This window comes from Rhinoraja longicauda, chromosome 36 (genome assembly GCF_053455715.1).
Source record: "Rhinoraja longicauda isolate Sanriku21f chromosome 36, sRhiLon1.1, whole genome shotgun sequence".
Classification (NCBI taxonomy): domain Eukaryota; kingdom Metazoa; phylum Chordata; class Chondrichthyes; order Rajiformes; family Arhynchobatidae; genus Rhinoraja; species Rhinoraja longicauda.
In genome coordinates this window covers 5,254,982-5,326,189 of record NC_135988.1, presented here as the reverse complement: position 1 = coordinate 5,326,189, position 71,208 = coordinate 5,254,982, and the positions used below count along the sequence as shown (strand labels likewise).

The following is a 71,208-nucleotide window of genomic DNA, read 5'->3' as shown; positions in this document are numbered from 1 at the left end:
AATAACTAGCTCTTCCATCTTGCTGACATTCAGGAAGAGGTTATTTTCCTGACACCATGTAGTTCTCTATAATAACCATAAGTTCTCTATCTCTTTCCTGTACTCCATCACGTCGTTGTTCATGATTCAGCTCACCGCCGTAGTGACTTCTGCAAACTTGTGGGTGGAATCAGAACTCAATTTGGCAGTAAACTAAACTAAACTAAAACTAAATAAATGTTGATTTGTGCATTTATTGCCTGTTTCCCAAGCTGTGGGAATCGCGTGACTGCATGGGTTTTGTCTCTCTGCTCCGGTTTTCTCCCACACTCCAAAGACGTGCAGGTTTGTAGGTTAATTGGCTTTTGTAAATTGTAAATTGTCCCCAGTGGTCGTAGGATAGTGCTAGTTAGTGGGGATCGCTGATCGGCGTGGACTCGGTGGACCAAAGGGCCTGTTTCTGTGCTGTATCTATAAACTAAACTAAACTAAAACAGAATCTAATTCTAAATACATTTTGATTCTTGTATTTATTGCCTGTATCCCAAGCTGTGGGAATCCGGTACCTCCAAGCACAACTCCAACTCCCACAACTCCAACTCACAACTCCCAACAACTCCTACTCACAACTCCCAACAACTCCAACTCACAACTCCAACAACACAACTCCACCAACTCACAATTCACAACTCCAACAACTCACAACTCCAACAACTCACAACTCCAACTACTCACAACTCACAACTCCAACAACTCACAACTCACAACTCCAACAACTCACAACTCACAACTCACAACTCCAACAACACACCACCCCAACTCCAACTCCAATTCCAAACTCACAACCCCAACTCCAACTCACAACCCACAACTCCAACAACTCACAACTCCAACAACTCCAACTCACAACTCCAACAACACAACTCCAACAACTCACAACTCCAACAACTCACAACTCACTACTCCAACAACACACAACCCCAACTCCAACTCCAATTCCAAACTCACAACCCCAACTCCAACTCACAACCCACAACCCCAACTCCATTTCACAACTCCCAACTCCAACTCACAACTCCAACAACTCACAACCCCAACTCACAGCTCTCCAACTCCACCGGGTGGCACCAGCAATGGCTGCCTCGCCAACAATCTGTCTGTCCCTTCATTTTTTTGTGATAAATGTATGTTTTAAATGTATATTTTGTGTTAAATGTATGTTAAATGTATGTTTTTAGTGTTCTTTAGCTTGTATTTTGTGGGGGGTGGGGGGGGGGGGGGATGTTGGAGGAAACTTTTTACTAATCTCTTACCTCGACGGAGATGGGATTTTTTTTCCGTATCGTATCTCCGTCCGCACTGCGGCCTAATATGGAGGAGTTGGCGGCCTTTGCTGGAGACCGACTTCGAGAGCTTCACCGTGGGAGCCTGCGGAATTAACATCACGGAGCTCGCGATCCCTTTGCCAGGGATCGACCTCTGAGCTCCACCGCGGGAATCTGTGGGACTTTAACATCGTGGAGCTCACGGTCTCTGGTCAGAGACCGACTTTGGGAACTCCAAGTCGCAGAAGTTTCGATCGCCCCGATGCGGGAGCTTTGACCGCCCCGATGCGGGAGCTTCGATCGCCCCGATGCGGGAGCTTTGACCGCCCCGATGCGGGAGCTTCGATCGCCCCGACGCGGGAGCTTTGACCGCCCCGATGCGGGAGCTTCGACTGCCCCGACGCGGGAGCTTTGACTGACCCGATGCAGAGGTTTCGACCGCCGGCTGCGGGAGCTTCGATCGCCCTGACTGGTGATGGTTCGACTGCCGTGGGAGAATAAAAGAGGAAGCGGATTAGACTTTATTGCCTTCCATCACAGTGAGGAATCCGCTGTGGTGGATGTTTATGTTAACTTTTATGTAGTTGTGTATCTTGTTGCTTTTTGTTAGTATGTCTATATGGTAATTCGAATTTCAGTGTACCTTAATTGGTACATGTGACAATAAACTGACCTTGAAACCTTGAGCTCCAACCCCAACTCACAACCCAAATCCCAACTCCATCTCACAACTGGCAGTGGGTGCCCTCGCCAACAGTCTGTGTGTCCTTTCTTCTTTTTGTTATTTTTAGTATGTGTTAAAAAGTACATTTTAGTGTTCCTTGGTTTGCTTTATGTGGGAGGGGGGTGGGGTTGGGGGGGATACCTTTTTATAATCTCCCACCTCGGCGGAGATGTGATTTTTTCCCGTATCGTATCTCCGTCCCCACTGCGGCCTAACATCGTGGAGTCGGCGGCCTTTCCTGGAGACTGACGGGCGCTCCAAGCCACGGGAGTCTGCGGGACTTTAACATCGCGGAGCTTGCGGTCCCTTTGCCGGGGGTCGAAGCTCCAACCGCGGGGCCTGTGGACTTTATCATCGTGAAGCCCGCCGTCTCTGGTAAGAAGAGGCCGACTTGGGAGCTCCATGCCGCGGAGAGAGTTTCAACCGCCCCGACGCGGGAGTTTCGATCACCCCGACGGGGGCTTCGATCGTCGGCTGCGGGGGGTTTGATCGCCCCGACTGTGGATGGTTTGACTGCCCCGACCGCGGGAGAACAAAGAGGAAGAAGTTTGAACTTTATTGCCGTCCATCACAGTGAGGAACGTGGAAACCACTGTGGTGGATGTTTATGTTAACGTTTATGTGGCCGTGTGTCTTGTTGGTTTTCACTTAGTATGGCTGTATGGTAACTCAAATTTCACTGTACCTTAACTGCTACACGTGACAATAAACTGACCTTGAAATATTGAAGTCCAACTCTAACCTCACAACTACAACTTACAACTCCAACTCACAACTACAATTCCAACTCACAACTACAATTCCAACTCACAACACCCAACTACAATTCCAACACACCAACACACAACTCACAACAAACACACAACATACAACTCACAACAAACACACAACACACAACACACAACACACAACACAACAACACAACAACTCACAACAACACACAACTCACACCATTGGTGCATTTATTGCCTGTCTTCTCAGCTGTGGGAATCCCGCCCACATCGGCCATTGATAGGCACGCGGCGCCGTTGAGTGGCGGGCAACTAGACCAACCAGCAGTGGGGCTGCGAGGAGGAGGTGCGGTGATTGGGTGACGTGCACGTCAGTCTGCCGCCCGGCGACGCCCCCAAGGCCGGTCTAGGAAGCTGATTGGTCGGGAAGGACGTCACTCGGCCTTGCCCCGCCTCCTGAGGGTGGGACCGGCGGTGTGATTGGGCGGTTCGGCCGTCTGTGAATCGTGGCCCGCCTCCATGGGGCGGGACCGGCGCGGCGTGACGTAACATGACCATCCGGCGGCGGGATGGCGGCCTAGCGCGGGGGAGACGGAGACAGAGACACAGACAGAGATAGTGACAGTGCAGGGGGAGGGATGGCGGCCTGCGTGTGTGAGTGAGTGTAACTGTGCAACGGAGTGAGAGTGACAGTGAGTGAGAGTCAGTGCAAGAGTGTGCGAGGGAGTGTGTGTGAGTGTGAGGCAGTGAGTGTGTCAGGGAGTGTGAGGCAGTGGGTGTGAGTGAGTGTGTCAGGGAGTGTGAGTGTGAGCCACTGAGTGTATCGGTGAGGGTGTGTGTCGGTGAGTGTGTGTCAGTGAGTGAGTCACTGAGTGTGAGTGAGTGTGTGTCGGTGAGCGTGTGTCAGTGAGTGTGTTTCAGTGAGTGTGTGTCGGTAAGCGTGTGTCTGAGTGTGTCGGTGAGTGTGTGTCAGTGAGTGTCGGTGAGCGCGTGTGTCAGTGAGTGTGTCAGTGAGTGTCGGTGAGCGTGTGTGTCGGTGAGCGAGTGTCGGTGAGCGTGTGTGTCGGTGAGCGTGTGTCGGTGAGCGTGTGTGTCGGTGAGCGTGTGTGTCGGTGAGCGTGTGTGTCGGTGAGCGAGTGTCGGTGAGCGTGTGTGTCGGTGAGCGTGTGTCGGTGAGCGTGTGTCGGTGAGCGTGTGTGTCGGTGAGCGTGTGTGTCGGTGAGCGAGTGTCGGTGAGCGTATGTGTCGGTGAGCGAGTGTGTCGGTGAGCGTGTGTGTCGGTGAGCGAGTGTGTCGGTGAGCGTGTGTGTCGGTGAGCGAGTGTCGGTGAGCGTGTGTGTCGGTGAGCGAGTGTCGGTGAGCGTGTGTGTCGGTGAGCGTGTGTCGGTGAGCGTGTGTGTCGGTGAGCGAGTGTGTCGGTGAGCGTGTGTGTCGGTGAGCGAGTGTCGGTGAGCGAGTGTGTCGGTGAGCGTGTGTGTCGGTGAGCGAGTGTGTCGGTGAGCGTGTGTGTCGGTGAGCGTGTGTGTCGGTGAGCGTGTGTCGGTGAGCGAGTGTCGGTGAGCGAGTGTGTCGGTGAGCGAGTGTGTCGGTGAGCGTGTGTGTCGGTGAGCGAGTGTCGGTGAGCGTGTGTGTCGGTGAGCGTGTGTGTCGGTGAGCGTGTGTGTCGGTGAGCGAGTGTCGGTGAGCGTGTGTGTCGGTGAGCGTGTGTCGGTGAGCGTGTGTCGGTGAGCGTGTGTGTCGGTGAGCGTGTGTGTCGGTGAGCGAGTGTCGGTGAGCGTGTGTGTCGGTGAGCATGTGTCGGTGAGCGTGTGTGTCGGTGAGCGTGTGTGTCGGTGAGCGAGTGTGTCGGTGAGCGTGTGTGTCGGTGAGCGAGTGTCGGTGAGCGAGTGTGTCGGTGAGCGTGTGTGTCGGTGAGCGAGTGTGTCGGTGAGCGTGTGTGTCGGTGAGCGAGTGTCGGTGAGCGTGTGCCGGTGAGTGTGTGTCTGGGTGGGGATGGCGGCCGTGGCGCCGGGTCACCTACTGCTGGCCGCGCAGCTGCTGCTGGTCCTGGCCGCCGCCGTGGCCGCACTACTGGCCGCATCCGCGTCCCCCGACAACGGCACGGCCGGCCCGCCGGACACCGGGACCAGGGCTGGGGCTGGGGCAGGGGAGGAGACGGGGGGCGAGGCCGGGCTCGGGGCTGAGGGCAGCGGCGGCGACAACAACGGCACGGTGCTGGAGTACCGCGACCCCCGCTCCCCACTTGTGCTCTGCAGCTTTCTGTGAGTGTGGGGGACAGAGAGACACCGGGGGTGGGGGGAGAGTTTGGTCCTGGGGGTGGGGGTCAGAGAGACCCCGGGGGTGGGGGGAGAGTTTGGTCCCGGGGGTGGGGGGAGAGTATGGTCCCGGGGGTGTGGTCCCGGGGGTGCGGTTGGAGGGTGACCCTGTGGGTGGGGGTAAACTGTGATCCTGTGGGGTGAGAGAGTGACCCCAGGGGTAGGGGGTGTGGCCCTGGGGGTGGTACAGTGTGGGGCAAATATTCTGGGGTGGGGGAGAGTGTGGTCCTGGGGGTGGGGTGGGGAGGGGAGGGGAAGGGGGCAAATGGCCTTGGGGTGGGGAAGAGTGTGGTCCTGGGGTTGGGGCTGGTGCTGTGTGGGGCAAGTATTCTGGGGTGGAGCACAGTGTGACCCTGGGAGAGGGTACAGTGTTGGGAAAACATCCCTGGGGTTGGGGTGGGAGGGAGAAGATTTCCCAGCATGGGGGTGTTACAGTGTGGGGCAAATATTCTGGGGTGGGGATACAAAGTGGGCAAATATCACGGGGATGGAAGAACTGTGGCTCAGTGGATGGGGTACCGTGTTGGGAGGGGAGGGGGTAAATGTACTGGAGGTTGGGGGAAGTGTGGTCCTGGGGGTGGCAGTACAATGGAGGGGGATACAGTGTGACCTCAGGGGTCCGTGTTGGAGTAGTACAATGTGGGGCAAATAACCACAGGGTAGGGCTACAGTGTGGCCTTGGGGGTCGGGGACAGTGTGGGGCAATTGTTTTGGGGGTGTTGGTACAGTGTGAGCCTGGGGGGGAGAAAGCAGAATGGGTTTGAGTGGGGAAAGTAGATCCGCCATGATTGAATGGCAGAGCAGACACGAAGGGCTGAATGGCCTGATTCTGCTCCTATGTCTTGTGGTCTTATGCCCTCTTGTATTAGTCAGCCTGCCATGGGAAAAAGATTCTTGCTATCGATCCTCTTCATCAGGTTGCCCATTAATCTTCTACTCCACGGAAAACATCTATCGTATCTAAGCTCACTTTGTAACGCTCTCCTGGATTATCTATCCAGTTGGGACATCAACAGAATTGCAAACAAAATAAAATGTCCATCGAAAATGAAATCCCACTTCCCACCGGAAATTGGAGGAACAGCATCTCATATTTCGCTTGGGCAGCTTGCAGCCCAGCGGCATGAACATTGACTTCTCCAACTTTAGATAGTTCCTCTGTCCCTCTCTTCCCCTCCCCTTCCCAGTTCTCCCTCTGTCTGAAGAAGGGTCTCGACCCGAAATGTCACCCATTCCTTCTCTCCCGAGATGCTGCCTGACCTGCTGAGTTACTCCAGCATTTTGTGAATAAATCTCCCTCTGTCTTCCTGTCTCCACCTATATCCTTCCTTTGTCCCGCCCCCCCTGACATCAGTCTGAAGAAGGGTCTCGACCCGAAACGTCACCCTTTCCTTCTCTCCTGAGATGCTGCCTGACCTGCTGAGTTACTCCAGCATTTTGTGAATAAATACCTTCGATTTGTACCAGCATCTGCAGTTATTTTCTTACATATCCGTCCACCACCTTCTCTGCTATCGAAAATCAGCTTATTTTGTCTCTTTTCCTGATTCTGACGAACAAGCCCAGACTTGGACGGGTTATCAGTTTCTCCTTCCATAGATTCTGCATGACTCTTGCATTTTCTGTGTTTAATCCATAGAAGGGTTCTTGGTGTCAACAATTTACGTTTGGATCATTCATCAGATGAAATATAATTTAGCATTTGTTGAACAAGAGCAGCGAGTCTATAGTTTGATTAATAATGGCTTGTTGTTTTGACCTGTCACCTTGCCGTCTGTATTGCCTGCAGGCCTGATGAATTTATTGAATGTGATGATCCAGTGGACCTCCTTGGAAACACAACTGCATATCAGGTGCAAAGATATGGATGTGTAAAAGTAAGGAAACTATATTTCTCTTACAATACAATACAATACAATACATCGTTATTGTCATTGTACAGGGGTACAACGAGATTGGGAATGCGCCTCCCATACGATGCAATAAATTAATTAGCTAGTCAGTATTAATTTAATCAACCCAATGATACAAATTGTAACAGTTTTAAGACAGAATAAAGTGCAAGTAGATCTGTGCCGGATCACTGTGCGATGTGACCATCCGGCTCAGCAGGACTGGTTCATAGCAGCTATGACCCTGGGGATGAAGCTGTTCCTGAGTCTGGAGGTGCGGGCGTAGAAGGACTTGTATCGTCTGCCCGATGGAAGGAGTTCGAACTGACTGTTGCAGGGGTGTGAAGAGTCTTTGTGGATGCTGGTGGCTTTTCTGAGGCATCGTGTGTTGTAGATGCCCTCCAAGGCTGGTAGCTGTGTTCCGATGGTCCTCTGAGCTCTATGGACTATCCGCTGAAGAGCTTTCCTCTCTGCCTCCGTGCAGCTGAGGTACCACACAGGGATGCCATGTGTTAGAGTAGACGCTAGACGCCATGTGTTAGAGTAGACGCTAGAGTCTGGAATCAGAAGCAAAATACACACTGCTGAAGAAACTCAGTGGGTTGACCAGCTTCTGTGGGGGAGAGGCAATGTGATGTTTCAGATCAAACTGATTCTGATAATGGGTCTCAGCCTAAAATGCCAACAATTCCCCTCTCCCCCCTTAGGTGCTGCCTGGCCCGCTGAGTTTTTCCAGCTGAATGAGTTCCCGATTAGGCCTCGTACAGTGTAGAAAAATAACTGTAGATTCTGGTACAAATCGAAGGTATCACAAAATGTTGGAGTAACTCAGCAGGTCAGGCAGCATTTAGGAGAGAGGAAATGGGTGACGTTTCGGGTCAAGTCTGAAGAAAGGTCTCGACCCGAAATGTCACCCATTCCCTCCTCGATGCTGCCTGACCTGCTGAGTTACTCCAGCATTTTGTGATACCTCATACAGTGATACATTGTGGAAACAGGCCCTTCAGCCCAATCTGTTCACATGTCCCATCCACACTAGTCCACCTGCCTGCGTTTGGCCCATATCCCTCTAAACCTAACTTATCCATGTACCTATCTAATTGTTTCTTAAATGTTGCAATAGTCCCTGTCTTAACTATCACCTCCGGCAGCTCGTTCCATACACCAACCACCCTTTGTGTGAAAATGTTACCCCCCAGATTCCTATTAAATCTTTCTCCCTTCACCTTAAACCTATGTTCTCTGGTTCTCGATTCTCCTACTCTGGGCAAGAGACTCTGTGCATCTTGCATGACAAATGTGGCTCAGCTGGTCTCACTAACATGAGCAGAATGCTGGAAGTGCTCAGCTGGTCGGGCAACATCAATAAAGAGAGAAACCGTTTGTATACAAAAGAAACTGCAGATGTTTAAAACTTCAGCAAAGTGCCAGAGGAACTCGGCGGATCAGGCAGCATCTGTGGAAGGAATGAACAGATAACGATTTCGGGTGGGACACTTCTTCGTACTGAAGAGAACAGCAGTTAATGTTTAAGAAGGGTCTCGACCCGAAACGTCACCCATTCCTTCTCTCCTGAGATGCTGCCTGACCCGCTGAGTTACTCCAGCATTTTGTGAATAAATACCTTCGAGCAGTTAATGTTTCCTCAATTCTGACCTGAAATGCTGACTCCACCTCCCTCTCCAGAAACGTGACCTGTTGAGTATTTACAAAGTTTCAAGCGGTTTTGGATCCCAAAGAACCATTTTGCTTTGATCTTGTTGATACACCTCTTTCTCCCTCCCCTTGCCTTAGTAAGATGGGAATGTGGCTGTTATTGGAGCTGAGGGGATAGGAGGTAAATCGACTAATTAACGTTGTACTTTGTCAACAGTTTGGTGGGCAGGCTTACAATGAGGTGCATCATACCCGAGTCCTCTGCACTGCACTAAAGGACATCGAGTGCGCTGGAACTCGCACATTCCTTCGAGGAAACGTGCCGTGTATAAAGTAAGACCATCCTTTGATTGTTAGCTTCATTCAGTTACCAATGATTTGACGAAGTAGACGAATAATTTTGTTGCTGAACTGTGTGTAAACTAGAAGCTTACAGAACTGGCATCTTGACAAAATCCTTTAGAAGGATGAGAGGAGATCTTATCGAAACGCATAAGATTATTAAGGGGTTGGACACGTTAGAGGCAGGAAACATGTTCCCAATGTTGGGGGAGTCCAGAACAAGGGGCCACAGTTTAAGAATAAGGGGTAGGCCATTTAGAACTGAGATGAGGAAAAACTTTTTCAGTCAGAGAGTTGTGAATCTGTGGAATTCTCTTCCTCAGAAGGCAGTGGAGGCCAATTCTCTGAATGCATTCAAGAGAGAGCTGGATAGAGCTCTTAAGGATAGCGGAGTCAGGGGGTATGGGGAGAAGGCAGGAACGCGGTACTGATTGAGAATGATCAGCCATGATCACATTGAATGGCGGTGCTGGCTCGAAGGGCCGAATGGCCTCCTCCTGCACCTATTTATTGATAAAATATGCTCACATTGACATTGAATTCTGTAAATACTCACGGAAACAATGAACTGCAGATCCTGTTTTTTTGGGTTTTTTAAAGGCGCAAAGTGCTGGAGTTACTCAATGGGTCTGGCAGCATCTCTGGAGAATCAGTCTGGAGAATTATCCTGACCCGAAACATCACCTATCCATGCTCTCCAGAGAAGCTGCCTGACCCACTGAGTTACTCCGGCACTCTGTGTCTTTCTCTGGCAATACCCAGCAGGCCAGACGATATCAAGGTCAAACAGTAATGATACATAGAAACATAGAAACATAGAAAATAGGTGCAGGAGAGTAGGCCATTCGACCCTTCGAGCCAGCACCGCCATTCAATATGATCTTGGCTGATCATCCAAAATCAGTACCCCGTTCCTGCTTTTTCCCCATATCCCTTGAGTCCGTTAGCCCTAAAAGCTAAATCTAACTCTTGAAAACATCCAGTGAATCCACTGCCTTCTGTGGCAGAGAATTCCACAGATTCACAACTCTCTGGGTGAAAATCTTCTTCCTCGTCTCAGTCCTAAATGGCCTACCCCTTATTCTTAATCTGTGACCCCTGGTTCTGGACTCCCCCAAAATGGGAAACATCACCCGAAACGTCACCCATTCCTTCTCTCCTGAGATGCTGCCTGACCTGCTGAGTTACTCCAGCATTTTGTGAATAAGTACCTTCGATTTGTACCAGCATCTGCAGTTATTTTCTTACACTAACTAATCCTTCCTCATTACACAATACCCAGTCTAGGATGGCCTGCCCGCTACTCGGTTCCTCTACATATTGTCTTAGAAAACCATCCCATATACATTCCAGGAAATCATCCTCAGTGCGGTACAATCATAAATATAACTAAACTAACCTAACTCAGCGGGTCAGGCAGCATCCTTGGAGAACATGGACCGGTAATGTAAGAAAATAACTGCAGATGCTGGTACAAATCAATTTATTCACAAAATGCTGGAGTAACTCAGCAGGTCAGGCAGCATCTCGGGAGAGAAGGAATGGGTGACGTTTCGGGTCGAGACCCTTCTTCAGACAGGTAATGTTTTGGGTTGGACTGTTAATAAAGTATCTCTATTTGTAAAATTCCACAATGAACTCTTTTCGCAATTATTTCATTGGCAATCGTGTTCCTGAGAACACATTCTAAGAACTAAATGAGACACTGATTTATCTCTTGGAAACGTTTATGTTCATATCAAGAATTTTAAACAAAAACTTGTTTTGATCATGATTCATGACAACTAAAAACGCTGTGCACTTAAAACACCCTAATTTATATATTGCAGGAGGTATTCATGAACCTGGTCAAATAGCAGGAAATTGGGACTGATTTCAGTGTCAGATTTATTGCAAATGTATCCACAATTCTTGCAGAGATGACCAAAACAATTGTTGATTGCGATCTGAGTAGTTGGTAAATTTACTAGAACTTATTGACCACTCTAAGGTGGCATGGTGACGCAGCGGTAGAGTTGCTGCCTTACAGCACCAGAGACCTGGGTTCCATCCTGACTATGAGTGTTTGTATGTACAGAGTTTGTACGATCTCCCCGTGACCTGCGTGGGGTTTCCCCGGGATCTCCGGTTTCCTCCCACACTCCAAAGACGTACAGGCTTGTAGGTTAATTGGATTGGTATAATTGTAAATTGTCATCATTGTAAATTTAGATTTTAGATTTTTAGATTGAGAGATACAGCGCGGAAACAGGCCCTTCGGCCCACAGGGTCCGCGCCGCCCAGCGATCCCCGCACATTAACACTATCCTACACACCCTAGGGACAATTTTTATTTTCATATTTGCCCAGCCAATTAACCTACATACCTACATACGTCTTTGGAGTGTGGGAGGAAACCGAAGATCTCGGCGAAAACCCACGCAGGTCACAGGGAGAACGTACAGACGGAGTCCGTAGTCGGGATCGAACCCGAGTCTCCGGCGCTGCATTCGCTGTAAGGCAGCAACTCCACCGTGCCGCCCACTTGTCCCTAGTATGTGTAGGATAGTGTGAGTGTGTGGGGATTGCTGGTGGACTCGGTGGGCCGAAGGGCCTGTTTCCCCGCTGTATCTCTAAGCTAAACTAAACTAAGCCCTCTTGTGTCTGTTGCCTTGCAGGTACACTGGACATTACTTTGTTACCACCCTGCTTTATTCCTTCTTCCTGGGGTGCTTTGGCGTTGACAGGTTTTGCTTGGCGCACACTGGCACTGCCGTTGGAAAGCTGCTGACACTCGGAGGGCTGGGGATATGGTGGTTTGTGGATCTGATTCTACTCATCACTGGGGGCCTGATGCCCAGCGATGGCAGCAACTGGTGTACGTACTACTGAAGATCTGCCCACACTGGTCTCTGCAAGGCTTGGGGAATGGGCTGCCTTATCAGGTTCCTTGTTGCCTTGTCAATTGGACTCCTAGGCAATCGACCTTGTGTTTCTTCACCGTCCCTATTTGATTCATTCCTTCGGGGCATAGGTAAGACAATGAGTCGTGTATATTATTTTTGTGAAGTCTGTATATAATGTAAATTGTGTAATCACGTTTTTCTGTACTTGCAGATATCTCCTCAATTTGAATTAAGTGCATGCACACCAAGACAGACCTTCCTGGAATATTGGAAGTTAGGAATTATGTTCTGCAATGCTTTCAATCTGATGTTTTCTAACGGGTGTTTGCTACTGCCTATAATTAACAAGGAAAGGTTGTAGTAAAGCTGTGCGAGAATTAAGAGTGCACAGTCTACACCGATCAGCCAAAACATTATGACCACCTGCCTAAAATGCTGTTGGTCCTCTGTGTGCAGCCCCATACGCAGCAGGGTGCGATGCACTGTGTATTGTGACACATTCCTCCCGTGACCATCATGAAAATTTTCTGTGACTTGTGCCAGTCGTCCTTCTGTCGGTTCGGACCAGACGGGATAGCCTTCGTTGCCCTCGCGCATCGATGAGCCTTGGGCGCCCAACACCCTGTCTGTCGCCGGTTTGTGGTTTGTTCCTCCTCGGACCACTGTCGGTCGGTACTCACCACTGCTGACCGGGAGCACCCCACAAGCCTTGCCGTTTCAGAGATGCTCTGACCCAGTCGTCTGGCCATAACAATTTGGCCCTTGTCAAAGTCACTCAGGTCTTTACTCCTGCCCATTTCTCCTGCATCCAACACATCGACTTCAAGAACTGACTGTTCACTTGTTGCCTAATATATCCCACCCCTTGACGGGTGCCAGTGTAACAAGATAACCAATGTTATTCACTTCTCCTGTCAGTGGTCATAATGTTTTGGCTGATCAGTGTATTTAGAGAAGTTGGAAGCAAGCCGACAGCTGGTATAATATTGTTTTCAAGTCAGTAATAAAAATCCATGTGCATGATGTTTACCACCAGAGGGCATATGGCCTCATTTATTTAACAAAAACAAATCCAATAAAATATTGACCTTTTTTTAAGAAATGTATTCGTAATGTCTTTGTGTGAAACATGCTTTAATGTTGCTAATTACCACGGTTTACTGTCACAGATCTGACCGTAAAGTTGCAGGGTGCAGGAAGGATGCTGGTTTTAACCGTGGGTAGACACAAACTGCTGGAGTAACTCAGTGGGACAGGCAACGTCTCTGGAGAGAAGGGATGTGCTACGTCTCGGGTTGAGACCCTTCTCCAGACTCGTCCGTGTCTATCTTAAAGTTGCAGTGCTGTGTGGGATTTGTTTGAGTAATACAGACAGTCCCTGGGTTACATAAAGGTTTGCTCCCGAGAACTGCCCATAAGCTTATTTCTCTGCGGCACAGTGTCGCAGCGGTAGAGCGGTGGCTTCCATCTTGGCCACGGGTGCTGCCTTTCTGGGGTTTGCACGTGCTCACTGTGACAGTGTGGGGTTCCTCCAGGGGAGGGCCATAGTTATATCGAGTTGGAGAATTTTACCGTTGTGTCGTACGATATCCATGTGGAATATTACTGCTGTTCCTCTGGTTTACATGTGACTTCACTGGCAGCGGAGGAGGTCCAGGACAGAAAGGTCAGTCATGAGAAGGAGAGTTAAAATGGTTAACAACCGGGAGATGTAGTAGGCCTTGGCCGACTAGATCCCCTAGTTGCTAACCATTTTAACTCCACTTCCCATTCCCACACTGACCTGTCAGTCCTGGGCCTCCCCCATTACCATTGTGAGGCCACAAGCTAACTGGAGGAACAGCACCTCGTATTCCGCCTTGGTAGCTTACAACCCAATGGTATGAAAGTTGAATTCTCCAATATTGGGTAAGTTACAACCCCCCCTTTCACTCCCACAACCCTTCCCATTTTCTCCCACACAACCCCCCCCCCACCTTTCCTCCATCCCCCTCCCCCCCTCCCTGTGCAACACCTGGATCCCTACCTATTTCTTGCCTTCACCTCCTCCCCCCACCCCAACTAATTCTTCCACCTATCCCACTCCGGCTTTACAATGCACAACTTTTCAATCTGAATCAGTCTGCAGAAGGGTCTCGACCCGAAACGTCACCCATTCCTTCTCTCCAGAGATGGTGCCTGACCGGCTGAGTTACTCCAGCATTTTGTATCTATCTTCGGTTTAAACCAACATCTGCATTTCCTTCCTAGAACTCTTCAATCCTATCCCATTGTCCCACTCCTTTTATCTCTGGCCTTTATTCCAACCATCTGCCTATCAATGACCTTCTCACCTAGAGCCACGCCTTACTTCCTGCTTTGTCCTGCCCAAGATCCAAAGCATACCACCTCATCTGTGAAACACGGTGGTGGGGGTGTTATGGCCTGGGCATGTATGGCTGCTGAAGGTACTGGCTCACTTATCTTCATTGACGATCCAACTGCTGATGGTAGTAGCATAATGAATTCTGAAGTGTATAGACACATCCTATCTGCTCAAGTTCAAACAAATGCCTCAAAACTCATTGGTCGGCGGTTCATTCTACAGCAAGACAATGATCCCAAACATACTGCTACAGCAACAAAGCAGTTTTTCAAAGCTAAAAAATGGCAAATTCTTGAGTGGCCAAGTCAATTACCTGATCTGAACCCAATTGAGCAATGCCTTTTATATGCTGAAGAGAAAACTGAAGGGAACCAGCCCCCAAAACAAGCATAAGCTAAAGATGGCTGCAATACAGGCCTGACAGAGCATCACCAGAGAAGACACCCAGCAACTGGTGATGTCCATGAATCGCAGACTTCAAGCAGTCATTGAATGCAAAGGAGATGCAACAAAATACTAAACGTGACTACTTTCATTTACATGTCATTGCTGTGTCCCAAACATTATGGTGCCCTGAAATGGGGGGACTATGTATAAACACTGCTGTAATTTCTACATGGTGAAACCAAAATTTATAAAATTGGCCTTTATTAAAATCTGACAATGTGCACTTTAACCACATGTGATTTTTTTTCTCTATTACAAATCTCAAATTGTGGAGTACAGAGGCAAATAATTAAATGATGGGTCTTTGTCCCAAACATTATGGAGGGCACTGCACATGATAAAAGGTTTACCATTTAGTGCAAGATAAAGTCTGTAGTTCTTTGTTTCTACAGTTTTATTACACGTTTAGTTTTGACTCTTGTTTGCCGTAGATGAGCAGTTGCATTAGAATAAGGGTCAGGGTCAAGTTGTGTAGGATGAAAGGATACATGATCTGGCATGAAAACTGGCAATTGGAAGCTGCTCCACTTCCCAGAGGTATTTGCTGTTTATTGGAAGGAGAATGTTTGGAAGGCATTTCATTGTTGGGCTGACGTGTTTAACTGTCTCGCGGCCTGTTTCAAATCTGCCTTGCTTGCATTGTGGCTTGCCTTAAAATAGCTCTCGGAGAATTGTTTGCTAGTTTCGTCATCAATTAAAGTGTCACAGTAGTGCAGAGAACATTTTCGAGGATGTTGTCGGGACTCGAGGGCCTGAGCTATAGAGAGAGAGAGAGAGAGAGAGAGAGAGAGAGAGAGAGAGGTTGAGCAGGCTGGGTCTCTATTCCTTGGAGGGCGTGCAGCGTAGGTTTACTAGGTTAATTCCCGGAATAGCGGGACTGTCATATGTTGAAAGACTGGAGCGACTAGGCCTTGTATACACTGGAATTGAGAAGGATGAGAGGAGATCTTATCGAAACGTATAAGATTATTAAGGGGTTGGACACGTTAGAGGCAGGAAACATGTTCCCAATGTTGGGGGAGTCCAGAACAAGGGGCCACAGTTTAAGAATAAGGGGTAGGCCATTTAGAACTGAGATGAGGAAAACCTTTTTCAGTCAGAGTTGTGAATCTGTGGAATTCTCTGCCTCAGAAGGCAATGGAGGCCAAGTCTCTGAATGCATTCAAGAGAGAGCTAGATAGAGCTCTTAAGGATAGCGGAGTCAGGGGGTATGGGGAGAAGGCAGGAACGGGGTACTGATTGAGAATGATCAGCCATGATCACATTGAATGGCAGTGCTGGCTTGAAGGGCCGAATGGCCTCCCCCTGCACCTATTGTCTATTGAGTGCAGGTGGATTAGGGGCTGATCTTACAGAGGTGTATAAAATCATACCAGGAATAGATCGGGTAGATGCAGAGTCTCTTGCCTAGAGTAGGGGAATCGAGAACCAGAGGACATAGGTGTAAAGTGAGGAGGGGGGGGGGGAGATTTAATAGGAACCTGAGGGGTAACGTTTTTTTACACAACGGGTGGCGGGTATATGGAACGAGCTGCCGGAGGAGGTAGTTGGCTCGGGTACAATCGCAATGTTTAAGAAACATTTAGACAGTCACATGGATGGGATAGGTTTAGACGGATATGGACGAAATGCAGGCAGGTGGGACTAGTATACATGAGACATAGAGTTGTAGAGTGATACAGTGTGGAAACAAGCCCTTTGGCCCAACTCGCCCACACCGGCCAACAATGTCCTAGCTACACTAGTCCCACTTGCCTGCACTTGGTCCAAATCCCTTCAAACCTGTCCTATCCATGTACCTGTCTAACTGCTTCTTAAACGTTGGTGTAGTCCCTGCCTCAACTACCTCCTTTGGCAGCTTGTTCCATACATCCATCACCCTCTGTGTGAAAAAGTTAAGCCCCTCAGATTCCTATTAAATCTTTTCCCCTTCACCTTTAATCCATGTCCTCTGGTCCTCGATTCACCGACTCTGGGCAAGAGACTCTGTACATCTACCCGATCTATTCCTCTCATGATCTTATACACTGCTATAAGTGTATGGAGGAAGGGAAAGGAGCAGGGCTGCTGGGATGGTGGGAGATATCTGTGCACACAGAGGTTGTGAAGAAGGGGTGGAATTAGAATATGGGGGTATTACTTCAAAATTGAATATGAGAAGTAATTCCAATATTACGAATAGCAAATTTTAAAAAGTGATGAGCATGTATTTTGCGTAGTGTAAGAAAATAACTGCAGATGCTGGTAAAAAATCGAAGGTATTTATTTCACAAAATGCTGGAGTAACTCAGCAGGTCAGGCAGCATCTCGGGAGAGAAGGAATGGGTGACGTTTCGGGTCGAAGTCATTTCAAATTTTACCAACATCAAATGATCTAACAGTACAGCACAGGAACTTCGGTCCACAATGTGAGAAAGAACCGTGGCTACAGGTCTATTATACATCCAGAATAATGTATGATGAACGTTTGCCATCTCTGGGCCTGTACTAGCTGGAGTTTAGAAGGATAAGGGGGGAGGGGGGGGGGGGGGGGGAGGTTGGCATTGAAACTTACCGAATAATGAAAGGCCTGGATAGAGTGGACTTATAGAGGATTTTTCCAGTAGTGGGAGAGTCTAGGACCAGAGGGCAAAGCCTCAGTATAAAAGGACATGCCTTTGGAATGGAGATGAGGAGGAATGTCTTCAGCCAGAGGATGGTGAATCTGTGGAATTCATGGCCGCAGACAGTGGTGGAGGCCAAGCCTTCGGGTAAAGCGGAGATTGATAGCAGAGCAGAGCACGATAGACCACTCGACCCTAAAAAGCATAGTATGTCACGGCGCCATTGTAGTAGGCAGAAACTGGCAGGAACATTTAAAAAGAAAAATAACAAAAATCTGTGTATTGATAGATGAGATATATTCTGCATTTTAATGGTATCATCACACATGATGTTCCCCCAAAACACTGATTACGCTGCGAGAGGCATCGCGAACGGCGGGTTTTGCTTACTAAAATGGCGGCCGTTACGCTCCTTTGCGTACTACACTTCAGTATAGGCGATTTCAACGGAGTGGTTCATCTTTCTCCTCTAGTATCTTTGATTGATCGGTTCTTGCTCAGTAAGAGTGTCAAAGGTTATGGGGAGAAGGCAGGAGAAAGGGGTTGAGAGGGAAAGATTGATCAGCCATGATTGAATGGCGGAGCAGACTCGATGGGCCGAATGGCCTAATTCTGCTCCTGTGCCTTATGAGAGTATGTAACAAAGGAAACTTACTTATGTTGTATCTTACCAAGTACCAAAGACAAAATAATGAGCAGCAGCCCTTTCACATCTGAGTAAACATGGCCCAATCCATAAAATGGAAAAAAAAAGTTGGCCCCACTTTCCATGATGATGTTTAAAACTAAGCTGGTCAAATGTTTTTGATGGCAGTTGAATATAAATTTCTCATGGAAATCATAACAAAAATCTTTTTTTATAAACCAGACCCTTCCTGTTGACATTCTGAGGTCGCAGCTTATAATGGTTGGTTAACGAATTTCCAGTCTATTGATTCAAATTTGTTCTAATTAGTTCTACTCAGAGTCCTAAAGCTGTACAGTTTGGAAACAGGCCCTTTGGCCCAACCTGCCCACACCGACCAACATGGTAGATGGTAGGCCTCTGGGTAGTGTTGTTGAGCAGAGGGATCTAGGAGTACAGGTGCATGGCTCCTTGAAGGTGGTGGACAGGGTGGTCAAAAAGGCTTTTGGCACATTGGCCTTCATCAGTCAGAGTACTGAATATAGAAGTTGGAAGGTCATGTTGCAGTTGTATAAGATGTTGGTGAGACCGCAGTTACAATATCGTGTTCAGTTCTGGGCACCATGTAATAGGAAAGATATTGTCAAGCTAGAAAGGGTTCAGAAAAGATTTATGAGGATGTTGCCAGGACTAGAGGGTGTGAGCGAGAGGCAGGGGTTGAGTAGGCTGGGTCTCTATTCCATGGAGCGCAGGAGGATGAGGAGTGATCTTGTAGAGGTGTACAACATCAGGAGAGGAATAGATCGGGAAGATGCACAAAGTCTCGCCCAGAGTAGGGGAATCGAGGACCATAGGTTGATGGTGTAGGGGAAAAGATTTAATAGGAATCCGAGGGGTAACGTTTTCACCCAAAGGGTGGTGGGTATATGGGATATGGTACATGAATAGGACAGGGACTAGTGTAGCTGGGACATGTTGGCCTGTGTGGGCAAGTTGGGCTGAAGGGCCTGTTTCTACACTGTATCACTCTATGGCTCTATGACGTATCTCTCATTCCTCCCCTCTCCAAGTCCCCCGTTCCCCCTCATCTCCTGTTCCCCTTTCACACATATCCCTCCCTCCAGCTTTATGTTTCACTCCTCTGACTCCTCCTTGCTTTTACCTCTAGGCCTTGTCACTATCTCCACCCATCTGCCATTCACCCCAACCCCCCCATACCTGTATCCACCTATCACTTACCCTGCTGTTCCCCACCCTCTCTCCTCTTTTCTTCCCCACCTCCGTCCATCTGAAGAAGAGTCCCCGAAAAGTTTTCTGTCTATTCCCTCCATTGATGCTACCTGACGCACCCAGTTCACAATTTCAGTGTCGTCACTTTGCAGATGCTGGCTGGCATCATGAGCGAAAAGAGACTTCAGGAAGCGAAGCGGTCGGTACACATACCCCCCCAGTACATTATATATCGACGGTGCCAAAATAGAGATCGTTGAAAGCTTCCAAGTTCCTAGGAGTAATTATCACCAGCAACTTGGCCTGGACCAGTTATATCGAAGCAATGGCCGAGAAAGCACACCAATACTTCTTCCTTAGAATGCTCAGGATGTCTGGTATATCCCCAACAACTCTCGCCAACTTCTACAGACGTGCTGTAGAATGTATTTTATCAGGATACATCACAGCATGGTTCTTCCCAGCTGTTATCAGGCAACTGAAACATCCGAGAGGGTGGTCTTGACCTTCCATCTACCTCATTGGAGACTTTCGGACTACCCTGAATCGTACTTTACTGGACTTTATCTTCCATTAAGTTTTATTCCCATTACACTATCTGTACACCGTGGACGGCTTGATTGCAATCAAGTATAGTCGTTCCGCTGGCTGGACAGCATGTAACATAATAGACAATAGGTGCAGGAGGAGGCCATTCGGCCCTGTGAGCCAGCACCGCCATTCACTGTGATCATGGCTGATCATCCACAATCAGTACCCCGTTCCTGCCTTCTCCCCATATCCCCTGACTCCGCTATCTTTAAGAGCTCTATCTAACTCTCTTGAAAACATCCAAAGAATTGGCCTCCACTGCCTTCTGAGGCAGAGAATTCCACAGATTCACAACGCTCTGAGTGAAAAAGTTTTTCCTCATCTCCGTTCTAAATGGCCTACCCCTTATTCTTAAACTGTGGCCCCTGGTTCTGGACTCCCCCAACATCGGGAACATATTTCCTGCCTCTAGCGTGTCCAATCCCTTATGCACCAATGCAGGAGAGGTTTGGGCCCAGCGGGTCCACTTGGTCTAGTATCGAATCTAAAACAGCAACTAAACATAATTCAAATATGAACATTGATTTCTCTAATTTCAAGTCACTCCTGCATTCCCTCTCCTCCCATCTCTAACCCCCCCCCCCCCCAATCCCCCACCTTAGTCTTAGCAGTTTCGCTGTTCACACCGTTCTGTTCCTCTCATTAGCATGTCCTCCCCAGCCAACAATGGGCCATTATGGACTCCACTCTTCCTGAGGTTATCTGTAGCCAGCGGCCCTGATTTCTGTCCTTTTCTCGCCTCCAATTTCTTCCCTCCCACCCTCCCAACGTACAGCCTGCTGCCTTACCTGCTCAGTTACTCCAGCATTTTGTGTCTATCTTTGGTATAAATCAGCATCTTCACGAAAATGTGGGCAGGACTAGAGGGTGTGAGCTATAGGCAGAGGTTGAGTAGGCTGGGACTCTATTCCTTAGAGCGCAGGAGGATGAGTGGTGATCTTATAGAGGTGTATAAGATCATGAGAGGAATAGATCGGGTAGATACACAGAGTCTCTTGCCCGGAGTAGGTGAATCGAGGACCAGAGGACATAGGTTTAAGGTGAAGGGGAAAGGATTTAATAGGAATCTGAAGGGTAACTTTTTCAAACAAAGGGTGGTGTATGTACGGAACAAGCTGCCAGAGGAGGTAGTTGAGGCTGGGACTATGCCAACATTTAAGAAGCAGTTAGACAGGTGGATAGGACAGGTTTGGAGAGATATGGACCAAATGCTGGCAGGTGGGACTAGTGTAGCTGGGACATGTTGGCTGGTGTGGGCAAGTTGGGCCGAAGGGCCTGTTTCCACACTGTATCACTCTATGACTATCTGCAATTCCTTCCTAAACGTAATTAAAATATTGTGATATCTCATAACTATGAAAGTTAAATCTTCACCTCGTAGAAACAATGATCTGGTTAATGCATAGAAGGACTTAAAGTGCTAGTGTTACTCAGCGGACCAGGTAGCACCCCTGAAGAACATGGATAGATGATGTTTCGGGTCGAGACCCTTTCTCCCCCAAACCCTCCCCCCTCTCTCTTTCTTACCCCCTCCCCACCTTTCCTCCTCTGTTCTCCACCTGGATTCTTGCTATTGAGGGCGTGCAGCGTAGGTTTACGAGGTTAATTCCCGGAATGGCGGGACTCATATGTTGAAAGACTGGAGCGACTAGGCTTGTATACACTGGAATTTAGAAGGATGAGAGGGGATCTTATCGAAACGTATAAGATTATTAAGGGGTTGGACACGTTAGAGGCAGGAAACATGTTCCCAATGTTGGGGGAGTCCAGAACAAGGGGCCACAGTTGAAGAATAAGGGGTAGGCCATTTAGAACTGAGACGAGGAAAAACGTTTTCAGTCAGAGAGTTGTGAATCTGTGGAATTCTCTGCCTCAGAAGGCAGTGGAGGCCAATTCTCTGAATGCATTCAAGAGAGAGCTAGATAGAGCTCTTAAGGATAGCTGAGTCAGGGGGTATGGGGAGGAGGCAGGAATGGGGTACTGATTGAGAATGATCAGAATGATCAGCCATTGAATGGCGGTGCTGGCTCGAAGGGCCGAATGGCCTCCTCCTGCACCTATTGTCTATTGACTCCCACCTATTTCTCCCCTCCACCCCACCTCCTGACCTATTACCCACCATGCAGGTCCTGCCTCTCCCACCTTTTCCAACTTCCTTCTCCTGCCTCCCACTAAAATCAGTCAAAAGAAGGGTCTCGACCCGAAGCGTCACCTGTCCATGTTCTCCAGATATGTTGCCTGACCCGCTGAGGTACTCCAGCATGGTGTCCTTTTAAATCTATGCCTACACTGGAATAGGGACGAGTAACGTTACATAGGGACAAATGGTATCATATCATATCATATCATATATATACAGCCGGAAACAGGCCTTTTCGGCCCACCAAGTCCGTGCCGCCCAGCGATCCCCGCACATTAACACTATCCTACACCCACTAAGGACAATTTTTACATTTACCCAGCCAATTAACCTACATACCTGTACGTCTTTGGAGTGTGGGAGGAAACCGAAGATCTCGGAGGAAACCCACGCAGGTCACGGGGAGAACGTACAAACTCCTTACAGTGCAGCACCCGTAGTCAGGATCGAACCTGAGTCTCCGGCGCTGCATTCGCTGTAAAGCAGCAGCTCTACCGCTGCGCTACCGTGAGCATTGACAAGAGGCTCTGCCAGACAAGGCTGTATTGTAGGAGAGGTTTAGCTTAGATACCGCATGGAAACCTGCCCTGCTTTGACCCCCCGAGCTGAGCGATTCCCCAGTTCACATTAGCTCCATGTTATCCCACTTTCTTATCCATCCCTTACAAATGAGGGGCATTTTGTTTTTAAAACAGAGGCCAATTAATCTACAACCCCACGTGTCATTGGGGTGTGGGAGGATACGGTGGTGGAGGGGGCGAAACCCACTGGGAAAACATGTAAACACCACACAGGCAGCACCGGCGGTCACGATAGAACCTGAATGTCTGGCGCTGTGAGGCAGTAACTCTACCAGCTGCTCCACCGTGCCGCCTGAACCTAAGTTGTCTGTGGTTTGTCAGTCTTTCGACTCTCTGTCTTTCTGGATTTCAGTTCTTAAAAACGAGTGTATTCAACGTGAATTTTTTTTCTGAGAGATTGATCATTTTCCAGAGACCTTCAAGCAGATGTGACTGTATAGTTCACGTTTTTATTTTTAACTACAAAGCCCTTAACAGTGACAATTAACATTTAAACTTTTTCATCGGGTCTACTTATTGACAAAATATTCATTTATATCTGGTTACGCTGATGTGTGATTAAACATGTTTGAAAAACAATTCTGTCCTATTCAATGACGTCTGGTACTACGGTGACCATCAAGTCTTCGTTTCCACGCCGCACGACAAGGGTCAAAGTGTCGTTGCTTTTAATTGCGTCACTAACTTCTTCAGAGGACGTGATTGTATTTCCATTGATGCTGATGATAATATCGCGGTCCTTTAAGCCGGCACTGAAACGAGAATTTCGCCAGGTCAGTCATGCTTTAGTGAGAGCCAAAATGGCCACCGGTCTCAGAGGTTCCAAATGCATCGGTGCAAACCAGAGACAACAGGAAGAATTATTGCTGATGATTAAAAGCGTGTGCGACCAGACTCAGGACCAAAACGCAGGCTCGCCGATCGTTTCAATGAACACCTCCTCTCAGTCCGCCTAAATCTACCTGATTTCCCGGTTTAGTTTAGTTTAGTTTAGAGATACAGCGCGAAAACAGGCCCTTCGGCCCACCGGGTCCGCGCCGACCAGCGATCCCCGCACATTAACACCACCCTACACCCACTAGGGACAATTTTTACATTTACCGAGCCAATTAACCTACAAACCACTACGTCTTTGGAGTGTGGGAGGAATCCGAAGATCTTGGAGAAAACCCACGCAGATCACGGGGAGAATGTACAAACTCCGTACAGACAGCCACCGTAGTCGGGATGGAACCCGGGTCTCCGGCGCTGCATTCGCTGTAAGGCAGCAACTCTACCGCTGTGCCACCGTGACCATCGGTTGCTAAACACTTTCATTCCCCCTTCCATTCCCACACTGACCTTTCTGCCTGGGCCTCCTCCATTGTCAGAGTGAGGCCCAGCGCAAATTGGAGAAATAGCACCTCATATATCACTTGGGCAGCTTACACCCCAGCGGTATGAACATTGACCTCTAACTTCAAGTAACCCTTGCTTTCCCTCTCTCTCCATCCCTCTCCCCTTCCCAGTTCTCCCACCAGTCTGACTGTCCCCCTGATTACATTTTATTTATGTGTGCTTCGTTGTCACCTTCTAGCTAACAAAGATCTATTCTACATTTACCTTGAGCTGCTTCCTCTTTGATGTCTCATTTTCATACCGTACACTTCCTTATCTCTGTGCCTCCCTCTTCCCTGACTCTCAGTCTGAAGAAGGGTCTCGACCCGAAACGTCACCCATTCCTTCTCTCCCGAGATGCTGCCTGGCCCGCTGAGTTACTCCAACTTTCTGTGTCTATCTTCAGGAACAATTATTTTCCACTCTGTTATCAGGCTTCTGAAACGTCCTTCCATAGTTAAGGTGCTGTCTGATTCACCTCTACCCCAATGTGACCTTGACCCAATTTTTCTTTGTCTCCGGACCTGCTGCACTCCAATGCTGAGGACTACATTCTGCACTCTGTATCTTCCCCTCTACTCTACCTATTGTACTTGAGTTTGGCTTGATTATATTTATGGAGAGTGTTATGTGATTTGATTAGATCGCATTGAAAACCATTGCTTTTTATTATGCCTCAGTACACTTGATAATAATAAACCTAAACTCACTTAAGAAAATATTTCCTCTTAAATACATTTACTGTTCCTTTTTTATAGTCAAGATAAGACTTTTCTTTGCCTTCCATCACAGTGAGGGTGTGCCTGGAGGAATCATTGTGATGGTTGTCTGTGTTAAACGTGTGTGGTTGTGTGTTGTGTTCTTTAGTGTTTGTGACAATTTCATTCAATTCATTTTGAATGGCAATAAAAGCAATTTGATTTTGATTTGATTTGAAGTGGTGGTGGAATAATGAGCCATTTAAAAATATATTGCTTAGGTAGAAATCATTATTTACTAATGGTTTAGTGGGTGAACACAATCATTGGGGATGCAAAGGAGCTTTGAAGATATTAAAAGTGACAAATGGTTGCTCCTGTGTTAGATTTTTCAGGGGAATCAAATTGTCGACTCAAACTAAGACAATGAGCAATTCAGATTAGAGTGTCACCCAACATACATCTGTTGTTTTTAACCCATTCATTCCTGGGATAGTTCTCATAAACGTCCTCTGATCGCAAAATGGCGGCGCTGCCCCAGCAGCTGTGGCTCGCCTGCAGTCTGTTATCTTTTGTGTTTTTTGTTGTTTTTGGTCTTACTTGTAGTGTTTAGATGTGATGTAGTGTTTTTTGTGGTTGTGTACTATGTTATGGGCGGGGGGGACTGTAAAATTGTCTCTTCCGTACGGAGACGCGACCTTTGTTTTCTGGGTGGTGTCTCCGTTCCCGCTGCGGCCTACCATCGGCCAAACACTTGGAGCTGGCGGCCTCCAGCTGGGACCACCTGGGGCTCTGGTTCGCAGAGCCCGCCGACCAGACTCACCATCTGCAGAGCTGGCTGCCTTTGGAGGCTGTGGATAAAGGGGGTTGGGGGGGATGGAGAGAGGGAAGGGGAAGTGGGGAGGGGCAAGGGAGGGAGAGAGGGGGGAGGGGGGTAGGAGAGGGTGCTGCACCAATGCAGGAGAGGTTTGGGCCCCAACGGGTCCACTTGGTCTGGTATTTTACAAATGCGCTCTCAATATCTAGCCTTTGTAGACTTTAGAGATACTGGCCCTTCGACCCATCGAATCCGTGCCGACCAGCGATCCCAGTACACGAGCACTATCCTACACACACTGGAGGCAATTTGCAATTTTGCCAAAGCCAATTAACCTACAAACCCGCACGTCTTTGGAGTGTGGGAGGAAACCGGAGCACCTGGAGAATGCCCACGTGGTCACAGGGGGGAACATACAAACTCCGTACAGACGGCACCCGTGGTCAGGATGGAACCCGGGCCTCTGGCGCCGTGAGGCAGCAGCTCTACCGCTGCGCCGGTACACACCGGTCTATTCGGCCGCCGGTTGAACTGTGATCCCTTACCTTTCCGCTGGCGTTGCTGGAATGACTTCAAATATGTAAACCCCGGCAGATATATCGGGGAAGTCTTTGTCGCGCATTTTCAGGTCAAGCAAGAGACTGCAATGGAATGGGTATCGATTAATAGTCTGCAAACTGCACACATCGAAACCTCACCACTCCAATCCAGGACTGTTTGGATGTAATAACCAACCAGGATATAATATCTGAAGAAAAGCTCGACCCGAACACAAGGGTCCCAACCCAAAACATCACCCGTCCATGTTCTCCAGAGATGCTGCCTGACCCGCTGAGTTACTCCAGCATTCTGGGTCTGTTGTAGGTTCCATGTTTCTACATTTTGACTGCTCCACTGCAGAATCTCCTCCAAGTACGCCTGCTTTGAAGAGGTTCTCCTTCTCTCTCGCACAGAAAGCTCACCTATCCACGTTCTCCAGAGATGCTGCCTGACCTGCTGAGTTCACCCCAGCACTTTGTGTCATTTTGTATAATATCCAAGTTTTGTAATGCAAGGAAACGGGATGAAATGATTATCGAAGGGAATAAAGTATTCCGCTTAGTCATAGAGTCATACAGGGCAGAAACAGGCCCTTCAGCCCAACTTGCACATGCTAACCAACATGCCCATCTACACTAGGCCCACCTGCCTGTGTTTGGGCCTCATCCCTCTAAACCTGTCCTATCCATGTACCTGTCAAAATGTTTCTTAACAGTTCTGATTGTATTTGCCTTAAACACTGTGGTCAGATCTGCCTTAAACATTGTGGTCGTACCTAGAGTCATAGAATCATAGAGTGTGGAAACAGGCCCTTCGGCCCCATTTGCCCACACCGGCCAACATTTCCCAGGTACACAAGTCCCACCTGCCCGCGTTTGGCCCACACCTTAAACAATGTGGTAGTTCCTGCCTTAAACATTGTGGTAGTTCCTGCCTTAAACATTATGGTAGCACCTGCCTTAAACATTGTGGTAGTACCTGCTTTAAACATTGTTATTGTACCTGCCTTAAACATTGTGGTAGTACCTGCCTTAAACATTGTGGTAGTACCTGCCTTAAACATTATGGTAGCACCTGCCTTAAACATTGTGGTAGTACCTGCCTTAAACATTGTTATTGTACCTGCCTTAAACATTGTGGTAGTACCTGCCTTAAACATTGTGGTATTACCTGCCTTAAACATTGTTATTGTACCTGCCTTAAACATTGTGGTAGTACCTGCCTTAAACATTGTGGTAGTACCTGCCTTAAACATTGTTATTGTACCTGCCTTAAACATTATGGTAGTACCTGCCTTAAACATTGTGGTAGTACCTGCCTTAAACATTGTGGTATTACCTGCCTTAAACATTGTTATTGTACCTGCCTTAAACATTATGGTAGTACCTGCCTTAAACATTGTGGTAGTACCTGCCTTAAACATTATGGTAGTACCTGCCTTAAACATTGTGGTAGTACCTGCCTTAAACATTATGGTAGTACCTGCCTTAAATATTGTGGTAGCACCTGCCTTAAACATTGTGGTAGTGCCTGCCAAAACTTCCCAGCTAACTGGCAGTGATTTAGCCTTCTCCCAGCTCACGTTCCCACTAGCCCTAAGTAGCAGCGGTTAGGATCTACTTGACCCGTCTTGTTGACTGAAATTATCCGTGTTAGTTTAAGTACAAAATTCAGCAGCTCATTGATATTGTGTAGGAAGGGACTGCAGATGCTGGTTTAAACTGACGATAGACACAAATTGCTGGTGTAACTCAGTGGGGCAGGCAGCATCTCTGAAAAGAAGGAATGGGTGAAGTTTTGGGTCGAGGCCCTTGTTCAGTCTGAAGAACCCCCCCAGGGGGTATGGGGAGAAGGCAGGAACGGGGTACTGATTGAGAATGATCAGCCATGATCACATTGAATGGCGGTGCTGGCTCGAAGGGCTGAATGGCCTCCTCCTGCACCTATTGTCTATTGTTTATTGTCACCTATTCCTTCTCTCCAGAGATGCTGCCTGTCCCGCTGAGTTACTCCAGCATCTATCTTCGGTGTAAACCAGCACCTGCAGTTCTCTTGTTGGTGTGGGAGGAAGCTAGAAGACCCGGGGGAAACCCATACAGGTATAGTGAGAATGTGCAAACTTCTCTCAGGTAGCACTGGACAGGATTGAACTGGACTGTGAGGCAATGGTACCACCTGCTGTACCTTAAAGAAAGTGAATGCCAGCAGTTACCTTGGAGTAAGTGCAACCATCCGTATCCCCATATATCTCTTACGTGTTGTGGTTCCTGTTGGTTAAAAAAAAAATAGAATGAATTAAATCTTTGCGCATGAAGGCTTGTGTCTGCATTTGGTGTTCGATAATAGTGGTGGAGGTTTTTAGTTTAGTTTAGAGATACAGCGCGGAAACAGGCCCTTTCGGCCCACCAGGTCCGCGCCGACCAGCGATCCCCGCACAGTAACACCATCCTACACCCACTAGGGACAATTTTTACATTTACCAAGCCAATTAACCTACACACCTTTGAAGTGTGGAAGGAAACCCTCAGAAGGCAGTGGAGGCCAGTTCGTTGGATGCTTTCAAGAGAGAGCTGGATAGAGCTCTTAAGGATAGCGGAGTGAGGGGGTATGGGGAGAAGGCAGGAACGGGGTACTGATTGAGAGTGATCAGCCATGATCGCATTGAATGGCGGTGCTGGCTCGAAGGGCTGAATGGCCTACTCCTGCACCTATTGTCTATTGTCTATTGTCTATTGAAACCGAAGATCTCGGAGAAAACCCACGCAGGTCACGGGGAGAACGTACAAACTCCGTACAGACAGCACCCGTAGTCGGGATCGAACCCGGGTCTCTGGCACGGCATTCGCTGTAAGGCGGCAACTCTACCGCTGCACCACCATGCCACTGGTTGTAACATCCCGTTTCCCTTCTCAGACCAACATGCCCCATTTACACTAGTCCCTGTGTTTGGCCCATATCCCTCTGAACCTGTCCTATCCATGTACCTGTCTAAATGTTTGTTAACCGTTCTGACAGCACCTGCCTTAAACGTTGTGGCAGTACCTGCCTTCTGCACAAATTCAATTCTGTCACCCACTTCAGTCGGACAAAGAATGGGTCGACTGGGCTTGTATTCACTGGAATTTAGAAGGATGAGAGGGGATCTTATAGAAACATATAAAATTCTTAAGGAGTTGGACAGGCTAGATGCAGGAAAAATGTCCCTGATGTTGGGGGAGTCCAGAACCAGGGGTCACAGTTTAAGAGTAAGGGGTCGGCCATTTAGGACTGAGATGAGGAAAAACCTTTTAAACCCAGAGAGTTGTAAACCTGTGGAATTCTCTGCCACAGAATGTATTCAAGAGAGAGTTAGATATGGGTCTGAGGGCTAACAGAATCAAGGGTTGTGGGGAGAAAGCAGGAACGGGGTACTGATTTTGGATGATCAGCCATGATCATATAGAATGGCGGTGCTGGCTCGAAGGGCCGAATGGTCTACTCCTGCACCTGTTTTCTATGTTTCTATTACTCCAGGGAGTAGATTTAGATTTAGAGATACAGCGCGGAAACAGGCCCATCGGCCCACCGGGTCCGCGCCGCCCAGTGATCCCCGCACATTAACACTATCCTACACACACACGAGGGACAATTTTTTACATTTGCCCAGCCAATTAATCTACATACCTGTACGTCTTTGGAGTGTGGGAGGAAACCGAAGATCTCGGGGAAAACCCATGCAGGTCACGGGAAGAACGTACAAACTCCATACAGACGGTGCCCATAGTCAGGATCGAACCTGAGTCTCCGGCGCTGCATTCCCTGTAAGGCGGCAACTCTACCGCTGCGCCAATGTGCCGCCCCAGAGTATTTGACTCTGCGGGTGGGATATTGCAACCATGCTGGTACCATCGCAAGCTCTACACAAACACAATTTTCAGCCGGGGTCCCTGTTCATTCGCAACGTTATCATATCATATCATATCATATATATACAGCCGGAAACAGGCCTTTTCGGCCCACCAAGTCCGTGCCGCCCAGCGATCCCCGTACATTAACACTATCCTACACCCACTAGGGACAATTTTTACATTTACCCAGCCAATTAACCTTCATACCAACGTTAGTTCCAAGTCTGTCCCTCTCCCTAAACGTCAGCATCCACCCTTCTCATAGCTGTCTTGATAAGTTTCTTCACATAAAAATCAGACTATTGAATGGTCCTCCCATAAGATAGGGTGTAGTCCGATCTTCCATCCTACCCTGTTGTGGACCCTGCACTTTTTCTCTGAAACTATCATGCTATAATAGTTTAGTTATGATATTAATATATCTTTGCACAAATATTGTGGGCCGAAGGGCCTGTTCCTGAGCTTAGTTTGGTTTAGTTTCAGTTTACAGCATGGAAACAGGCCCTTCGGCCCACCGACCAGCAATCCCACACACACACACACTCAGGACAATTTACAATTATACCAAGCCGATTAATCTACAAACCTGCACGTCTTTGGCTTATGGAAGGAAACTGAAGATCTCGGAGAAAATCTACACACATCATGAGGAGAACGTACAAACTCCATACAGACAAGCACCCATAGTCAGGATTGAACCTGGGTATCTGGCACTGTCAGTACTGCTGTCCATTATATTCTGCATTCTGGCATTTTTATCCTTTCACTGCCTGTTGTACGGGTGTCTGTCTAGATTGTTTAGTTTAGTTTAGTCTGTCTAAACTCATTTAGTTTAGTTTAGAGATACAGCATGGAAACAGGCCCTTCGGCCCACCGAGTCCGTGCCAACCAGCGATCCCCGCACACTAACACTATTCTACACACACTGGGGACAATTTTTACATTTACCAAGCCAATTAACCTACAAACCTGCACGTCTTTGGAGTGTGGGAGGAAACCGAAGATCTCGGAGAAAACCCACGCAGGTCACGGGGAGAAAGTACAAACTCCGTACAGACGGCACCCGTAGTCGGGATCGAACCCGGGTCTCCGGCGCTGCATTCGCTGTAAGGCAGCAACTCTACCGCTGCGCCACCGTGAGCACCCCAAATATATAGAGTAACTTGACTGGATAGTGTGAAAAACAAATATTGTTCATTGATCCTCGGCACAGGTGACAAGAATAAACCAATACCAATACTCAACTCTTCCCACCCTCTGAGCTGGTACAAGATCGGTAATCCTGTACAGGCAAAGAGTTAAACCCTGGACCTGCCAACAGCATGGATTCACGGCTCACAAGTGTCCCGGCAAAGGCAGCGAACATGGTTTAATTTTGTGATACAGCGTGGAAACAGGCCTTTTGACCCACCAAATCTGGTTTAGGAACAGCTCTGCCCAGGACAGGAAGGCCCTGCAGAGAGTAGTGCGTTCGGCAGAACGCACCATGGGAACTACACTCGCCCCCCTGCAGGACCTATACATCAGGAGGTGTAGATCGAGAGCAAGCAAGATTATGAGGGACCCCTGCCACCCCAGTAACGGACTGTTCCAGCTGCTACGGTCAGGCAAACGCCTCCGCTGTCACGCTGTGAAAACGGAGAGGATGAGACGGAGTTTATTCCCACAGGCCATCAGGACTGTTAACTATTATAACTCCAGGGACTAAATTTTGTCTTCTCTGAATTAACTTTTATTTATATGCTGTAACTGTAATTCTTTTTTGTGCACAATCCGCAGGCATTGCCACTTTCATTTCACTGCACATCGTGTATGTGTATGTGACAAATAATCTTGACTTGACTTGACCAGACCAAGTACCTGCCGATCATCAGTCTCCCTCCCATGCACTAGTTCCACCCTGGACACTCGCGACAAATTACAGAAGCCAATGAACCTACGAACCCGCGCTTCTTTTGGGTGGGTCTGCATTGAAGGGGGTAACTCTGCATTCTGCGGCGTGTCAGAAACATCAGCGGAAACGCACAGCAGGAGGAGGTCTTTCAGAATCTAAACCAGCTGATGTTCCCCCGTCCCCCACCCCCTCCCTCACCAAGCAGTGCCCTTGAATTCATACTGAGAGGAACAGCGAGTGGTGAAACCATCCAGCGGCTAGTTAGGGCGGCACGGTGGCACAGCGGTAGAGTTGCTGCCTTACAGCGAATGCAGCGCCGGAGACCCAGGTTCGATCCCGACCACGGGTGCCGTCTGTACGGTGTTTATACGTTCTCCCCGTGACCCGCGTGGGTTTTCTCCGAGATCTTCGGTTTCCTCCCACACTCCAAAGACGTGCAGGTATTTAGGTTAATTGACTGGGTAATATGTAAAAATTGTCCCTAGTGGGTGTGGGACAGTGTTAGTGTGCGGGGATCGCTGGGCGGCGCGGACCCGGTGGGCCGAAGGGCCTGTTTCCACGCTGTATCTCTAAATCTAAAAGTCTCGGTAACTTGGTGCCTCGTACCTTTCAGCTGACGGTCGTGGGACTCTGCGAGGAACTGCTGGATCCTGTTGGCGGGGATGGCGAACGATATGCCAGCGGTCACCTTGAGAGTGTTGATACCAATCACCTCCCCATCCTGCAGAACACAGTAGCACAGAACAGGACACATTGGTTTGGTTTGGTTCTGGTGTGGTTCAGCTTTAGTTTAGCTTTAGTTTTGTTTATTGCCACGTGCGCCGAGGTACAGTGAAAAGCTTCTGTTGCGTGCTAACTAGGCGGCAGAAAGACAGTACGTGATTACAATCGAGCCGTTCACAGTCTACAGATACAGGATAAAGGGAATAACCTGAATAATGTTTAGTCTCGGGTGAAGACCAGTAAAGTCTGATTAAAGATCGTCCGAGGTAGATAGTAGCTCAGCACTGCTCTCTGGTTGTGGTAGGATGGTTCAGTTGCCTGACAACAGCTGGGAAGAAACTGTCCCTGAATCTGGAGGTGTGCGTTTTCACACTTCTGTACCTTTTGCCCGATGGGAGAGGGGAGAAGAGGGAGTGGCCGGGGTGAGACTTGTCCTTGATGATGCTGCTGGCCTTGCCGAGGCAGCGTGAGGTGTAGATGGAGTCAATGGGAGGGAGGTTGGTTTGTGTGACGGTCTGGGCTGCGTCCACTATTCTCTGCAATTTCTAGCGGTCTTGGATGGAGCTGTTCCCAAACCAGGCCGTGATGCGTCCCGATAAAATGCTTTCTACGGCGCATCTGTTGAAGTTGGTGAGAGTTGTCGGGGACGTGCCGAACTTCCTACGCCTTCTAAGGAAATAGAGGCGTTGGTGTGCTTACGTGGCCATTGCTTCAGTGTGGGCAAGTTGGGCCGAAGGGCCAGTTTCCACACTGTATGACTGATTAATCTAAAAAGGCTACAATGGGTCTTCAAAACGTAAACCAGTTAAGTTACTCCCTGCAAACTTGAACATGTATTGAAAGGGAACTCACCAGATTGACAAGTGGTCCTCCCGAGTTTCCGTACTGTAGTAAAAATGAGACAAGTTTCATGATTTGAGTAATTTTTCTTGAGGGAGGGAGGGAGGAGGGGTGGGGAGGGGGGGAGAGGGGAGGAGGGCGTTGTGGGGGGGAGAGGGTCTAGTATCACACAAAACCTTTCCTGTCCAAATTCCTTTTAAATGTTATTGTACATGCCTCATTGACCTCCTCCAGCAGCTCGTTCCATGTACCCAACACCCTCCATGTGGAAAAGTTACTTCTCAGGTTCTTATTAAATCTTTCCCACCTTTCCTCCAGTCTTTGATTCCCCCCATGGATAAAATACTCCGTACATCGATGCCGACTATTCCCCTTGTGATCTTCGAAACCCTCGAGACCTGGCAACATCCTCATAAGTCTTCTCTGTACCCTGTGCAGCCTGATAACAGGAGTTAGCTCTGAAGGTCAGGGGGCATTTTGAGGTGGATAATGAGAGCCAGCAACATCAACATCCCAGCAGTAAATTCAAGACCAGTTCCATTTTTAGCTTGAAGACGGACACAAAATGCTGGAGTAACTCAACGGGTCAGGCAGCATTTCTGGTGAAAAGGAATAGGTGACGTTTCGGGTCGAGGCCCTTCTTCAGACTGAGTGTCCGGGGAAAGGGGTACAAGAGACAAAAATGGAACTGCGAAAAATGGTTGGAAGATATGCAAAGGAAGGGCGATAATCAAGGAAATGTGGAGCCCACAATGGTCCATTGTTGGCTGTGGGATAGGTGACTACGAGTTATACAGACAGAGGAACTCAACAGGACAGTGAAACTAGTACGACCACTAGGGTGGGGGAGGGACGGAGAGAGAGGGGATGCAGGGGTTAATTGAAGTTAGAGAAGTCAATGTTCATACCGCTGGGGTGTAAGCTGCCCAAGCGAAATATGAACTGCTGTTCCTCCAATTTGCGCTGGGCCTCACTCTGACAGTGGAGGAGGCCCAGGACAGAAAGGTCCCAGTGTGGATTGGGAGGGGGAGTCAAAGTGTTTGGCAACCGGGAGATCATGTAGACTCAGGCAGACTCCGCTTAGCTTCATGGATAAACCTTAATCATAGAGTTATAGAGTGACACAGGCCCTTCGGCCCAACTAGCCTGTACCGGTCAACATGTCCCAGCTACACAAATCCCATTGGTCCACATCCCTCCAAACCTGTCCTATCCATGTACTTGTCTAACTGTTTCTTAAACGTTGGGATAGTCCCTGCCTCAACCCCCTCCTCTGGCAGCTTGTTCCACACACCCGCCACCCTCTGTGTGAAGCTCGGTCATTGTTTCTCAGCGCGTGTTCCGTTCGCCGGCCGTTCTTACGTTGATGATGGCGTCCGTCTGGATGTATTCCATGTCGGAGTCCTTGAGCCCCAGCTCCTTGCCGCCCCGCTCCGTGGTGCTGACGATTCCTGTCGTCACGGTGTTCTGCAGGGAGAAGGGGCTCCCGATGGCCACCACAAACTCTCCCGGCCGCAGGTCAGACGAGCGAGCCAGCAGCAGCACCGGGAGAGGACTCTGCCCACGGGGAAACATTAGTTACAGTTACAGTTACAGTTACAGCCTGGACGCTGTAGGCCCGGACAGTGTAGGACCGAACAGTGTAGGCCCGGACCGTGTAGGCCCGGACAGTGTAGGCCCGGACAGTGTAGGCCCGGACAGTGTAGGCCCGGACAGTGTAGGCCCGGACAGTGTAGGCCCGGACAGTGTAGGCCCGGACAGTGTAGGCCCGGACAGTGTAGGCCCGGACAGTGTAGGCCCGGACAGTGTAGGCCCGGACAGTGTAGGCCCGGACAGTGTAGGCCCGGACAGTGTAGGCCCGGACAGTGTAGGCCCGGACAGTGTAGGCCCGGACAGTGTAGGCCCGAACAGTGTAAGTCCGGACAGGGGAGGCTGCATTAGTGCGCATTTTCCGCATCTAAAAGGCATGCATAGTTTAGTTGACCCGTGCGATGTGTTCAACAGGGAGTTAGATATCACTCTTTAGGGCTAACGGAATCAAGGGATATGAGGAGAAAGCAGGAACGGGGCACTGATTTTGGATGATCGGCCATGATCATATTGAATGGCGGTGCTGGCTCGAAGGGCCACATTTTTAATGTTTCTGTATTTCTATGACTTCAGTCTAAAGAAGAGTCTCGACCCGAAACGTCACCCATTCCTTCTCTCCTCAGATGCTGCCTGACACGCTGAGTTACTCCAGCATTTTGTATCTATATTCGATTTAGACCAACATCTGCAGTTATTTTCCTACACTTGCACTTGTCCCACCTGTCCACATTTGGCCTATATCCCTCTAAACGTTTCATGTACATGTTCAAATGTCCTTTAAATATTTTTATAGCGCCTTCCTCAACTACCTCCTCTGATCGTTCGTTCCCCGTGTGAAAAAGTTGACCCTCAGATTCCTATTAAATCTTGCCCCTCTCACCTTAAACCAATGTCCTTTGGAACTGTAGATCATGGTTTAAAGAGAAGAAGACAAAGTGCTGGAGTAACTCAGCGGGACAGGTAGCATCTTTGGAGAATGTGAATAGTTTAAAGAAGGCCCTCAACCCAAAATCTCCAGAGATTCTGCCTGACCAACTGAGTGACTCCAGCGCTCTTTGTCTTGATTTTGGAACTAAGCCCGGACAGTGTAGGCTCGGACAGTGTAGGCCCGGACAGTGTAGGTCCGGACAGTGTAGGCCCGGACAGTGTAGGCCCGGACAGTGTAGGCCCGGACAGTGTAGGTCCGGACAGTGTAGGTCCGGACAGTGTGGGCCCGTACAGTGTGGGCCCGGACAGTGTAGGTCCGGACAGTGTAGGCCCGGAGGCCTGGGCGCCACCTAATGGAGGTTGCCTAGCAACCCGCCTCCCGGCCAGGGGCAGCCACCATTGGTGGAGCGAGAAAGTTGACAACCTTAGCCAGGGACCCTGGTTCTATCCTGACTACCTATGCTGACTGGGTGGAGTCCTTTTCATACTTGATAACCCATCTCTGGGTAAAAGACTGTACATCTACCATATCTATTCTCTTCATAATCTTGTACACCTTTACAAGATCACCCATCATCTTCCTGCGCTCCAAGGAATAAAGTCCAAACCTACCCAACCTCTCCCTGAAGCTCAGATCCTCAAGTCCTGGCAAAATCCTCAGCAACATGTTCTTCTAACAATAGCTTAATATCAAAAGCAATTTCACAATAAGCATAAGCATAGACAAAAAAAGCATAGCTGAGTATTATCTTCAAGAAATTGGCCTCCACTGCCTTCTGTGGCAGAGAATTCCACAAATTCACAACTCTCTGGGTGAAAAAGATTGTTCTCACCTCAGTTTTAAATGGCCTCCCCTTTATTCTTAGACTGTGGCCCCTGGTTCTGGACTCCCCCAACATTGGGAACATTTTTCCTGCATCCAGCTTGTCCAGTCCTTTCATAATTTTATATGTTTCTATTAGATCCCCTCTCATCCTTCTAAACTCCAGTGAATACAAGCCCATTAGATGTCACTCTTAGGGCTAACGGAATCAAGGGATATGGGAAGAAAGCAGGAACAGGGTCATTTCTAACGGAGATGAAGAAAAACTTTTTCACTCAGAGAGTTGTGAATCTCTGGAATTCTCTGCCTCAGAAGGCAGTGGAGGCCAATTCTCTGGATGCTTTCAAGAGAGAGTTAGATAGAGCTCTTAATGATATTTAGGGGGTATGGGGAGAAGGCAGGAACGGGGTACTGATTGTGGATGATCAGCCATGTTCACATTGAATGGCAGTGCTGGATCGAAGGGCAGAATGGCCTCCTCCTGCACCTATTTTCTTTGTTTCTATGTCCCGACCTGCCACTTACACTTGTCCCCATTTGGCCCAACACCTTCAATCGATCCATTTACAATGTGCAGATACATGATAAGGGAATAACGTGTAGCATGAGGTAAAGCCAGCAAAGTCCGATCAAGGATAGTCCGAGGGTCACCAATGAGGATCGATTGTGATCATGTGTTGTCTTTCTGCTGACTGGTTAGCACGCAACAAAAGGTTTTCACTGTACCTCGGTACACGTGACAATAAACTGAACTGAACGAAACCTCATGCCACTCATAGCTTTATACACGTCTAACAGGTCTCCTCTCAAACTCCAGTGTTCCAGAGAAAACAAACCAAGTTAGTCTTAAGATATGTCTAAATGCTATTTATAGAGGATAACCTTGAATCAAGGCAGGAGGCCATTCAACCTCCCCTGCAATCTCTCCAGGGCCACCACATCCTTCCTGTAACGGGGCGACCAGAACTGGACATGGCATTCCAAACGCAGGCGAACTAAATTTGTATGAAGCTGCAACATGACTTCCTGACTCTTCCCAGCTTATTTTTGTACCACGCAACAACTGTCTCCATTTCAGGTGCCGATGAAATGGAGCCACTTGCTGCAGATGCTAAACTGCTGAGGCAGCATTAGTGCTGACAGAGATGGCATCACTTGTTTCCAGCTGGTGACCCCTTACATCAGAAGGCTGGAAAACGAACCGCCGGAAGAGAACAGGGCGGCACGGTGGCGCAGCGGTAGAGTCGTTGCCTACAACGTTTGGGTGCGCCAGAGACCCGGGTTCCATCCCAACCACGGGCGCTTGTCTGTACGTTCTCCCCGTGACCTGCGTGGGTTTTCTCCGAGATCTTCGGTTTCCACCCACACTCCAAAGACGTACAGCTCTGCAGATCAATTGGCTTGGTGTAAAATTGTCCCTAGTGTGTGTAGGGTAGTATTAATATGCGGGGATTGCTGGTCGGCGCGGACTCGATGGGCCGAAGGGCCTGGTTCTGTGTTGTATCTCTAAACTAAACTAAAATAACTAATTCTCCTTGGTACCGCAGCTCACAACTCAATGGTATGAACATTCTTCAATTTTAAGTAACTACAAAACCCCCATCCCCATCCCTCTCCTTCCTTCATATACTCCCAACTTCATCCCCCTCCCCATCCCCTGCCCCACCTGCACTCACACCTATTGCTCCCCCCCCCCCCCCCCCCCCTCACCTTCCCCCTTCATCAGCATTCCTTCCTCTGGCTTCACAATTCATAACTTTTAGTTTAGTTTAGTTTAGTTTAGAGATACAGCGCGGAAACAGGCCCTTCGGCCCACCGAGTCCACTCTGACCGGCGATCCCCGCACATTAACCCAATCCTGCACACACTAGGGACAAGTTTACATTCATACCAAACGAATTAACCTACAAACCTGTACGTCTTTGGAGTGTGGGAAACCGATGATCTCGGAGAAAACCCACGCAGGTCACGGGGAGAACGTACAAACTCCGTACAGGCGGCGCCCGTAGTCAGGATGGAACTCGGGTCCCTGTCGTTGTAAAGCAGTAGCTCCACCTCTACACCACTGTGCCGCCCTCTTCAATCCTTTTATCTCACACCTTCTGTCTTTTCACCTTTTTATTTCTAGGAGATAATGCGTTGAAACAGGCCCTTTGGCCCAGCGGGTTCGCGCCAGTCATCGATCGCCCGTTCACACTGGTTGTATCCCGTACCCGAGGCACAGTTTACAGAAGCCAATCAACCTGCAAACCCACGCGGTCACAGTGAGAACATGCAAACTCCACATCGACAGCACCCACAGTCAAGATCGAACCCGGGTCTCTGGCAGTGTAAGGCAGGCAGCAGTAACTCTACCGCTGTGTAAGGCAGGCAGCAGTAACTCTACCGCTGTGTAAGGCAGGCAGCAGTAACTCTACCGCTGTGTAAGGCAGGCAGCAGTAACTCTACCGCTGTGTAAGGCAGGCAGCAGCAAATCTACCGCTGTGTAAGGCAGGCAGCAGTAACTCTACCGCTGTGTAAGGCAGGCAGCAGCAAATCTACCGCTGTGTAAGGCAGGCAGCAGCAACTCTACCGCTGTGTAAGGCAGGCAGCAGCAACTCTACCGCTGTGTAAGGCAGGCAGCAGCAAATCTACCGCTGTGTCACTGTGCTGCCCTGAAGATTTGGACAGGTAACAGTGTGAAAGGAACACTTGGTCTCCTGTGAACATGTGAATGTAGAGTGGCTGCCTTCTGGAGTTGAGCCAGACTCTATCCTGACTACGACCAGGCGTGCTGTCTGCACGGAGTTTGCACGTCCTCACTGTGACCACTTGGGTTTTAGGTCATAATGAATAGAAGTAGAATTAGGCCATTCAGCCCATCAAGTCAACTCCACCATTCAATCATGGCTGTTCTATCTCTCCCTCCTGACCCCATTCACCTGCCTTCTCCCCATAGCCTCTGACACCCATACTAATCAATGCTTTCCCTAGGTGCTCCGGTTTCCTCCCACACTCCAAAGACGAAAAGGTTTGTAGGTTAATTGGTTGCCGTAAACTTTCCCTGGTGTGTAGGATAGTGCTAGTGTGCGGAGTGATGCTGGTCAGCACGGACTCCCTGGGCTGAAGGGCCTGTTTCCACGCTGTATCTCTAAACGTCTAAAGTCGACAATTCCAGCAATCTTTATTTCAGATTTCCAGCATCTGCAACTTTGTAAATTTTCCTTTCCCACTGTTATCCAGCTCAGCCTTGAATGTTTTGGCTGAAACTATTTCCGTTGCAACCTTTATACTGTGTTCCAGATTGTAACAAATCAATGCACCAAATACAACTCCCATTCCTTTGCCAACGATCTTAAATCTCCGTGGTTTAACAACCCCCCTCTTGCCTGAGAAAACAAGTCCCATTCTTCTGTCAAAATTCAAACTATTAATATTTCCGCTGAGTAAAAGACAATTAAGTTGAAACCTGAAGAAAAAGAATGAATTATGGAAGCACAGACGAATGGACACTATCAACTTCATAATTCAGCCCTGCTTTGAAGCCAATGTCTCACCCATGTGGAGTCCTTGACCCAAGACCAGCAGCACAATCAAGGACCAGTCGCACCCCGGCCACTCCCTCTTCACCCCTCTCCCATCAGGCAAGAGGTACAGAAGTGTGAAAACGCACACCTCCAGATTCAGGGACAGTTTCTTCCCAGCTGTTATCAGGCAACTGAACCATCCTACCACAACCAGAGAGCAGTGCTGAACTACTATCTACCTCTTTGTAGACCCTCGGACTATCCTTGACCGGACTTTACTGGCTTTACCTTGCACTGAACCTCATCAAGTATCTATACACTGTAAATGGATCGATTGTAATCGTGTATTGTCTAAAGTCATGTATTGACTAAAAGCTTTTCACTGTACCTCAGTACACGTGACAATAAATTAAACTGAACTGAACTTATTCCAAATCCACGTGTCAACCACTTCCTTTGACTGGCTTTGAGTTTTACTCGGGCAAAGAATGTACTCATCGAAGGTATTTATTCACAAAATGCTGGAGTAACTCAGCGGGTCAGGCAGCATCTCAGGAGAGAAGGAATGGGTGACGTTTCGGGTCGAGACCCTTCTTCAGACTATACTCATGTACGTTTGAGTGCCAAACCATCCGATGCCAATGTTTCCAGGACTGTAGGGAGGTTTGTACAACAACGTTCTAATGGGGTATGGGGGAGAAGGCAGGAACGGGGTACTGATTGAGAATGATCAGCCATGATCACATTGAATGGCGGTGCTGGCTCGAAGGGCCGAATGGCCTCCTCCTGCACCTATTGTCTATTGTCTATTGGCCTGCACAGTGGCGCAGCGGTAGAGTTGCTGCCTCGCAGTGCCAGAAACCAAGTTCAATCCCGACCTCGGGTGCTGTCTGTGTGGAGTTTGCCCATTCTCTCTATGACCGCGTAAGTTTCCCCCGGGTGCTCCGGTTTCCTCCCACATCCCAAAGGCGTGCAGGTTTGTAGGTTGCCTATGAAGGAACTGCAAGCGCTGGTTTCAACCGAAGGTGGACACAAAGCGCTGGAGTAACTCAGCAGGACAGGCAGCATCTCTGGAGAGAAGGTGACGTTTCGGGTCGAGACCCTTCTTCCAGGGTTTGTAGGCTTGTAGGCTAATTGGTCTCTATAAATTACCCCTTGTGTGCAGGGAGTGGATGAGAAACTGGGGCAAGATTGAATGGTTGGCGAGAATTGGTAGGCCGAAGGGCCTGTTTCCAAGCTGCATTTCTAAAACCAAGCTTAAAAAATAGTATGAACGGGAAAGAATACTAATAAAAATAAGTGAAACTGAAAATCCAATAACGTATCAGATTGTTGAAAAATCTTGATCATCTGTTATCTGGCTTCCTTCAAACTCTCTGGGTATAATGGAAAATTTATTATGGTACCGTCAAGCCAAGAGAGTCCAGAGTGTTTTATTATCACACGTCCTGAAAACAGGACAATGAATCTCTTTCTTAGTTTAGTTTAGTGTATTATTGTCATGTATAGAAAGAAACTTTTTTTATTGCATGTTATCCCGTCAGTGAAAAGACTCGGTAGACACCAAACGCTGGAGTAACTCAGCAGGTCAGGCAGCATCTCGGGAGAGAAGGAATGGGTGACGTTTCGGGTCGAGACCCTTGTTCAGACTGATGTCAGGGGAGGGGGCGGGACAAAGATAGGATGTAGTCGGAGACAGGAAGACTGGTGGGAGAACTGGGAAGGGGGAGAGGGGATACAGAGGGGAAGCAGGGGCTACCTGACGTGGGAGAAGTCAATGTTCATACCGCTGGGGTGTAAACTGCCCAAGCGAAATATGAGGTGCTGTTCCTCCAATATGGGCTGGGCCTCACTCTGACAATGGAGAAGGGTCTCGACCCGAAACGTCACCCATTCCTTCTCTCCTGAGATGCTGCCTGACCCGCTGAATAACCCATTGGTGGAGCGGGAACACGTGGCCGCTTGCTGGGTGAGGTCACGTGGGGCGCGGGGCGGTGACGTCACCTTGTCCCGTATTTGGGAGTGAGGGAGATGGCAGACCCTACTGTAGATGCACATCTGAAGGGTGTTCTGACTCCACTGAAGGTAGGGAATGCCAGGTTATTGAAACTTTAGAACACAGCAACAACAACAACAAGAGGCTGGAGGGACACACACTCCCAGCAGGCCCGTCGGCCGCCTGTCACTTCTGCGGCAAGGAGGAGACCGTGTACCGTTTGTATTTGCAGTGTGAGAGGTTGCAGCCCCTGTTGGAATATCTGAAGGGGCTGCTCCTCAAGTTTTGCCTCCATTTTAGCCCCATGCTCCTGATTTCTGGGCACCCGTTACAGAGGGGGGAGGGTCAGGAGGGAGGGAGGGTCTGCTCCTGGGCCTGGCCAAGATGGCCGTCCGGGGGTCCAGGCAACGGGTTGTCGACGGTCTCACAGAGGTCGGCTGCCCGCCCCTTGTCCGGGGTTACGTCCGTGCCCGCGTGTCCCTGGAGAGGGAACACACGGTGTCCACGGGGACGCTGGAGGCTTCCGTGATCGCCGGTCGCCGCAGGAGATCGAATGTATTATTGACAAAGTTGGCGGGATTTTAATCTGACAACTGTTTTGTTTGTAAACTGCCGACACGGGCAGCGTTTGATTTGATCGCGTTACTACTCTGTATGTTTGGTTTTGTTTTTGGAATAAAGTATGTGTAATAAAAAACCCAAAGCAGACATACCTTTGGGTTGATCTTAATCAACGCGATGTCTGATTTCTCGTCCACATCCTTGACCTTGGCCTCGTATTCCTCTCCGTTCTTCAGCTCCACTTTAATCTTCTGCTTGCCGCTCAGGACGTGTGCGTTGGTGACGATCAGGCCGTCCTCTGACACGATGAAGCCCGACCCGCTCGCCACGGACACTTCCCGGTTAGTGAACGGCACCCTGAGGAGGCAGCGAACGGGGCAAGACTGAGGGGCGGTCAACGCAAGCGGTCCGGGTCTATCACACGTTGTGCGGCACAGCGGCGCGACGTTAGAGCAGCCGCCTCACAGCGCCGGAGACATAGAAACATAGACAATAGGTGCAGGAGGAGGCCCTTCGGCCCTTCAGCCAGCACCGCCATTCATTGTGATCATGGCTGATCATCCACAATCAGTAACCCGTGCCTGCCTTCTCCCCATATCCCTTGATTCCACTAGCCCCTAGAGCTCTATCTAACTCTCTCTTAAATCCATCCAGTGAATTGGCCTCCACTGCCCTCTGTGGCAGAGAATTCCACAAATTCACAACTCTCTGGGTGAAAAAGTTCCTTCTCACCTCAATTTTAAATGCCCCCCCCTTTATTCTAAGACCCTGGTTCTGGACTCCCCCAACATTGGGAACATTTTTCCTACATCTAGCTTGTCCAGTCCTTTTATAATTTTATAAGTTTCTATAAGATCCCCTCTCATTCTTCTAAACTCCAGTGAATACAAGCCCAGTCTTTCCAATCATTCCTCATATGTCAGTCCCGCCATCCCAGGGATCAATCTCGTGAACCTACGCTGCACTGCCTCAATTACAGGGATTTGGCCTTCCAAGCCTTTCCAATCTGTGTATCTTTCAAGTGTTGATAATATACGTGCCTCTTTTATGAGAGACAGTGTGGAAACAAGCTTTTCGGCCCACCGAGTCCACGCTAACCAGTGAACAACCCATGCAATAGCAACATCCAACACACTAGAGACCATTTTACAATTTTACAATTTTAACGAGGCCAATTAACCTACAATCCTACATGTCTTTGGAGTGTGGGAGAAAAGCAGGGCACCCGGAGTAAATGTACGCGGTCACGGGGAGAACGTACAAACACCGTATAGACAGCACCTGTAGCCAGGATCGAACCCGGGACTCTGGCGCTGTGAGGCAGCAACTCTACCGCTGCGCCACCGTGCCGGCCCCTAAGCATGAAGCAGAATTTCTGGGGTCCCTGAATTCTCAGGTTCAAAGCTCATATTTGAATGACGCACATTTGAAATAAATCACCACAGTGCAATGAATAGTCTCCAAAAGAATTGGGAGCTTGTATGTTAAAAAAACAACCCTCTGGTTTCCTCTGAAGATGTGCGGGTTTGTAGGTTAATTGGCTTTGGTAAATTGGCCCTAGTGTACAGAACTAGTGTATCAGGGTCGCTGGTTGGCGTGGACTTGGTGGGCCGAAGGACCTGCTTCCACACTGTATCTCCAAGCTGAACTAAAACGCAAGGCAGAAACCCAGCATCGGGTTTAAACCAGAGGACCACTGGAGGCTTGCCTGCACATTTAGTTGAGTTTATTTAGTTTACTGATGATGCATCGTTTCCTGAACCAGTTGCAAAACAAGCTTAGTTGTTTACATTGTGGTCCACAAGACTTCCGGAGTCGAATCCTTCACGGAATAAGTTTATTTATCTCATCTTCTGACAATAAGACGATGCACAGAGGAGCCGCCGCTGCCTCACGGCGCCAGAGACCCGCGATCAATCCCGACCTCGGGTGCTGTCTGTACGGAGTTTGCACGTTCTCCCTGTGAACGCGTGGGTTTCCTCCGGGTGCTCCGGTTTCCTCCCACATCACAACGACGTGCGGGTTTGTAGGTTGCATTTGCCTTACAGCGAATGCAGCGCCGGAGACTCGGGTTCCATCCCGACTACGGGCGCCGTCTGCACGGAGTTTGCACGTTCTCCCCGTGATCCGCGTGGGTTTTCTCTGAGATCTTCGGTTTCCTCCCACACTCCAAAGACGTGCAGGTATGTAGGTTAATTGGCATCAGTTTGTGTACTTGGTGTACCTGGAGTATTGCGTACAGTTTTGGTCTCCTAATCTGAGGAAAGACATTCTTGCCATAGAGGGAGTACAGAGAAGGTTCACCAGATTGATCCCTGGGATGGCAGGACTTTCATATGAAGAAAGACTGGATAGACTCGGCTTGTACTCGCTGGAATTTAGAAGATTGAGGGGGGATCGTATAGAAACTTACAAAATTCTTAAGGGGTTATCATATCATATCATATATATACAGCCGGAAACAGGCCTTTTCGGCCCTCCAAGTCCGTGCCGCCCAGCGATCCCCGCACATTAACACTATCCTACACCCACTAGGGACAATTTTTACATTTACCCAGCCAATTAACCTACATACCTGTACGTCTTTGGAATGTGGGAAGAAACCGAAGATCTCGGAGAAAACCCACGCAGATCACGGGGAGAACGTACAAACTCCTTACAGTGCAGCACCCGTAGTCAGGATCGAACCTGAGTCTCTGGCGCTGCATTCGCTGTAAAGCAGCAACTCTACCGCTGCGCTACCGTGCTGCCCGGTTGGACAGGCTAGATGCAGGAAGATTGTTCCCGATGTTGGGGAAGTCCAGAACAAGGGGTCACAGTTTAAGGATAAGGGGGAAGTCTTTTAGGACCGAGATGAGAAAGTTTTTTTTCACACAGAGAGTGGTGAATCTGTGGAATTCTTTGCCACAGAAGGTAGTTGAGGCCAGTTCATTGGCTATATTTAAGAGGGAGTTAGATGTGGTCCATGTGGCTAAAGGGATCAGGGGGTATGGAGAGAAGGCAGGTACTGGATACTGAGTTGGATGATCAGCCATGATCATATTGAATGGCGGTGCTGGCTCGAAGGGCCGAATGGCCTACTCCTGCACCTATTTTCTATGTTTCTATGTTTCTAAGTGTAGATTGTCCCTAGCGCGTGTAGCCTTGTGTTAATGTGTGGGGATCGTTGGTCGACACGGACTCAGTGTGCAGAAGGGCCCGTTTCTCTAAACTGGACAAGACTAAACACCCTACTCCAGACCGAATGACAACATTAGCAAGTGTGTGCATGCGCCCACAGTTAAAGTCAACCTTTCTCACCTCCGATAAAGCTCCAGATGTACCACAGCAGGACCGATTTTCTCCACCACGTCTGCGATGAAGTTAAACTTAACCCTCATACTGTCTGGATGCCGAAGAGCTAAACCAGGCAAAGTTTAAAGCAGTTAGTAAAAAGGTGCACAAAAAGCTGGAGTAACACGGCCAACACGGTGGCGCAGCGGTAGAGTTGCCGCCTTACAGCGCTCGCTGCGCCGAAGACCCGGGTTCGATCCCGACTACGGGCGCTGTCTGTACGGAGTTTGTACGTTCTCCCCGTGACCGCGTGGGTTTTCTCCGAGATCTTCGGTTTCCTCCCACACTCCAAGGATGTACAGGTATAGTTTACTTGACCTGGTGCATGTGTAAATAGTCCCCAGTGTGTGTAGGATAGTGTTAATGAGCGGGGATCGCTGGTCGGCACGGACTCGGTGGGCCGAAGGGCCTGTTTCCGCGCTGTATTTCTAAATTAAACTAAACACAAAAAGCTGGAGTTTCACACAAAGGGTGGTGGGTGTATGGAACAAGCTGCCAGAGGAGGTAGTTGAGGCTGGGACTATCCCAACGTTTAAGATACAGTTAGACAGCTACATGGATAGGACAAATTTGGAGGGATGTCGACCAAGCGCAGGCAGGTGGGACTAGAACAGCTGGGACATGTTGGCCAGCGTGGGCAAGTTGGGCCGAAGTGCCTGTTTCCACACTGTATCACTCTATGACTCTATGACTAACGCAGCGGGACAGGCAGCATCTCTGGAGTGAAGGAATGGGTGACGTTTCGGCTCGAGACCCTTCTTCAGATCTTGAGTTTCGACCCGAAACGTCAGCCATTCCTTCTCCCCAGAGATGCTGCCTGTCCTGCTGAGTTACTCCAGCTTTATGTTTAAACCAGCATCAGCTGTTCCTTCCTACACACAAATGTACACAAATGTAGTGTGGCAAAGAGTTGACCAGACTAAAGAAATATCTCCTCATCTCCTTCCTAAAAGAACGTCCTTTAATTCTGAGGCTATGACCTCTAGTTCTAGACTCTCCCACTAGTGGAAACATCTTCATTCCTCGTAAGGCATCCCTTTACCTGATGCATGTAGATTGCTTTAGATAGGGAGACCAAATGTGTATTGCGTACACAAGGGGCTGTTTAACTGATGCTCTCCACTGTTGTATTGCGGTGGTCTTATTTTTGTTTTCCATCCCGCTACCATTAAAAAGCCACAAACTTACTTAACTTTACTTAGAGATACAGCGCGGAAACAGGCCCTTCGGCCCACCGAGTCCGCTCCGACTAGCCATCCCCGCACACTCGTACTATCCTACACACACTCGGGACAATCTTACAATTTGGCGTCTCGACCCGAAACGTCACCCATTCCTTCTCTCCAGAGATGCTGCCTGACCCGCTGAGCCACTCCAGCATTTTGAGTCTACCTACAATTTTACCAAGTCAATTAACCGACAAACCTGCGCGTCTTGGAGGAAACCGGAGCACCCGGAGAAAACCCCACGAGGGAGAATGTACAAAGTGTACAGACAGCACCCGTAGTCAGGATCGAACCCGGGTCTTTGGCGCCGTGAGGGGGCCATTCTACCGCTGCGCCACCGTGCAGCACTGATTAAACGGGTACGAGAATTTACAGGCATGTCCGTGACGGGCCAAATGGCTTCCTTCTGTGTCTCTGCAAGACTCTGCATTCAGTAAATGCACTGCCTGGGGTTCATTTCTTGCAGTTACTATTGAAGTTCTTAGTTTACTGTCACATGTACCGAGCGAGGTACAGTGAAAAGCTTTTTTATTGAACATCCAGTCAGCAAAAAGGCAGCACATGATTACAATCAAGTTGCCCACAGTGTACAGATACAGGGAATAATGTTTAGAGCAAGATAATGTCCAGTGAAGTCTGTTTAAAGATAGTCCGAGGGTCTCCACTACAACAGATGGTAGGTCAGGATCGCTCTCCAGTTGGTGATAGATGGTTCAGTTGCCTGAGTACAGCTGGGAAGAAGCTGTCTCTGAATCTGGGGGTGTGCATTCTCACTGCATCCTGCCACTGTGCTTTACAACACTATTGAAACGTACAGAAACGTTGAAACGGAGAGAATAGTGCAAGGCTTGGATAGAGTGGGTGTGGAGAGAATGTTTCCACTAGTGGGAGAGTCTAGGACCAGCCTCAGAATTACCAGACGTTCCTTTAGGAAGGAGATGAGGAGGAATTTCTTTAGTCAGAGGGTGGTGAATCTGTGGAATTCTTTGCCACGGAAGGCTGTGGAGGCCAAGTTAGTGAATATATTTAAGGCAGAGATAGATAGATTCTTGATTAGTACGGGTGTCAGAGGTTATGGGGAGAAGGCAGGAGAATGGGGTTAGGAGGGGGAGATAGTTCAGCCATGATTGAATGGCAGAGTAGACTTGATGGGCCGAATGGCCTAATTCTACACCTGTTCTTTATGACCTTATGACCAGAAAGCAATAATTCCTAAAGTCTCAAGAGTGTTAATGAAATGACAACCATGAATGAAGGGAACCCAAAGATTCCTGTTCTGGTACACTTAATGAGAGGTGTCATTAATGTACTCTTTAGCTGGGCAGGAAAACCTCGGTATTCTATGCCTCATTCCAAGAATAATATTCCACAGCCTCAGACAGGATGTTTAGCCAAGACCGACAGACTCGGCTTCCTCCATTAGTTAATGCCAGACGTGAGACTTGGTAGATTTATTGGCCACTGTAGAATTGCTTCTGGTGTGCAGTTTAGTTTAATTTAGTTCAGAGATACAGCGCAGAAACAGGCCCTTCGGCCCACTGGGTCCGCTCCGACCAGCGATCCCCGCACATTAACACTAACCTACACACACTAGGAACAGTTTTTACATTTACTAAGCCAATTAACCTACAAACCTGTACGTCTTTGGAGTGCGGGAGGAAACTGAAGATCTCGGAGAAAACCCACGCAGGTCACGGGAAGAACGTCCAGACAAACGTACAAACTCCGTACAGACAGCACGCGTAGTCGGGATCGAACCCGGGTCTCCGGCGCTGCATTCGCTGTAAGGCAGCAACTCTACCGCTGCACCACTGTGTCGCCCTGCTCATTTGAGCTGGCACAGACTCGATGGGCCGAAATGTCCTCCTCCATGTTGTATGAAAGTGGAATGCTTGCATTAACTCTACCTTGCAATATTTGCTTCTAATGCTGTTCAAAATGAGAATGGCAACTAGGGGTGCCAACTATCTCACTCCCAAATAAGGCACAAGGTGACGTCACCGTCCCGCGCCCCACGTGATCTCACCCAGCCAGCGGCCACGTGCTCCCGCTCCACCAATGGTGGCCGCTCGGGCCGGGAGGCGGGTTGCTATGCAACCTCAGATAGGCGGCGCCCGGGCCTCTGCACCTACACTGTCCAGGCCTACAGTGTCCGGGCCTAAACTGTCCAGGCCTACACTGTCCGGGCCTACACTGTCCGGGCCTACAGCGTCCCCCGGGCCTACAGTGTACGGGCCTACAGCGTCCGGGCCTACAGTGTCCGGGCCTACAGCGCCATACGCCCGGGCCTAATACGGGACAAGGGCGGTCCAATACTGGACAAGTCAATTTAGCCCAAAATACGGGATGTCCCAGCTAATATGGGACAGTTGGCAACCCTGATGGCAACAGAGGTGGCATAGCAGTAGAGCTGCAGCCTTACAATGCCAGAGACCCAGGTTCGATTCTGACTACAGGTGCTGTCTGTACGGAGATGTATGTTCTCCCTGTGACCACGTGGGTTTTCTCCGGGTGTTCCGGTTTCCTCCCGCGTCCCAAAGACATGCAGTTTTGTAGCTTAATTGCCTTCTGTAATTTGTAAATTGTCCCTAGTATGTGAAGGATCGTGTTAGTGTTAGAATTAGTTAGTGTTAGTGTTAGTGTTAGAAGGATCGTTGGTCGGCGCGGAGTCGGTAGTCGGCACAGACGCAGTATCTCTATAAATGACACAGTGATGCTGTGCTTACGACAAGGCCTTGTTACTTCCAATGGAGGCCCCATAGCCCCAAGTGTCCACGTCGCGGGGCTGGAAACTGGGAGTATCCTGAGCTAATTCTGCCACCACCATCATCTACTGTACAAGTGATGGCTCCCACTGATTGTCGCCGGAAGCTGACGCCCTTTTCAGGACGGACGATGACAGCGATGTAACATTTGAAACATGGATGATGGACACGGAAGAAGAACTTCCAGTGGGCACACAAGGTCTCTTACACAAGGCGTTTCGTTGTGTTGATAGACACAAAAAGCTGGAGTAACTCAGCGGGAAAGGCAGCATCTCTGGAGAGAAGGAACGGGTGACGTTTCAGGTCGAGATCCTTCTTCAGACTGAGAGTCAGGGGAAAGGGAAATGAGAGATACAGACCAAGATGTGGAGAGATAGTGATCAAATGAATGAAAGATATGCACCAAAGTAACAATGATAAAGGAAACAACTCTGGTGAACATGGATAGGTGGCGTTTTGGATCGAGACCCTTCTTCAGATAGGGTATTAGCTACCCAGATCTTGTTTTAGTTTTGACGAAGGGTCTCAACACGAAATGTCATGGTGCTAATGGAAGATGTTTCATTGAAATCGGTGTAATATATTTAAAGTTATTCACATTTTAAAGTTTAAATCTATCTCCAAGGGAGGGAGGGGGGGGGTGGAGGGAGGGGGGGGAGGGAAGGAGGATAGGGGGGGGGTTGAGAGGGTTGGAGTGGGGGAGGAGGGGAAGGGAAGGGGAGGGGAAGGGGAGGGGGAGGAGGGAGGGAGGGGGAGTGGAGAGAGGGGGAGGGAGGGAGAGGGGAGGGGGGAGGGGGAGTGGAGAGAGGGGGAGGGAGGGAGAAGGGAGGGGGGAGGGGGGAGGGGGGAGGGGGGAGAGGAGAGGGTGCTGCACCAATGCAGGTTTAGGCCCAACGGGTCCACTTGGTCTAGTGTCCCCCTAACATCCTATATAACCATCATTAATGCAAAAAGTAGAAACAAGGGTCTCGACCCGAAACGTCACCCATTCCTTCTCTCCCGAGATGCTGCCTTTCCCAGTTGAGTTACTCCAGCTTTTTGTGTCTATCTTTGGTTTAAACCAGCATCTGCAATTCCTTCCTACGCGTTCAGTTGTGTTGTACTGATGCTCTGGCAGTTCCTCTTAAAGTCTCAGTGATTCCAAGCCCTCCAGCAAGGAGCCAAAGCAACTTGGAATGCTTCCAAAAGGATGAAATGGCTTCAACCCAATGCTGACTGAGTAAGTTCACAAGGACACAAAGTGCTCGAGTAACTCAGCGGGTCAGGGAGTATCTCTGGTGAGCATGGGTAGGTGGTATTTTGGATCGAGACCCTTCTTCAGAAAGGGTGTAAGCCACCCAGATCTTGTTTTCATTTTGAAGAAGGGTCTCGACCCAAAACACCACCCATTGTTTTAGTTTAGTTTAGAGATACAGCGCAGAAACAGGCCCTTCGGCCCACCGAGTCCGCGCCGACCAGCGATCCCCGCACACTAACACTGTCCCGCACACATTAGGGACAATTTACATTTACACCAAGCCAATTAACCAACAAACCTGTACGTCCTTTCGAAGATCTCGGAGAAAACCCGCGCAGGTCACGGGGAGATGTACAAACTCTGTACAGACAAACACCCGTGGTCAGGATCGAACCTGGGTCCCTGGTGCTGTGAGGCAGCAACTCTACCGCTGCGCCACCGTGATGAAATTAGCAGGCAGAGAGGACTGAGCATTGAACAGGCAGGTGGGACTAGTGTATCTGGGACATGTTGGCCGGTGCGGGCAAGTTGGGCCGAAGGGCCTGTTTCCAAGCTGTATCACTCTATCTCCCTTCTGGCAGAAGGCAGCAGGCCAGAGGCAGGCAGCGGTTGCAGCCGTTGAAAGATGATCATTTCAACAATGCACAAACAATGTCATCACAGAAACATCTGCCACGAAGGACACTTGATCCTGAAGAAAGCCCAGCTGTCACAGGCAGGGCAGACACACAATGCCGGAGTAACTCAGCGGGCCGGGCAGCAACTCTGGAGAGAAGGAGTGGGCGACGTTTCGGGTCGAGACCCTTCCACACAGTCACAGGCAGGACACAGACTGGCAAATACCCCCAATAACAGTTTAAGAATAAGGGGTAGGCCATTTAGAACGGAAATGAGGAAAAACCTTTTTCACCCAGAGAGTTGTAATTCTGTGGAATTCTCTGCCTCAGAAGGCAGTGGAGGCCAATTCCCTGGATGCTTTCAAGAGAGAGTTAGATAGAGCTCTTAAGGATAGCGGAGTCAGGGGGTATGGGGAGAAGGCAGGAACGGGGTACTGATTGTGGATGATCAGCCATGATCACATTGAATGGCGATGCTGGCTCGAAGGGCCGAATGGCCTCCTCCTGCATCTATTGTCTATTGTTTATTGTCTAACAAGACAGCCTCTCGCATTCCACAATCTCGAGATGTCACAGAGGGTCAGCGGGCAGAAGGGTTGCCAACTGTCCCCAACTTTGCCAAATGTGCGGGGATCGCTGGTCGGCACGGACTCGGTGGGCCGAAGGGCCTGTTTCTGAGTTATATTTCTAATGGCGGCCGCCATTGGTGGAGCGGGAGCACGTGGCCGCTGGCTGGGTGAGGTCACATGGGGCGCGGGGCGGTGACGTCACCCTTTGTCCCTTATTTTGGAGTGAGGAAGTCGGCAACCCTACAAATATGGGACAAGGGCGGTCCCGTACGGGAGTGAGAAAGTTAGCCCTGGAAGGTTCTCGACCCGAAACGTCACCCATTCCTTCTCTCCCGAGATGCTGCCTGACCCGCTGAGTTACTCCAGCGTCGTGTGTCTACCGAAGGTTTTGCTGACATCTTCATCGATCGATTCACTCACTCTGTCCGAACTAGTCATGATGTTCCACACTTCCAAGCAAGTGCGAGGTATTGCCTTGGAGCAAGTCAAACCAGGCCAGGACTTGCACTGTCAAAGGGTGTGGGCTTTGGAGGGCATTGTTGAGCAGAGGGACCCAGGGTTGCGGCAGTGGTGATTCCTGACGGTGGTGACACACACCAGGACAGGGTGGCAGGGAGGATGTGTGGCAAAGATGGGCACAAAATGCTCGGTTGAAACCAGCATCTGCAGTTCCTTCTGACACACGCAAACTAAAAATCATTACAGGCTCCAGTTTTGGGAGTCGGCTGGTTCAGCGGCCAATTTGTGTCTGCTCAATGCCAACAACAAGAGATCCTTAAACAACAGCACACAGAGTCCTGGCGTAACTCAGCGGGTCAGGCAGCATCCCTGGAGGACATGCGTAGGAAGGAACTGCAGATGCTGGTTTAAACCGAAGATAGGCGCAAAATGCTGGAGTAACTCAGCGGGTCGGGCAGCATCTCGGGAGAGAAGGAATGGATGACGTTTCATGTCGAGACCCTTCTGCATTCTTCTTCACCTTCTCTCCAGAGATGCCGCCTGTCCCGCTGAGTTACTCCAGCATTCTGTGTGGGTCTGAAGAAGGGTCAATAGACAATAGACAATAGGTGCAGGAGGAGGCCATTCGGCCCTTCGAGCCAGCACCGCCATTCAATGCGATCATGGCTGATAATTCTCAATCAGTACCCCGTTCCTGCCTTCTCCCCATACCCCCTGACTCCGCTATCCTTAAGAGCTCTATCTCGCTCTCTCTTGAATGCATTCAGAGAATTGGTCTCCACTGCCTTCTGAGGCAGAGAATTCCACAGATTCACAACTCTCTGACTGAAAAAGTTTTTCCTCATCTCAGTTCTAAATGGCCTACCCCTTATTCTTAAACTGTGGCCCCTTGTTCTGGACTCCCCCAACATTGGGAACATGTTTCCTGCCTCTAACGTGTCCAACCCCTTAATAATCTTATACGTTTCGATAAGATCCCCTCTCATCCTTCTAAATTCCAGTGTATACAAGCCTAGTCGCTCCAGTCTTTCAACATATGACAGTCCCGCCATTCCGGGAATTAACCTAATAAACCTACGCTGCACGCCCTCAATAGCAAAGAAGGGTCTCATCCCGAAACGTCGCCCATTCCTTCTCGAGTCTGAAGAAAGGTCTCATCCCGAAACATTGCCCATTCCTTCTTGAGTCCAAAGAAGGGTCTCGGCCCAAAACGTCACCCATTCCTTCTCTCCCGAGATGCTGCCTGACCCGCTGAGTTGTTGTCTACCAGCATTCTGTGTCTGTCTCTGGAGAACATGGGTGTCTTGAGCAAAGCAGGCATGCTGGCCCGTGTCAGCTTGGCTGCTCAAAGTGACGCCCTGGGAGAGGACAACCCTAGCTTTCATTATTTACTTATTTCAGCCCTTTCAGTAATCTCTTCCAAAGCCCCTTCCAAAGCCCAGTGTAAGTCACCGAAGGTGCCAATTCACAGCAAATGGCTTGAGTTCACGCGTTGTTCCACTCAAGCAGACGGGGTGGGTCATGGTTGGGTGAAGCCAATGCTTGCTCAGCTCAATAGGAATCTTTCTGCCTGAGTTGGACATTGGAAGCTGGCCACTGTACTCTTGGGATTCCCTTCCCACTCAACAAACGTCCGACCAGCCCTGTCCCACATCTGCCCCGGTCATTGTCCACAGCACTCTACCGCAAACTCCATCAGTGCCATCAGTAACTGACCTACTGTGAGCAGATTTGGGCCCAGTATCTGAGGAAGGATGTGCTGGAGAGGGTGAAGAGGAGGTTTACAAGAACGATCACCAGCAATAATTAGCTTAACATACGATGAGCGTTTGACAGCACTGGGCCTTTACTCGCTGGAGTTTAGAAGGATGAGGGGGGACCTCTTTGAAACGTATTGATAAGTGCAAGGCCTGGATAGAGTGAATGTGAAGAGGATTTTTCCACTGGTGGGAGAGTCTAGGACCAGAGGCCACAGCTTCAGAATAAAAGGATGCACCTTTAGAAAGGAGGTGAAAACCAATTTCTTTAGTCAGAGGGTGGTGAATCTGTGGAATTCTTTGCCACAGAAGGTTGTGGAGACCAAGTCAATGGAATTTGTTAAGGCAGAGATAGAAAGATTCTTTGTTAGTAAGGATGTCAGGGGCTATGGGGCGATGGAAGGAGAATGGAATTGAGAGGGAAAGATAGATCAGCCATGATTGAATGGCGGAGTAGGCTTGATGGGCCGAATGGCCTTATTCTGCTCCTAGAACTTATGAATTCACAGCCACTTAAAAGATATAAATGTAAGCGAATCCAGGACAATGGCGCAGCTGGTAGAGTTGCTGTCTCACGGCACCAGACACAGGTTCGATCCTGACCTCGGATACTCTCTGTGCAGAGTTTGCACGTTCTCCCTGTGATCGCGTGGGTTCCCTCCCAAATCCCGAAGACGTTCGGGTTTGTAAGGCTAATTGAACTCTAATTCATCCCCGGGTGTGCAGGGAGTGGATGCCAAGGTGGGATAACGTGGAACTAGTGCAAAGGTTGTGATCGACGGCCGGCGTGGACTTGGTGGGCCGAAGGGCCTGTTTCCATGCTGTATCTTAATTCCCAAAATCACTTTGAGGAACTGCCAGTTCCTTGACCCACGCAAAATTTGTTTTGATGAAACTAATGGAGAATTTATTTCCATCAGCAGAGGCGCGTTTGATAATGATTCACCAATACATTTCTCCTGGGGTTGAATGAAGCCACAGGTGATGGACCTGACGGCTTGAAGACCACAGTAAGAAACATTTCGCGATTGGCAAAAGTGGGCCAAGAAATGGTGACGTGAAAGAGGTGCGTATCTCAGGAGAACATCCCCAAGATGAGAGCCCAATAAGTTCAGTTCACTTTAGTTTAGCATATTGTCACATGTACCGTGAGTAGAAGGGCTCAACATCCAAGGACGTACACGCCACTGGAGATAAATGGGTCTACTGTGGATAGGGTGAGCAGCTTTAAATACCTGGGAGTCCACATCACAGAGGATCTGACATGGGCAACACACATTGCCGCACTGGTGGGTAAGGCAAGGCAGCGCCTTTACCACCTCAGACAGCTGAGGAAATTCAGAGTGTCTCTGAGGATCCTTCAGTGCTTCTACTCTGGGGCTGTAGAGAGCATCCTGTCCGGCAACATCACAGTCTGGTTTGGGAACAGCTCTGCCCAGGACAGGATAGCCCTGCAGAGAGTAGTGCGTTCGGCAGAACGCACCATGGGAACTACACTCGCCCCCCTGCAGGACCTATACATCAGGAGGTGCAGATCCAGAGCAAGCAAGATCATGGGGGACCCCTACCACCCCAGCAACGGACTGTTCCAGCTGCTACGGTCAGGCAAACGCCTCCGCTGTCACGCTGTGAAAACGGAGAGGATAAGACGGAGTTTCTTCCCACAGGCCATCAGGACTGTTAACTATTATAACTCCAGGGACTAAATTTTCTTTCCTGTATTAATTTTAATTTATATGCTGTAGCTGTAATTCTTTTTTTGCACAATCCGCAGGCATTGCCACTTTCATTTCACTGCACATCGTGTATGTGTACGTGACAAATAAACTTGACTTGAAGCTTTTGTTGCGTGCTAACCAGTCAGCAGAAAGACAATACATGATTACAATCGAGTGGCACAGATACATGATCAGGGAATAACGTTTAGCGCAAGGTGAAGCCAGCAAAGTCCGATCAAGGATAGTCCGAGGGTCACCAATGAGCTAGATAGTAGTTCAGCACTGCTCTCTCGTTGTGGTAGGATGGTTCAGGTGCCTGATAACAGCCGGGAAGAAACCGTCCCTGAATCTGGAGGTGTGCGTTTTCACACTTCTGTAACTTTTGCCCGATGGGAGAGGGGAGAAGAGGGAGTGGCCGGGGGTGAGACTGGTCCTTGATGATGCTGCTGGCCTTGCCGAGGCAGCGAGGGGAAAGTGGAAATGCTTGAGGGGCAGCTTCAGGCTAGAGCACGGGTCAATCTCACCCCAACCAGGGGGTAAATTTGTTGATTGTGGATCAGTACATATTGACTGACTGTGTTTGGTTGTGGTACACCGGTACCTGTTCATCATTAGTTGTTCATAAATAAGTGAAATAATATTGTTATGTGCTATTATTATTATTGTTATTTGAACTTAAAATTACAATGTTAAAAACAGTATTTTAAAATGTCCCCTTTGTAAGTTGCTTTACTAAGGTGGAAGTGTAAACTCAAATTACTGAACAAAACAGGGTTAGGGGTAAACTTACTTTCGAAAAGTTGCAAAGGGGTAAAAGGGATGAACAAGGTTAGGAACCCTAGGCTAGAGGGTGGGGGCAACAGAAACAATGGGGGGGGGGGGGGGGGGGGGGGAGGGAGATGGAGCAGTAGGAATTTAGCAGAGTGTGGTCATCTAACCCGACCTCAAAATACCACGCGTGGCCTCCATTCCACCCCAGGCTTGGTAGAAACCCAACCACCCTCTCCCTCGATGCTGTACATTGACTACACTCCCTCCCCTCCCACTGCACCATCCTACACCCCCTCCCCACCCCTCTTACCCATGCCCCTCCCCCTCCCCAAAGCATCAACATACCCACCTCTCCGTCTCCAATATGCCCAAAATAACCACCTCTCCATCTCCCCGTACACCATCCCACACCCCCCTCCCTCTCACCTCTCTCCCCTCCACCCACACCCTCTCCCCTCCCTCTCCTCCCCTCCCCTCTTCTCTCCACCCACTCCCCTCCCCCTCCTCCCCTCCTTCTCCCCCCCTTATTCCCCCACTCCCCTCCTCTCTCCCTATTCTCCCCTCTCCCCTCCATGCACACCCTCTCCCCCTCTTTCTCCCACCTCTCCCCATCCCCTCTCTGCACCTTCACCCACACCCCTCTCCCATCTCCCCTCCTCTCCCCTCTCCTGCCACCCAACTCCTCTCCCCCACCCCTCCCCTCACTCCACCCCCCACCTCCCCTCTCCCTCCTCTCTCATCCCCTCCCCCTCTCACCTCTCTCCCCTCCCTCTCCCCTCACCTCCCCTCTCCCCCACTCCTACCCTCCCCCCTCTCCTCCCCCTCCCTCACTCCCCTCCCCTCTCCTCCCCTCCCTCTCCTCTTCTCTCCCCCACTCCCCTCTCACCTCTCTCCCCTCCTTCTCCACCCCCCTTATCCCCCACTCCCCTCCTCTCCCCCCACCCCTCCCCCTCCCCCCCCTCCCCCCCCCCTTACCTGTGCCGCAGGCCCCTCTCTGGATGAGGATGACAGGTGTGTTGCCCACCTGCCCTCTGTCTCCCCCCTCTCCCCCTCTCCCCCTCCCCCCCCACACTCTCCCCCCTCCCCCCTCCTCCCCCTCCCCCCTCCCCCTCCCCCCCCCTTACCTGTACCGCAGGCCCCTCTCTGGATGAGGATGACAGGTGTGTTGCCCACCTGCCCGTTGCTGGCCGCCCTCAGACTGCAGATGGAGGTGTAGGTGAGGCCGTCGCTGCCACACACGGGCCCGGGGTGGGGGTGGGGGTCTGGGCAGCCGCAGGTGCCCCTCTTGCGTTTGTGTGCCCCGGGGGGGTAGATGCACTGGAGGGTCGGGGCACAGTGTCCGTGCCTCCCCCCACAGACCTGCCCCTCGCCCCCCAGACCCCCACACACGGGGCAACAGCCGCACCTGTCCAGCCCCTCCCCGCCCCGGCTACAGTTACCTGGCGGCACAGGTGGGCAGCGGGACAGCTCGCACACCTGTGGGCAGCCCTGCCCGGCCGCTCGGCCCCTCGCCACCTGCCAGCAGCAGCAGCAGCACAGCGCCAGGCCGGCTAGCAGCACCCTCCCCTGCGGGGCTGGGCATCGCGGACACTCGGCCCATCAGGTGCTGACTCTCCCTCCCTCTCCTGGCCAGGCTGGGAGTCGGGGGGACAGAGGGAGGAGAGGGGCAGAGAGGGGCAGGGAGGGAGACGGTGGGTTCTCCTCCTCTTCCACAGTGTGTCCTCTTCCACAGTGTGTCCTCTCTCCCACAGTGTGTCCTCTCTCCCACACACTGGCCACAGAGACAGACCTTGGGGTCTCTCCCACACTGACCAGGGAGTGAGGGAGTGCAGCCCACCCTTCCTTGTTCAGGGGACAGAGAGCCTCTCAGTGCATCAGCCAGAGAGGGTTGACTTGGTTGCAAACTGCTCCTGGACGCGCTGGTCACCTCTCAGCCCCGTCGCCCTGCCCCTCTCCTCTGCATCTCCTGCTCTTTAACGCACTGTCCCTCTCTCTCTTCCTCCCTCCCTCCCTCTCTCTCCAATCTGCAAGCGCTTTCATGCACTGCTCCCTCCCCCTTCCTGCATGCGCTTTAAACGCACTGCACTCTCTCCCCTCCCTCCCTCTCTCTCTCCCAACTTATCCCTCCCTCCCCCTCTCTATCCCTCCTTTTCCTCACCCTTCATCTCCCTCGCTCTCTTCCCTCCCTCCCTCTCTCCCTCCCTCCCTCCCTCCCTCCCTCCCTCCCTCCCTCCCTCCCTCCCTCCCTCCCTCCCTCCCTCCCTCCCTCCCTCCCTCCCTCCCTCCCTCCCTCCCTCTCCCTTCCTGCAAGCGCTTTAACGCATTGCACTCTCTCCCTACTTCCCTCCCTCCCTCCCTCCCTCCCTCCCTCCCTCCCTCCCTCCCTCCCTCCCTCCCTCCCTCCCTCCCTCCCTCCCTCCCTCCCTCCCTCCCTCCCTCCCTCCCTCCCTCCCTCCCTCCCTCCCTCCCTCCCTCCCTCCCTCCCTCCCTCCCTCCCTCCCTCCCTCCCTCCCAACTTATCCCTCCCTCCCCCCTCTCTCTCTCTCTCTCTCTCTCTCTCCCTCCCTCCCTCCCTCCCTCCCTCCCTCCCTCCCTCCCTCCCTCCCTCCCTCCCTCCCTCCCTCCCTCCCTCCCTCCCTCCCTCCCTCCCTCCCCCTCTCTATCCCTCCCTTTTCGTCTCCCTCCATCTCTCCCCCTCTCCCTCCCTCACTCTCTCTCTCTCCTCCCCCTCCTGCATGTGCTTTAACGCACTGCACTCTCTCCCTCCCAACTTATCCCCCCCTCCCCCTCTCAAACCCTCCCTTTTCCCCCCTCTTTTCCTCCCCCTCCCTCTCTCACTCACTCACCCTCTCCCAGTCTTCACCAATCCCAGTTTTTTTTTATTTTAAATTTTATTTAAATTTTAACAAAACAAATACATGTATGAACTCATAGTACGCGATGGTACCTACATTATAAATTCGATGATACATTTAAATTCGTATTGTTCTGTATTATCTCCCCACCCACAACCCCCCTCCCCCCGACCCCCCAGTTAGAAAAAAGAGGAAAAAGGAGAAGAAGAAAGATAAAGAAATAAAAATTTTAAAAAAGGAAAGAAAGAAAGAAAGAAGGGAACCTGGAGACAAAAGGAAACACTTCCGGCTAATTTCTTATTAAATTCTTTTTAGGGATATCAAAACAATCCTGAAATTAAATATTTCCAATTCTTAATCCTAGTTTTAAAGTGAATGGGTTCCAAAGTTTCAAAAAGAAATCATATTTATCTCTCAGATTATAAGTAGCTTTTTCTAATGGGATACAACTACACATTTCTGCATACCATCTTGCAATTCTTATTTCATTGTGATCTTTCCAAGTGACCGCCACACATTTTTTTGCTATTGCTATTGCTATTTTGAGAAATCTTTCCTGATATTTATCTAAAATTAATCTTGGTAATATTCCTTTAGTATCTCCCAATAAAAACAGCCTTGAATCCAATGGTATGGTCTTATTCATCAATTGTTCCAAAAAGTTTTTTAGGTCTTTCCAAAAAGGAGTTACCTTCGGACATGCCCATGTGGAGTGTAAAAAAGTACCCACATCCTGGTTGCATCTAAAACAAATTTCAGGTAAATTTGGATTTAAATTGTTTAATTTTTTCGGAGTTAAATATAGTTGATGTAAAAAATTGTATTGTACTAAACTATATCTCACATTAATAGTATTTTTCATACTTTCTAAACACAATCTTTCCCAACTTGGTTCATCAATGCTAATATTCAGATCTGTTTCCTATCTTTGTCTTGATTTTTGAATTCTTGTCTTTGGACTAGATTTTTGTAACAATTTATATATTGAAGATATAATTTTTTTAGTTCCCTTGCCCTGAATCAGGGATTCAATTCCTTTAATTTGAAATAAAAACATAGAATTACCTAACTTTTCCCTTAAATAAGATTGTAATTGATAATAGAAAAAAATACTATTCCCTGGAATTTGATATTTGTTTCTCAATTGAGAAAATGTCAAAAAATTATTTCCTTCGTAGCAATCTCCCATATGTTTAATACCCTTTGTAAACTGTGGGCATAGCACCAGAGCTGATCAAATGCAGCCCCCTCTCTACCCCCCACCCCCACCCCCACCTCCTCTACCCCCACCTCTCCCCCTCCCCCCCTCCCTTCCTCCCCTGGGAAGGGGTGACCCCACCCAGTCCACCCCCTCCCCAGGTACCTTCCCCTGCAACCGCAGGAGATGCAACACCTGTCCCTCGACCTCCCCCCTCGACTCTGCCCAGGGACCCAGACAGACTTTCCAGGTGAGGCAGAGGTTCACTTGCACCTCCTCCACCCTCATCTACTGTATCCGCTGTTCAAGATGTGGATTCTTATACATCGGCGAGACCAAACGTAGACTGGGCAATCGTTTCACGGAACACCTTCGCTCAGCCCGCCTGAACCAACCTGATCTCCCGGTTGCCAAACACTTTAATTCTCCTTCCCATTTCCACACAGACCTTTCTATCCTCGGTCTCCTCCATTGTCAGAGTGAGGCTAAACGCAAATTGGAGGAACAGCATCTCATATTTCGCTTGGGCAGCTTACAGCCCAGTGGTGTAAATATTGATTTCTCTCACTTCAGGTAGCCCCGGCATTCCCTCTCTCTCCATCCCTCCCCCACCCAAGTCGCACCAGCTTCTCGTTCTCCCCCAACCAACAGCTGACAATGGCCTGTCTCCTTTATAGACAATAGACAATAGGTGCAGGAGGAGGCCATTCGGCCCTTTGAGCCAGCACAACCATTCAATGTGATCATGGCTGATCATTCTCAATCAGTACCCCGTTCCTGCCTTCTCCCCATACCCCCTGACTCCGCTATCCTTAAGAGCTTTATCTAACTCTCTCTTGAAAGCATCCAGAGAATTGGCCGAGAATCTGAGGCAGAGAATTCCACAGATTTACAACTCTGACTGAAAAAGTTTTTCCTCATCTCCGTTCTAAATGGCCTACCCCTTATTCTTAAACTGTGGCCCCTGGTTCTGGACTCCCCCGACATTGGGAACATGTTTCCTGCCTCTAACATGTCCAACCCCTTAATAATCTTATATGTTTCGATAAGATCCCCTCTCATCCTTCTAAATTCCAGTGTATACAAGCCTAGTCGCTCCAGTCTTTCAACATATGACAGTCCCGCCATTCCAGGAATTAACCTAGTAAACCTACGCTGCACGTCCTCAATAGCAAGAATATCCTTCCTCAAATTTATCATCGTTACTTTTTTGCATATCTGTCATTCATTTGTTCTATACCTCTCTACAGTGTTAGTCTTGATTTCCTTATCCAATTCACACAGTTGACTGTAAAACCTTCTATGAAGATGGCAAGTCAAGTCAAGTCAATTTTATTTGTACAGCACATTTAAAAACAACCCACGTTGACCAAAGTGCTGAACATCAGTTCAGGTACTAAGAACGAACATACAATGGCACACAAACATAACAGCACATACATAAACAGTTCACAGCGCCCCCTCAGAGGGCCTCAAACGCTAGGGAGTAGAAATAGGTTTTGAGCCTGGACTTAAAGGAGTCGATGGAGGGGGCAGTTCTGATGGGGAGAGGGATGCTGTTCCACAGTCTAGGAGCTGCAACCGCAAAAGCGCGGTTACCCCTGAGCTTAAGCCTAGACCGCGGGATAGTCAGTAGCCCCAAGTCGGCCGACCTGAGGGACCTGGAGATAGAGTGGTGGGTTAGAAGAGTTTTGATATAGGGGGGGCAAGCCCGTTTAGGGCTTTGTATGTGAATAGGAGGAGCTTGAAGTTGATTCTGTACTGTACTGGGAGCCAGTGGAGAGAGGCCAGGATCGGGGTGATGTGGTCCCTTTTTACGGGTACACGTCAGGAGTCTCGCTGCGGCGTTTTGGACCAATTGCAGGCGGGACAGGGATGATTGGCTGATCCCAGTGTACAGGGAGTTGCAGTAAGCAAATGTGTGTGTGCCTTACATATTTAAACTTTGAACTTTAGAGGGTACAGCGTGGAAAGAGGCCCTCCAGCCGGCTGTATCCACGCCGACCAGCGACCACACACACACTCGCACAATCCGACACACTCGGGATAATTTACAGAAGCCAATTGACCTACAAACTTGTTCTTCTCTACACAAAGAAAACCCTACCCAGTCACAGAGAGAACGTGCAAACTCCGTACAGACAGCACCCGTGGTCAGACCAAACGCAGGCTCGCCGATCGTTTCGCTCAACACCTTCGCTCAGTCCTTTTTTTTATTTCAAAAAATACTTTATTCAAGTAATAAATATTTACAAAACTAGGATAGCCTTCGTTACCCTCGTGCATCGATGAGCCTTGGGCGCCCAACACCCTGCCTGTCGCCGGTTTGTGGTTTGTCCCTCCTCGGACCACTGTCGGTCGGTACTCACCACTGCTGACCGGGAGCACCCCACAAGCCTTGCCGTTTCAGAGATGCTCTGACCCAGTCGTCTGGCCATAACAATTTGGCCCTTGTCAAAGTCGCTCAGGTCTTTACTCCTGCCCATTTCTCCTGCATCCAACACGTCAACTTCAAGAACTGACTGTTCACTTGCTGCCTAATATATCCCACCCCTTGACAGGTGCCATTGTAACAAGATAATCAATGTTACTCACTTCACCTGTCAGTGGTCATAATGTTTTGGCTGATCGGTGTATATCTGTTTGCTGATCAATGCACGGTGGCGCAGCGGTAGAGTTGCTGCCTTACAGCACTTGCAGCGCCGGAGACCCGGGTTCGATCCCGACTATGGGTGCCGTCTGTACGGAGTTTGTACGTTCTCCCCGTGACCTGCGTGGGTTTTCTCCAGGATCTTCAGTCTCCTGCCACACTCCAAAGACGAACAGGTTTGTAGGTTGATTGGCTCGTTATAAGTGTAAACTGTCCCGAGTGTGTGTACGCTAGTTTACGGGGTCGGCACGGACTCGGTGGGCCGAAGGGCCTGTTTCCCAGCCGCGTCTCTAACCTAAACTAAACTCAACACTAAAAATGTATTAAGAGTTTTGCACAGTTTTTGTCCTATACATATTTTAACCATGAACAAAGTTCATTTTTGAAGTTAAAAATACAAGCATACACTATAAAACATTGTTCACTTGCTACAATCTGCCACAAACTTTCTCTTCATTAAGCAACTCATCACTTTATCACGGCAAAATCTCAGTCCCTGCAAAGAATCGCTGGCTCAGCGCTAAGATTTAGTTACACTGCAAGGAAGCAACTTGATACCCAGCTGCATAATAAATCACTGCAGTTTTTTAATCTAGATGTCCTCAGTGATCAGAATTAGGGGAACACAAGATAACTGCAATGGAATGATGCCTGAACAAGAGAAGATTAAGCTTTTAATCATTCACAAAATGCTGGAGTAACTCAGCGGGTCAGGCAGTATCTCAGGAGAGAAGGAATGGGCGACGTTTCGGGTCGAGACCCTTCTTCAGACTGATGTCAGGGGGGGGCGGGACAAAGGAAGGATATAGGTGGAGACAGGAAGACAGTGGGAGAACTGGGAAGGGGGAGGGGAAGAGAGGGACAGAGGAACTATCTAAAGTTGGAGAAGTCAATGTTCATACCGCTGGGCTGCAAGCTGCCCAAGCGAAATATGAGGTGCTGTTCCTCACTATGACACTGGAGGAGGCCCATGACAGAAAGGTCAGACTGGGAGTGGGAGGGGGGAGCTGAAGTGCTCAGCCACCGGGAGATCAGGTTGGTTAAGGCGGACTGAGCTAAGGTGTTGAGCGAAACGATCGCCGAGCCTGCGTTTGGTCTGACCACGGGTGCTGTCTGTACGGAGTTTGCACGTTCTCTCTGTGACTCGGTAGGGTTCTCTCTGTGTAGAGAAAAACAGTGTAGGTCAATTGGCTTCTGTAAATTATCCCGGGTGTGTAGGATAGTGCGAGTTGTGTTGGTCACCCATTCCTTCTCTCCTGAGATGCTGCCTGACCTGCTGAGTTACTCCAGCATTTTGTGAATAAATACCTTCGGTTTGTACCAGCGTCTGCAGTTATTTTCTTATAATATAAGCTTTTAATCATGATCATCATAATATACTTTATTAGCCAAGTGTGTTTTGCAACTTGCGAGGAATTTCATTTGCCATACAGTCATACCAATAAAAAGCAACAGGACACACAAAATACATTTTAACATGAACATCCACCACAGCGACTCTTCCACATTCCTCACTGTGATGGAAGGCGAAAAAAAAAGTTCAATCTCTTCCCTTCGTTGTCAATAGACAATAAACAATAGGTGCAGGAGGAGGCCATTCGGCCCTTCGAGCCAGCACCGCCATTCAATGTGATCATGGCTGATCATTCTCAATCAGTACCCCGTTCCTGCCTTCTCCCCATACCCCCTGACTCCGCTATCCTTAAGAGCTCTATCCAGCTCTCTCTTGAATGCATTCAGAGAATTGGTCTCCACTGCCTTCTGAGGCAGAGAATTCCACAGATTCACAACTCTCCGACTGAAAAGGTTTTTCCTCATCTCAGTTCTAAATGGCCTACCCCTTATTCTTAGACTGTGTCCTCCTGCGGTCGGGGGCCTCGAGCCTTCCGTTGACGGGACGATCTTGACTCCCGTAGCTGGCGATAGGGCCTTCCTCGTCGGGACGATCAAGCTCCTACATCGGGGGGGATTCTCAGCTCCCCCGTGCTGAGCGATCTACCCCGGGTCGGGGCTTGTCGACATTCGTGCAGCTTGGAGCTCCAGACCGGTCTCAACCCGAGACTGCGATCTCCTTGATGTCAAAGTCCGCAGGCCGTGGTTGGAGCGTCGATCCAGGCAAGGAATCAGGTGGTAAATCCACGCCCCGCGGGGGCTCAAAGTCAGTCCCTGGGCAAGGCCGCCAGCTCCACGATGTTAGGCCGCAGATCGATTAATAAAGCAAAATCAAATCGTTTAGTTTAGTCTAGAGATACAGCACGGAAACAGGCCTTTCGGCCCACCGAGTCCGTACTGACCAGCCATCCCCATGCACTAACACTAGGGACGATTTACAATTTTACCAAAGTCAAATAGCCTGCAGTCCGGAGTCTCTTGCTCTGGACCGTCCAAGCTGGCGTAGCGAGCTCACCACAGGAGCCCATGCAGCAGAGAACAGACGCACTGCAGAGGCCCAGAGGAAACGCACCGCGCACAAGGCCTGGGCTACCTCCACTTCCACTGCAGCACCCATCCACTTGTGTCCTACGTGTGGGCGTGCCTTCCGGGCCCGGATTGGCCTCACCAGTCACTTCCGGACCCACAGTCACCAATCCCCCAACTGAAAGTGAAGTCATCGTCATCTTCCAACCCGAAGGACAAACAACAACAAACCATGGTACAGTGACATTCATTTTGTGTAGGAAGGAACTGCAGATGCTGGTTTAAACTGAAGATAGACACAAAAAGCTGGAGTAACTCAGCGGGACAGGCAGCATCTCTGGAGTACATTGATAGGTGACATTTCAGGTTGGGACCCTTCTTCAGTCTGACGGAACATTGCCTATCCATGTCCTCCAGGGATTGCTGCCTGACCCACTGAGTTACTTGGTTTACACTGAAGATGGACACAAAATGCTGGATCAACTCAGCGGGACAGGCAGCATCTTTGGAGAGAGGAAATGGATGACTTTTCAGTCCCGCTGAGTTACTCCAGCTTTTTGTGTTGTTCGTGAGTTTCCTTTTTCTGAATAGGTGACATTTTGGGTCAAGATCGTTCTTCAGACCGACTGAGGGGGGATTGGGTGGGGGGGAAGAAAGCTGGAGGAGAGGATGTCTTCAGCTGTGGTAATAGGTAGCCATAAGGTAAGAGTTAATACATTTTACAATCTGTTATCGGCCAAAAGGTATTCACTAGACCATATAACTCTTGAATTTCTGAATAATATCACAAGTAGCCTCTGGCATAAAGTTCTCCTGTCTGCATCATCAGAAGCAGTCACACCCATTAGGTACCACCAACCAAGCCAGTAAGTCATCTGAAAGCATATCAAGTACTGAAACATCATGGTATTTATTTTGGTTGTCGGCCGACAGTGGTTGATTCATGCATATGAAAGCTTTGCAGCATTGGAGGGGTTGCTGGCATGGGTTATTATGTTAAAGTTAGGGCATGTCCTTGTCAGAACCGGCACCTCGTTTGTCAAAGGTGCCAGACATTGGCAGCAGTTGGATTTAGTCATCATGTAAGCAAAGGTGTTTGCATCAGACCTGTCATGACCAGGCAGCCATGATGGTCAGACCAAAGATACTAGAGGAGCAAGATAGACCACTCGGCCCTAAAAGCCGTAGTACGTCACGGCGCCATTTTAGTAGCAGAAACATTTAAAAAGAAAAATAACAACAATCTGTGAATTGATAGATGAGATATATTCTGCATTTTTATGGTACCATCACACATACTGTTCCCCCCAAAACAGTGATCACACTGCGAGAGGCAGAGCGAACGGCGGGTTTTGCTTACTAAAATGGCTCCTTTGTATACTACACTTCAGTACATGCGATTTCAATGGAATGGTCCATCTTGTTCCTCTATCTTTGGGTCAAACTGCCCAGCATTTAATCTTTAGACTTCAGAGCTACAGAGCAGAACTGTAGAGGTACCCTAGTTTAGTTTAGTTTAGCTTAGTTCAGTCTAGTTTAGTTTCTTCTTTAGTTTAGTTTAGAGATACAGTATGGAATTAGGAACTTTGGCCCACCGAGTCCGTGCCGACCATCGATCACCAGACACTAACACTATCCTACACACACTAGGGGACAATGTACAATTTTACAAAAGCCAATTAACCTACAAACCTGTACGTCTTTGGAGTGTGGGAGGAAACCGGAGCGCCCGGAGAAAACAACTTAGCACACAGGCCACACAGCATTCCCACGGTGCAAAACAGAAGTGGTTACTAACTCCACAAAGGGTGTAGGACAAAAGTGGGATAACGTAGAACTAGTGTACGGGTGATCGATGATCGGTGCAGTCTCAGTGGGCCAAAGTTCCTGTTCCCACACTGTACCTCGAAACTAAACTAAACTAAACTAAACTAAACTAAACTAAACTAAACTAGTGTACACCTGATTGATGGTTGGCGTGGGCTCAGTGGGCCAAAATCCCGGTTTCCATGCTGTAACTAAACTAAACTAAACTAAACTAAACTAAACTAAACTAAACTAAACTAAACTAAACTAAACTAAACTAAACTAAACTAAACTAAACTAAACTAAACTAAACTAGTGGATTTGCTATTGAGGGCATGCAGCGTAGGTTCACTAGGTTAATTCCCGGAATGGCGGGACTGTCATATGTCGAAAGACTGGAGCGACTAGGTTTGTATACACTGGAATTTAGAAGGATGAGAGGAGATCTTATCGAAACGTATAAAATTATTAAGGGGTTGGACACGTTAGAGGCAGGAAACTTGTTCTCAAAGTTGGGGGAGTCCAGAACAAGGGGCCACAGTTTAAGAATAAGGGGTAGGCCATTTAGAACAGAGATGAGGAAAAACTTTTTTAGTCAGAGAGTTGTGAATCTGTGGAATTCTATGCCTCAGAAGGCAGTGGAGGCCAATTCTCTGAATACATTCAAGAGAGAGCTGGATAGAGCTCTTAAGGATAGCGGAGTCACGGGGTATGGGGAGAAGGCAGGAACGGGGTACTGATTGAGAATGATCAGCCATGATCACATTGAATGGCAGTGCTGGCTCGAAGGGCCGAATGGCCTTCTCTTGCACCTATTTTTTATTGTCTATTGTCTAGTATATGGGGTGATCGATGGTCGGCGTGGACTTGTGAATTCCTGTTTCCACGCTGCATCTCTAAACTTCTAAACTCTAAACGTCTTCCCAGCGGCAGGAACAGCAGCTGAGAGATGGGCCTGGGTTTGAATGCTGTCGGCTCCGTAACCAAAAACAGCCGGCCACTTGTGCGAGTTTACCTGGTCCCAGAGGATCATTAAATGGGAAACCACAAACAGCTGGGGTGAAGGCAGAACCTGACACCCATCTGCTTCTGACAGGCTGCTTCCTGCACTGGCAAGACCACGCTGAGACCAGCCCATGGAAACATCTGCAGCCCTGATTGAGCTTTCTGCAGGGGCTGCTCCTCAAGTGTTGGCCACATTTCAGCCCCACGCTCCTGATCTGTGGTCACCTGGTACGGAGGGGAGAGATGTGTCGGAAGGAACTGCAGATGCTGGTTTACACCGAGGATAAACACAAAATGCTGGAGTAACTATCGTGCTATTGTGTATGAAGGTAGACAAATCTCCAGGGCCTGAACAGATACATCCGAGGACATTGTGGGAAACCAGAGGGGAAATAGTAGGAGCCCTGGCTGGAATTTACGAGTTGTCCTTAAATACAGGAGAGGTGCCGGAAGACTGGAGGGTGGCTAATGTTTAGTTCAGTTTGGTTTAGTTTAGTTTAGTTTAGTTCAGTTCAGTTCAGTTCAGTTCAGTTTAGTTTAGTTTAGTTTAGACAATAGACAATAGGTGCAGGAGTAGGTCATTCGGCCCTTCGAGCCAGCACCGTCATTCAATGTGATCATGGCTGATCATTCTCAATCAGTACCCCGTTCCTGCTTTCTCCCCATACCCCCTGACTCCGCTATCCTTAAGAGCTCTATCTAGCTCTCTCTTGAATGTATTCAGAGAATTGGCCACCACTGCCCTCTGAGGCAGAGAATTCCACAGATTCACAACTCTCTGACTAAAAAAGTTTTTCCTCATCTCTGTTCTAAATGGTCTACCCCTTATTCCTAAACTGTGGCCCCTGGTTCTGGACTCCCCCAACATTGGGAACATGTTTCCTGCCTCTAACATGTCCAACCCCTTAATAATCTTATACGTTTCGATAAGATCCCCTCTCATCCTTCTAAATTCCAGTGTATACAAGCCTAGTCGCTCAAGTCTTTCAACATATGACAGTCCCGCCATTCCGGGAATTAACCTAGTAAACCTACGCTGCACGCCCTCACTAGCAAGTCTACTCTAGTCTAGTCTAGTCTAGTCTAGTTTAGTTTAGTTTAGTTTAGTTTAGTTTAGTTTAGTTTAGTCCAGTCTAGTCTAGTCCAGTCTAGTCTAATCTAGTCTAGTCTAGTCTAGTCTAGTCTAGTCTAGTCTAGTTTAGTTCAGTTCAGTTTAGTTTAGTTTAGTTTAGTTTAGTTTAGTTTAGTTTAGTTACAGCCACTTTTCAAGAAAGGTTGCAGGGAAAATGCTGGGAACTATTGGCCAGTGAACGTAACATCTGGAGTTGGAAAGTTACTGGAGAGTATTCTGAGGGATAGGTTATACAGGCATTTAGATGGACAAGGGCTGATTAGGGACGGTCAGCATGGGTTTGTACGTGGGAGGTCGTGTCTCACAAATCTGATTGAGTTTTTTGAAGACGTGACTAATAAGGTCGATGACAGCAGAGTTGTAGATGTTGGGTACATGGACTTCAGTAAGGCATTCGACAAGGTTCCGCATGGTAGGCTGCTCAGGAAGGTTAGATCACATGGGATCCAAGGAGAGATAGCTGAATGGATAGCAAATTGGCTTTCATGGAAGGAAGCAGAGGGTGATGGTGGAAGATTGCTTCTCGGACTGGAGGCCTGTGACTAATGGTGTGCCTCAGGGTTCGGTGCTGGGCCCGTTACTGTTTGTCATCTATATCAACGATTTGGATGAGAACATACAGGGCAAGATTAGCAAGTTTGCAGATGATACAAAAGTGGGTGGATTTGCAGATAGTGAAGATGGTTGTGAAAGATTGCAGCAGGATCTTGATCGATTGGCCAGGTGGGCTGAGGAATGGTTGATGGAATTTAATGCAGAAAAATGTGAGGTGTTGCATTTTCGGAAGTCTATCATGGGTAGGACCGACACAGTGAATGGTCAGAGTCTGGGTAGTGTTGGAGAGCAGAGGGATCAAGGAGTGCAGGTGCATAGTTCCCTGAAGATGGAGTCACAGGTAGATCGGGTGGTCAAAAAAGGCTTTTGGCACATTGGCCTTCATCAGCCAGAGAATTGAGTGGAGAAGTTGGGAGGTCATGTTGCAGTTCTATAAGACGTTGGTGAGACCGCATTTAGAGTGTTGTGTACAGTTCTGGGCACCATGTTATCGGAAAGATGTTGTCAAGCTGGAAAGGGTATAGAGA

At 49.2% G+C, this 71,208-nt stretch overlaps 2 protein-coding genes across 3 annotated transcripts; one reads left to right on the top strand and one right to left on the bottom strand.

The window, feature by feature from the left end:
* Positions 1-3,313: 3,313 nt before the first annotated feature.
* tm2d2 (TM2 domain containing 2) lies at positions 3,314-14,879 on the top strand. 2 transcript variants are annotated; one of them, XR_013549404.1, is made up of 5 exons: positions 3,314-5,020; positions 6,864-6,951; positions 8,840-8,955; positions 11,622-11,977; positions 12,061-14,879. XR_013549404.1 is itself a non-coding variant. In XM_078428808.1 (4 exons), exons 1-4 carry the CDS (start codon positions 4,752-4,754, stop codon positions 11,833-11,835), a joined length of 687 nt encoding a protein of 228 aa, XP_078284934.1. In that variant the 5' UTR covers positions 3,314-4,751; the 3' UTR covers positions 11,836-14,879. The 2 variants fall into 2 exon arrangements, 1 of the variants encoding a protein (XP_078284934.1); XM_078428808.1 differs by having other exon boundaries at positions 11,622-14,879.
* A 7,998-nt stretch (positions 14,880-22,877) lies between these two features.
* Positions 22,878-58,320, bottom strand: LOC144610447 (serine protease HTRA1-like). The gene is made up of 9 exons (XM_078429124.1): positions 58,187-58,320; positions 45,911-46,010; positions 42,763-42,967; positions 34,570-34,764; positions 33,220-33,252; positions 32,251-32,365; positions 28,076-28,130; positions 25,869-25,964; positions 22,878-23,183 (listed from the first exon to the last, which is right to left on the bottom strand). Exons 2-9 carry the CDS (start codon positions 45,988-45,990, stop codon positions 23,018-23,020), a joined length of 945 nt encoding a protein of 314 aa, XP_078285250.1. The 5' UTR covers positions 45,991-46,010; positions 58,187-58,320; the 3' UTR covers positions 22,878-23,017.
* Positions 58,321-71,208: the final 12,888 nt, after the last annotated feature.

Excerpts from the sequence above, each read along its gene's own strand:
- LOC144610447 (XM_078429124.1), bottom strand. The coding sequence starts at position 45,990 with ATGAGGGTTAAGTTTAACTTCATCGCAGACGTGGTGGAGAAAATCGGT. Across the intron at positions 42,968-45,910 it reads CATCTGGAGCTTTATCGGAG|GGTGCCGTTCACTAACCGGG; the intron begins GTGAGAAAGGTT and ends CTGCCTCCTCAG. Across the intron at positions 33,253-34,569 it reads AGACGGACGCCATCATCAAC|TACGGAAACTCGGGAGGACC; the intron begins GTAAGAACGGCC and ends TTTTTACTACAG.
- tm2d2 (XM_078428808.1), top strand. The coding sequence starts at position 4,752 with ATGGCGGCCGTGGCGCCGGGTCACCTACTGCTGGCCGCGCAGCTGCTG. Across the intron at positions 5,021-6,863 it reads CTTGTGCTCTGCAGCTTTCT|GCCTGATGAATTTATTGAAT; the intron begins GTGAGTGTGGGG and ends TATTGCCTGCAG. Across the intron at positions 6,952-8,839 it reads AAAGATATGGATGTGTAAAA|TTTGGTGGGCAGGCTTACAA; the intron begins GTAAGGAAACTA and ends CTTTGTCAACAG.